At 40.6% G+C, this 60,960-nt stretch overlaps 1 protein-coding gene across 1 annotated transcript; it reads right to left on the bottom strand.

Moving 5' to 3' along the window:
• Positions 1 to 21,415: 21,415 nt before the first annotated feature.
• LOC307169587 (adhesion G-protein coupled receptor G7-like) lies at positions 21,416 to 41,156 on the bottom strand (the record flags this gene model as incomplete). Its single annotated transcript, XM_079890321.1, has 15 exons — positions 21,416 to 21,592; positions 21,688 to 21,847; positions 21,942 to 22,100; positions 23,727 to 23,808; positions 31,283 to 31,614; positions 31,706 to 31,818; positions 32,177 to 32,341; positions 32,569 to 32,726; positions 32,826 to 32,930; positions 38,036 to 38,166; positions 38,283 to 38,374; positions 40,334 to 40,483; positions 40,607 to 40,710; positions 40,790 to 40,903; positions 40,994 to 41,156. Coding segments are annotated over 15 exons (2,205 nt in total), but the record flags the coding sequence as incomplete, so codon positions are not given.
• Positions 41,157 to 60,960: the final 19,804 nt, after the last annotated feature.

Raw genomic sequence — 60,960 nt, 5'->3', positions numbered from 1 at the left:
TAATGTCTTGCTGCACAATCAGATAAAGCATCAAAATGAAATAATAATGCATTAATGTCTAAAATATACCCATTATGAATTAATTATAATGACAATAGTGGAGAAATATTGTTTTATTATTTCTATTAATTGTTATTAATAATAATAATAACATAGTATGGTGAATTCAAGCTATGTATTACAGTGTGTATATGAAGAGTTCAGATGCAAAAGCCTCTAAGTGCCATCTGAAATTTTCTTCTAGAATGATAATTTGTATCAAGCTTGTATATTTAAGTTCAGTAATTTCACTTAAATTACAATTTATAGGTACTTTTCATTGCCATTTAAGTGAAATTACTGAACTTAAATATAGAGCTTGATAAAAAATTATCATTCTAGAAGAAAATTTCATATGGCACTTTTGCATCTGAACTCTTCATATATACACATATATAGAAATGCATAATTTTTATTTATTTATCAATATTATGATAAATAAACTATTAACTATATATAATTAACGTGTATTACAATTCTAACCATTTCAAAAGTGAACCTTACCTGCAGTAAAGATTAAGAGCAGAAAGTGGTCCATTACACACGACAAATATAAAACTAACTACTAATATGAACTCTTGTTACTGTCTGGATTATAAAGGGCTGGATCTTTGCTGGAGTGGGAAGTCCTTCAGTCATGGAAATAATCATCCATTTCCAATTAAACTTACATTACAGACAGAGCTAAACGAGGCAGGAAAACAGCGCTAAACAATGACAGTTTATTACATATTATTCTGTGTTATTCACACAGGAACAGCATATATTTCTTACCAATCTTTATCAGGGTAACACCAGGGCTGGACTGGGACAAAAAAATCGGCCCGGGCATTTTGGCCCAGACCGGCCCACTATATGATCATAAACACCACCCATCTTTGCACGCCCTTGATTATATGCATACCAACTCCTATTCATTAAAACCACTAATGCCATGTAATGATTGAGTATAGGAACGAGTGAGAGTTAACAGATGAAATAAGTAAAAATTTGACATTTATTAATACAGTAGAACTATACTACACAGTGATGAATCCTGAAACAAGCTATAAGCTGCATTGGCATAGCAATACCAGTGTTTCTTAGAGGATTTTTGTTAAAACTATGGTGGTGGGACCTCGGTCCTTCTAGGGGGGTTTGAGGGCATGCCCCCCCGTGAGAAATTTCGTGCATTTTAATGTTAAATTTATCAATCTGGTGCACTTTGAGAGTTCAAAATTAAAAGCTCCAACCCATATTCAGTGTGCAAATTAAACAAAGATGCAAACCTCTTTTAGTTACAGTGTCTATTTACATTACACCTACTACATAATAATAGTTATAATATTAATCCAATGACAGTAATAGCCATATTTTGTAAAACATAATTAGTGTTGTACCAATTTCTATACTTGAAAGAGATAAGCACATGATCTTTTATTTTGACGCAAACTGCATCAAGCTTTTATTTTGGAGGAAAACATGGTTTACAAACGCCTCTCATTAAATCTCTAGTGAATTGCGGTAATCGTCAACTATGCAGATGTGGAAATAATCTGTAACTGGGTTATGGGTTCCTACACTCATGACATAGCCTAAGTGTTTTGAAAGTAGTTCTGCTTACCGCACGCTTTACACTTTCTCATCTCTCTCCTGATCCTCCTCACTATCATCATCATCACAGGAGCTGATGAAGGTCAGAAAACGTCTCGGTTACGGATGTAACCCTCGTTCCCTGAGTGGGAACGGAGACGTTACGTCGGATGACGACGATTGGGGTTTCGCTTAGAAGCCTATCACCTTCAAGTATTAGAAAACGAGCCAATGGCAATGAAATGCCATGGGTCTGCGGAATTTGCATAGCGTAACTCCGCCCGCCGCAGGGGGTATATAAGGAAGTACGCTGCACAAATGCAGATATGTCTTCGCTGAGGAGCCGAGACTGGCCCCAGGCGTTTTTCAGCGGTACAGCGGAAGTGGCAGGAAGACGTAACGTCTCCGTTCCCACTCAGGGAACGAGGGTTACATCCGTAACCGAGACGTTCCCTTTCGTGGTCACTCCGAGTTACGTCGGATGACGACGATTGGGGTTCCAGTCTAATCACGCCACCTCGGCTGTCTTCCAGTGCCCTGCGTAAGTCTGAGCTCCCTGTTGTGAGACTAGCACGAACGAAGGAGTCCTACTTAACACAGGGATACCAAGGAACACTGGGAAGCATATCTCAAGGAGAAATATGCAATCATGCCCAGCCATTGATGGGGGGGACTTAGAATACACATATGGCCAGAGGCTGCATATGGAAGATCACTGGGGTGTCCAGCCGCAGGTGGAATTTTAAACCCCAGGGGTGGCAAGGGTGGCTTGCCAAGGGAAAGACACACGCTCACAAGGAGACTTACAGCGGAATACACATGTGGGGGTCGCCCAGAGGGGGAACCATGCACATGGAGGCACCTAGTCAAGCGCAAAAGCTGTGTTATGGAAATTGGCATAACTCAGGCGATGACGTAACCAGTGCTGGAGGAACTCAGAGCTTATCAGACTCACCTGAGGAGAATATCGCACGTATCCCGTCCGTGGAGAGGAATGGCGAGCAAGCGAAGACACCTGAGCAGAATCTAGCACCGGCTGGTTGAAGCGAGTACATGAGAAGAAACTGGCTCTACTCGGAGATTATAAAATCTCGCGAATGTGTTGGGTGTCGCCCAGCCTGCAGCTCTACAAATGTCTGTTAGCGAGGCGCCATGCGCTAGAGCCCAAGAGGAAGCCACACTACGTGTGGAGTGGGCTTTCACACCAAGGGGGCACGGACGACCTTGCTGCTGGTATGCCAAAGCAATGGTATCCACTATCCAGTGAGACAACCTTTGCTTTGAGAGAGCCTTTCCCTTCAGCTTCCCACCATGACAGACAAAGAGCTGGTCTGAGGTCCTGAAACACCGCGTTCTGTCTACGTAAGCACGGAGGGCGCGTACTGGACAGAGCAGTGCCAAGGCTGGGTCTGCCTCCTCCAAGGGCAGCGCTTGCAGGTTCACTACCTGGTCTCGAAAGGGTGTGGTAGGAACCTTGGGCACGTATCCAAGCCGGGGTCTCAGGATCACGTGAGAGTTAGCCGGCCCGAATTCCAGGCACGCTTCGTCAACCGAGAATGCCTGCAGGTCCCCTACCCTCTTGATGGAGGCCAATGCAACCAGGAGCGCTGTCTTCATTGACAGGAACTTAAGCTCCACTGACTGTAAAGGCTCAAATGGAGCACTCTGCAGGGCAGTTAGAACCACTGAGAGGTCCCAAGAGGGTACGAGGGGAGGACGAGGAGGATTTAGTCTCCTCGCTCCCCTCAGGAACCTGACGATCAGGTCGTGCTTTCCCAGAGACTTACCATCAACTGCTTCGTGATGTGCGGCAATGGCGGCAACATACACTTTCAGGGTGGAGGGAGACAGCCTTCGCTCCAACCCTTCTTGCAGGAAGGAAAGCACGACACTGATCGGGCATTTCGTGGGTTCTTGATGTTTAGAAGAACACCAGTTGACGAAGAGGTTCCACTTCAACGCATAGGCATGTCTCGTGGACGATGCTCTAGCGGAAGTGATGGTAGCCACCACCGCAGGTGGTAGGGTACTCAAACCTGCCTCGTCCCGTCCAGGAGCCACACGTGGAGGTTCCAAAGATCGGGACGAGGGTGCCATAAGGTGCCCCGTCCCTGAGAAAGGAGGTCCTTCCTCAGAGGGATTGGCCAGGGAGGTGCTGTCGCGAGGAGTACTAGTTCGGAGAACCAGGTCCGGTTGGGCCAATACGGGGCAACCAAAATGACCTGCTCCTCGTCCTCCCTGATCTTGCGCAAGGTCTGCGCAAGAAGGCTCACTGGGGGAAACGCATACTTGCGTAGGCCCCGCGGCCAGCTGTGCGCCAGTGCATCCGTGCCGAGCGTGCCCTCGGTCAGGGAATAAAACAGGTCGCAGTGGGACGAGTCGTGGGAGGCAAACAGGTCTACCTGTGCGTCGCCGAACTGATCCCAAATCAGCTGGACCGTCTGGGGATGGAGTCGCCATTCTCCAGCGAGAGGCCGAACTCGAGACAGCTCGTCGGCCGCCTGGTTCAGGTGTCCCGGGATATAAATGGCTCGAAGCGACCTCAGATGCTTCTGACTCCATATGAGGAGGTGGCGAGCGAGTTGCGACATACGGCGGGAGCGTAGACCACCTTGATGGTTGATGTACGCTACTGTTGCGGTATTGTCTGATCGGACTAGTACGTGCTGACCCCTGAGCAACGCCCGGAAGCGGTGCAGGGCGAGACGTACAGCCAGCAACTCGAGGCAATTGACATGCCAAAGGCGCTGGGGTCCTGTCCAGGAGCCCGCGGCAGCATGACCATTGCACATGGCGCCCCAGCCCGTGTTGGAGGCATCTGTTGATACAACAACATGCCGGGAAACTCGTTCTAAGGGCACTCCGGCCCGTAGAAAATTGAGGTTCGCCCACGGGGTGAAGGTCTGACGGCAGGCTGGAGTCACTGGGACTTGGAGCGTGCCGTGTTGCCATGCCCACCTCGGGACTCGATCGCGAAGCCAAAGCTGAAGCGGTCTCATATGAAGCAATCCCAGCGGCGTTACTGCGGCTGCGGATGCCATATGCCCCAGGAGCCTCTGAAAAAGTTTCAGTGGAACCGCACTCTTGCCCTCGAACTGACGAAGACAAGTCAGCAGTGACTGCGCGCGCTCGCTCGTAAGCTGCGCGCACATGGCGACCGAGTCGATCTCCATACCGAGAAAAGAGATCCTCTGCACGGGGCAGAGTTTGCTCTTCTCCCAGTTGACCCGAAGGCCCAGACGAACTAGGTGCCGGAGCACGAGGTCCCTGTGTTCGCAAACCTGGTCTCGAGAGTGAGCTAGGATCAGCCAGTCGTCGAGATAGTTCAGGATGCGAACCCCGTGTTCCCGGAGGGGAACAAGGGCTGCCTCGACGACCTTCGTAAAGACGCGAGGAGACAGGGCTAGTCCGAAAGGGAGAACCGCGTACTGGTATGCCTGCCCCTCGAAAGCAAACCGTAGAAACGGTCTGTGTCGAGGTAAGATGGAGACATGGAAGTAGGCGTCCTTCAGGTCGATCGCTGCAAACCAATCCTGCGGCCGCACACACTGGAGGATGTGTTTGGCCGTTAGCATCTTGAACGGCAGCCTGTGAAGGGAGCGGTTCAAGACGCGTAGGTCGAGGATTGGCCGTAACCCACCGGACTTCTTGGGTACAATGAAGTAAGGGCTGTAGAAGCCGGACTTCATTTCGGCTGGAGGGACAATCTCGATCGCACCCTTCGCCAGCAGGGTAGCGACCTCCGCTCTCATGACAGGGGCATTGCCACCGACCATAGTGAAGCGGACTCCCCTGAAGCGGGGAGGAGATCTCGCGAACTGAATCGCGTAGCCGAGCCTGATGGTTCTCGCGACCCAGCGGGACAGTCTGGGAAGCTCTAGCCAGGCCTCCAGAAAGTGCACCAGCGGGGTCATACGAACCACAGACGTACCGTCGGTGGGGCAGCGAGGCGGAATGACCGGCACCGGCGAGGGTGGCATAGCGGCCCTGTGCGGGGGCACGGTCATTAACCGCGTCCTGCCAGAGGAGGCCAGGGGAGGGCGCGCGTCCCACGGGGGCGTGCTCTGGCAGGGGTCTGGCGACAGAGGGGGATGAGAGGAGCGTGGCCCGTGGGCGGCGCGTGCTGTCATCCCGCACCTCTGGGACAGAGGAGGGCGGCAGTGGCGGGACCCGAGGGTGGCGCACACTGCGGCCCTCGGGCTCTGTGGGCTCAGGATTGGGGATTTCGATTCTGTCTTTAACCACATTAGGGTGCTGCCCGTCGTGGGACGAGCAGCGGGGAGTGGAGAACAAAAGATTCTCCCCCGGCCCTCCACCGGGGGAAGGAGTGGCCCTGCTACCACCTCCTGAACAGAAAGGAAAGCCAATCCTGAGCTGCCCGTCTCAGGAGCGCCGCTTAGCCTGGCGTTTAGCGGGCGGCGGGGCTGGAGAGGGCTGTGGTGCCTTCCTGCGGCTACCTCCACGACGCGACCCAGATGAAGACTGCTGCTGGGGCCGTGCGGAAGGGGCGGGAGCCGCAGGAGGGCGCCCTCGGCGGCGAGCAGGCTGAGGATTCTGTACCGGTGGCTTAGCAGCAACAGCACGCCGGGGCAGAATGTGTTTGATGGCCTCAGTCTGCTTCTGAGCAGTCGAGAACTGTTGGGCAAAGTCCTCGACCGCACCGCCGAAAAGGCCGGCCTGGGATATGGGAGCGTCAAGCAGACGAGTCCGCTCGGGCTCACGCATATCGGCCAGGTTCAGCCATAGATGTCTCTCCTGGACCACAGCAGTGGACATCACCAAACCCAGGGAGCGCGCGGTCACTTTCGTCGCCCGGAGAGCGAGGTCGGTGGCGGCGCGCAGCTCATCAAAGAGCCCTGGGTCTGTCCTACCCTCGTGCATGTCACGGAGCATCTTGGCCTGGTAAACCTGCAAGATGGCCATGGCATGCAGAGAAGCAGCTGCCTGTCCCGCCGCTCTGTAAGACTTCGCCACCATAGTAGACGAGAATCTACAGGCTTTGGATGGGTGCTTTGGATCACCACGTGATGAAGCGCTTGCCGGACACAGCTGCATCGCGACAGAACGTTCAACCGTGGGAATCCCAGTGTACCCACAAGCATCAGCTTTATCGAGGGGAGGAAAGGCGGAGAAAGCCGACGAACGATCGCGGGAAGACATGGGTGCCTTCCAGGACCGCGTGACTTCCTCATGCACTTCCGGGAAGAAAGGAATTGGGGTTGGGCGGCGACGGGTGTCAGCGGCCGCTCCCAAAAACCAATCATCCAGCCGCGAGCGCACTGGATCAGGTGGCGGGGACCACTCAACACCAATGGCCGCGGCTGCCCGGGAAAGCATGGCGGTCAGCTCGGGATCAGACTCGGGCAACGCTGGCACGCCCGAGGGCGGCAACGCAGCCGAATCCTCACTTCCCGAGGACTCGCGCCCACCTTGTGATGCCGCGATCGACATGGTATCTTCCTCTGGAGCTCCAAACGAGACGCGCTGGGGCTCCGAAGAGGGACCAGCGGTCTCAGTTTGTACACTCGCGGGTACCGATGCTGAAGAGGGGTGTGTGGACCGTGGACGTGTCGGCGGTATGTCCCACACAGTCACCCTCAGGTCACCCCGGCCACCAGCCGAAGTACTAGCCCTCTCGGAGCCAGTAGATCGGGGTGTGGGTAGGGGGACTCTCGCTCTGGTGAGCTCATTGAGTCTCGACCGCAGCATGGAGATGGTCATGTTCCCGCAGTGAGAACATGAGTCATCCATGAACGCTGCTTTAGCGTGATCAACGCCCAAACACGCTAAGCAGAGTTCATGCCCATCAGAGAAAAATATCTCGCGACCGCAACCAGAAGTGCACGGGCGAGGCATCTTTAAAAAGACGTGCCGCGTGCAAGCTCTTTTTGTGAGAGGATAAACTCCGCGGATGCTGAAGCGAACAGGGAGAAAACACACTAACTGTCAGATCACTGAACAGATCAAGCAGGGTAGTGAGCACTCGCTGAAATCGCCGTCACACCAACACCGGAGAGTTCGCTCGTCTCGAAGGTAAGAGAAGACTAACTCAGAATATTTGGCTTACAGGAGTGGAGAAGTTCTCGGCTCCGAAGCGAAAGCATATCTGCATTTGTGCAGCGTACTTCCTTATATACCCCCTGCGGCGGGCGGAGTTACGCTATGCAAATTCCGCAGACCCATGGCATTTCATTGCCATTGGCTCGTTTTCTAATACTTGAAGGTGATAGGCTTCTAAGCGAAACCCCAATCGTCGTCATCCGACGTAACTCGGAGTGACCACGAAAGGGAACATATATTTTGACACATAAAGCGTCTGTTTTAAGGGCCTGGTTCTATTTTTTCACGCTATTTCTCTGCACATTCCTTGCGTTTCTTCTCCATCTCGCTGACTATTTTGACAGATACACACTGACACTGCTGCACGCGCGCTCACTCGTTTAAAGTTGTGATTGGGCCAGCCCAGTGTCAATCAAGAAAAGAGCCAATGGGCCGCTGATCTACGTGTTTCATGGGCTGGTCTGTCAGAAAAAAAAAACTAACACTGACTTTTTTTGACCAATGCAAAATAAAACAAAATGAATGGGCCGCCGATGTACAAGTTTTATGGGCCGTTAAAAAAAAAAAGTATGTATGAGTATGAGATGTATCGGCCCAAAAAGCACGTCGGCCCACCGGGAAAATGCCCGGTATGCCCAATGGCCAGTCCAGCCATGGGTAACACGCATGCAAAATTATGGAGGGATATTTTGTCTTGAGACTGAAAGCTCAATAATACATTAATTCATCCTATATACCCTTTGTCAACATGTTTAATGCTGAAACTCATGAATGATGTAGAGGAATTTAAAAATTAAATTAAAAATGTCCACTTTCTACAAGTATGAATGAATTTTTAAGGTAATGATTAGCTTACCTAACCTTACCTGTATCCCACCTCAATAACAGCAAGAAAAAACATGAACACAATAAGGAAATTGTACCAAAAAATGTTTAAGCTAATGATTATAGCTAACCTTACCTGTATCCTACCTCAATAACAAGATAAAACATGAACACAATGAGGAAATTGTACCAAACATTTTATGTAAGTAGTTAAAGACATGTAATAAAAGTGGGCCCATATTTGTAAAAAAAAAAAGATGAGAGCAGTAAAAAATAAAAATACAAATTTTCAAATAAACTTTTTTTAATAAACAGTAAGAACATTGAAACCATAATTTGTCCTAAAGCAAGTCTGATATAAAAAGACTAAAGTAAAGTTTTTGAAAAGACTGTTTGCATATTATATATATTATAATATCTAAAGTTTACTATACACTGTAAAAAAAATTATGTGATCAATAAGTAATGACAACCTATGCTTTTACATTGCTTAACTCATCAAAATAAGTTACGCAATTTTCAACTTTTTTTTATAAGTCATACAAGCTTCAACTAATTAATTTAATGTCATTTAGGTTGAAATGATTCAATGAAATGATTAATTACAATCAACTTGTACAGTACCTAAGGAGAGTATATGAGATAACTGAATAATGTATTAAATAATATTAAACTGAACTAAAATAAATGTCAGCAGACAAAGGGAATTGTCTACGATCTTGTCTTGTCCTTGGCTTTTTGTGTCCATTTTCCATGTTTTAAGGCTCTCCCCTTGATTCAGTCTTAGAATCCAGATTATATCGAGCTCTCGTCTTTAGAAAAGACTTCAGTGTAAATAAAAAGAAAATCTGAACACCCTTTGAAAGACAGAAAATTAGGTCGTCAGTCACCAAACAATGCAAGACAGCTTGAATAAATCCAATAAAAGTGTACTGTCCTTAGTATAAATAATGTGTCAAAAATATTATTAACAGTGTAACTGTGTATAGCACACCTGTGTTGTATTGCAGAGACAGAAGACCACACTGAGAATGATGTAGAGCAGCCATTCCCAAACTGTGGTCCGCGGACCACTAGTGGTCCGTGGAAAGGCAAAATAAAATATAAAATAAAAAAAATTTTACCTTAATTTTACCAGAAAATTCCCATAAAAAAAAAAAAAAGTAAAAAGAATATGTAGGCCTATATTGATATAACATTTTAATTAAATTGTCAAGTTATTGTGTGATTACTAAAATAGCCTAGTGGTGTTCGGCCGTGACATTCAAGTTCAGTGCCGTTAGAACCACAACATTGGTTCGGTGGATAGCAACAGGTTCTCTGAAGAGAAAAGGGCAGAGGCAAATATGTTCTCATTATCACATCACACGCATAGCCTTTAATGGTGCGTTCACACCGGACGAAATTTCGCTTCAAACTTTTGTTTTTACGCGCGTCAATTTCGCTCTCGACGCGCGAATTGATACAAAGTGGTCAAGCGTATCACTAGACGCGGTAGGCGCGAATTTGACATATGATCCCTTTTTGAATTTGACGCGCTATTCGCGTCCGGTGTGAACGCAGTTAGGCATAGGCAGTAACGAAATGTTTATAAATGGAATGAATAAGGCCTGTTATTATTTTAATTTCCAGTTAGTTTCTTGATCTCGCGTTTCTGAAATGTTTTCCAGATGTGCTGTTAAGTGGACAAACTCAAGCCTATAGGTACTTTTTGAGGACTTGTAAAACTAAAACTCTGAAGATTAATAATCCCCTAAAATCGCCAAAGGTTTTGAAATGTTGACTATATTCCAGTGTACTGTATAGATTCATACTCCATTGCTATGGAAATAAGCCTGTTGTTCAAATGAACCTGATTATGCCCTCGGGCGCTTGAGTAAATAAATAAATTAAATATGTGGCAGCCATTGTGTGCAGTAGCCTAAACTTTCTTTTAACAAGCCTGTTGTACTGATGTGATGACCAATGATAGTTTTAGAGCTAGTAAGCCTATTTAGAGGTGCAGATTAATTCAGGTAGGACTCTGTGTAGACATATTTTATTATGTGTATTATGAGGTGGTCCGCGAAAATTCTTGATTACAAATAGTGGTCCACACACACAAAAAGTTTGAAAACCCCTGATGTAGAGTGTTTTGTCATGGGTGATGAGCACAAAGTAACCAATGACCCAGGACAAACCGAGCACCACAGCCAGAGAGAAACTGCTCAAAATCTTCTACTTTAAAGGAGTGGTTTGTCAACTAAAGAACCAAAAAATAATATAGACAATATTAACTTTTATTGAACTGCAAATATTATGCTGCCATTAAACATCAAAGCTCTGAGAATTAGACAGCTCCTAGTTAGGCCTACATTATCTTCAATAAACTATTATCAATCCGAATCAAATCTTAAAGGACGGTCTTCATAAACTGTGACTTGATTTAAACCCGGAACATTCGTTTACGGGTCAGTTACGTACCTCTTCAGGTTGGGATTTGCACAGCAGATGGTTTGAGAGAAGTAGACAAGCAGAGCTGTGTTAAAACACAACATGACCGCTAGAGGGAGCAAGAAACCCCACAACATCGGCCGCTTTGGACCAAACGTTCCCGTCTTGTCCGGAGACGCTAACCAACAGCTAAAACAGCCTCAAACAGGACAAAGAGAGAACGAGAAATACTGGGATGTGTAAGTAATGGGTAAGTAAGAGGAAGAGGACCAGAAAGCTGTAAAGCTCCTTGATCACTTGTAATTTTCCACAGCTCATGTTGTGTGGAATTTTTTTTTTTTTTTATGTCTACTGAAATTTTTTGGAAAGATATTTTTTTGCAGCATTTCATCAGCAGAACAGAACAAAACACATTAAATATCAATAAAACCCACTGAAGATATGTATATCTATATCTCACAGCCTCCCTTTCATTCCTGTTAAAAATCAAATATGGCGCTTTTGTAACAACGTGCGAGGCTTCCGGTGTCTCCGCTTACACATGTTATGCTGCTTGATGTCGCAAACTGTTCTTTATCATATCAATTAAAATGTATTATTGTAATCATAAACACAATTTGTAGCAAAACTAGTTTTACCATTTCAGTTTTTCTGCACTTTGTTATTCTTTTAGTTAGGCTAAACTATAGCGATCAATGAATCAGAAGTTTCGCACAGTCACAGGAAATAGCTTGGATAAAGCGAAATGATTTTCCACTTACAACTCTTCTTGTCGATAACCTGAAGGGTCCTTAAAGCTGTAGGTGGTGGCCAGCGAAATGCCGACAATAACAGCTGGCAGACCTAAGACATTATAATGGATCAAAACGATTAAATGTTAGCCTATTATCCGCATGCTCATTTCTACATTTAGAATGGGTTACTCGCTTAAAGTGAATCTTAAATAAAAGTAAAAATTTAATAACAGTTCTTTAGTAAACCTCAAAATGAATATCCACTTTTCATCCTGTAAATTAAAATGATGTGATGCCTAAACTGTTATAGTAGTACACTACCAAAATAGAATAGTTTTAATATGCCCATTTATTGGTTATCGGCAATAACATGAAATCATCAGCCAGAATTTTCAAATAGCCTAAATATATACAGTAACATATTTAATACCATATCTTTGTTTACAGTTATGCAGACAGAATGAAAGTGTCATGTCTTTTAATATCAGTGTGTTTTATTAAATGTACCCCAGCCGGCTGTCATGGTGATGGTGCGGAAACCTCGTGGTGGACCATTGAGGGCGTTTCTGATGAGGAAAAACACGTGAGCCGCATACATGATGTTCCAGGCAAACGTGGCCAGCAGGAAGTACTGCAGCAGAGCTGTGATTGCCGTACAAGGACCCTGATCGACCTTCTGTTGCATATCTGAAGAAGGAATAATGTTCTGCTCGGAAACAGAGGCCTTTGATCTCTGGACGGGATTGTTGATTCCAAAAATGAACAGCAGGTAATAGGTGGTCATGCACAAACAGATGTTCACTAAGAGCATAGTGGAGTTGGCTCCTCTCAGTTTCCTGTAGAGTTGTAAAGAATTAAGTTTATTTGATATGGGGGGAAAAATTAAGAGGACACTCTTTATATTTTGCCTGTTTCACAAACCAGAACCATGGAAATACATATATATATACACTCACCTAAAGGATTATTAGGAACACCATACTAATACTGTGTTTGACCCCCTTTCGCCTTCAGAACTGCCTTAATTCTACGTGGCATTGATTCAACAAGGTGCTGAAAGCATTCTTTAGAAATGTTGGCCCATATTGATAGGATAGCATCTTGCAGTTAATGGAGATTTGTGGGATGCACATCCAGGGCACGAAGCTCCCGTTCCACCACATCCCAAAGATGCTCTATTGGGTTGAGATCTGGTGTCTGTGGGGGCCATTTTAGTACAGTGAACTCATTGTCATGTTCAAGAAACCAATTTGAAATGATTCGAGCTTTGTGACATGGTGTATTATCCTGCTGGAAGTAGCCATCAGAGGATGGGTACATGGTGGTCATAAAGGGATGGACATGGTCAGAAACAATGCTCAGGTAGGCCGTGGCATTTAAACGATGCCCAATTGGCACTAAGGGGTCTAAAGTGTGCCAAGAAAACATCCCCCACACCATTACACCACCACCACCAGCCTGCACAGTGGTAACAAGGCATGATGGATCCATGTTCTCATTCTGTTTACGCCAAATTCTGACTCTACCATCTGAATGGTATCTCCAATTTTGGTGAGCTCGTGCAAATTGTAGCCTCATTTTCCTATTTGTAGTGGAGATGACTGGTACCCGGTGGGGTCTTCTGCTGTTGTAGCCCATCCGCCTCAAGGTTGTGCGTGTTGTGGCTTCACAAATGCTTTGCTGCATACCTCGGTTGTAACGAGTGGTTATTTCAGTCAAAGTTGCTCTTCTATCAGCTTGAATCAGTCGGCCCATTCTCCTCTGACCTCTAGCATCAACAAGGCATTTTCGCCCACAGGACTGCCGCATACTGGATGTTTTTCCCTTTTCACACCATTCTTTGTAAACCCTAGATATGGTTGTGCGTGAAAATCCCAGTAACTGAGCAGATTGTGAAATACTCAGACCGGCCCGTCTGGCACCAACAACCATGCCACGCTCAAAATTGTTTAAATCACCTTTTTTTCCCATTCTGGAAAAAACCAGGACCACACCCCTAAATGCATTGAAGCAACTGCCATGTGATTGGTTGATTAGATAATTGCATTAATGAGAAATTGAACAGGTGTTCCTAATAATCCTTTAGGTGAGTGTATATATATATATATATATATATATGTATATATATATTTAGAGATATCAGCCATATGGCTTAGTGCAGGCGCTAATGGATCCTAGGCTGTATCTCGTAAATTACCCCACTAATAATGCCCGGAATGGTACCAAACTTCTACAGTAGTACAAATAGGTTCGGTACTCATAAAACGAGGCATTGGAAAGTTTGTAAGTACATCCGGAGTTTATTTAAATATCTCTTGCTTGATGGCTAATGCTACCGCTAACCTGTTGAGGTCACTTTTCCCTAATTTGAGTGATTAGGGAAAAGCATTGCCAGAGGAAAGGTGTTCAAAAGCATTGCATCCACTATAAATATTTCTATTTTTTGAATATAAAAAAAATAACTTCTCAGTAATGATTTCATGTAATTTAAGTGTTTAACTCCATTAATAAGAATGACATATTTAATCTGAATGTTTATATCAGGAGTAAAACACAGTTTAAATCATTAGTTTATTTATTTAAACTTTTATGATGAACATGCATTGTATTTATGATTAGGACTCATAATGAAGATTTACGGGCCAGTTTCAGTTTCACTGGCGCGGACATTTAAGAAGGGATGGATATTTGCTTCAAAGTGATTGAAATTATATTTGTATTTTCTTTCTGTACATGTATCATTTTCTTTACATTTTCTGTCTAAAAGTGACCAAAAAGACAAAACTCCAGCTCACCATCGGTGTCGCTAAACTGCTCCGTCTCCAAAACGTTCGTACGCATGGGTCAGAGTTTGCGTGCAGGTGTGCAAATTTTCCCATCAAGTTTGTTTTTATAAATCACAACTTATTTGTCGGAAGTGGCGTACGCCTCTTTCAGGGCCTGTTTTGTGCGGTTATAAATGAGGCCCCAGGTCATTCCCATCCGATACCCGTCCAACAATGTGTCATCTGAGAACTTCTGGATAGGACAACTGCTAGTGTTATAAATGAAGTCTGATGTGTACAGGGTAAACAGGAAAGGAGAGAGCACTGTCCCCTGTGGAGCCCCTATGCTGCAGAACACCTTTTCAGACACACAATCATGAAGCCTCATGTACTGTGGTCTGTTTGTGAGGTAGTCAATGGTCCACGCAGTCAGCTGACTGTTAATAATGTACAGAACCACCTGACAAAGCTGGTCTGCACAGTCCCTGAGCAGTTTTGAGCCAATACCGTCTGGCCCTGTATCTTTTTTTCACCTTGATTCTCTGTAGTTCTCTTCTTACCTGATCCTTAGTTATACAGAGGCTCGTAGAAGAGGTGAGGATGGATAATGAGGAGGCAGGCTGATGGAGTGTAGATGAGGCATATATAGTTTTCCCGACTTCACAGTGGGATGGAGAGGTGTAGACATATGAGGGTGGCACAGAAGATCTCCTCTGTCCATCTCCTCACAGGCCTTGTCATAGGAGGTTGTTGTTGAACTAAAGGTTTGTAGACATGAGGTGGACCAGATTATGATCTGAGCGACCAAGCAGGGGGGAGGAACTATAGGCATCCTTTACATTTGATAATGTAAATCCAGGGTCTTATTATCCCTTGTGTGGCATGTAACATACTGCGTTGAGGACAATGAGACATGATTAAAAATCACCTGAGATGAGAAGAGATGTGAGATGTGATGTTTGCAGATGTGACACTGTAGTGTGAAGGAGCTCACATGCCACTGCTGCATCGTCTGTCTGTCTGTCTGTCTGTCTGTCTGTCTCTGTGTGTGTGTGTGTGTGTGTGTGTGTGTGTGTGTGTGTGTGTGTGTGTGTGTGTGTGGGCGTGTGTGTGTGTGTGTGTGTGTGTGTGTGTGTGTGTGTGTGTGTGTGTGTGTGTGTGTGTGTGTGTGTGTGTGTCATAATCAGTTAAAAAATGTAAATATATAGCATTTAAAATGTTGAAGATGTTATTTTCTGATTAATTGCATGACAGCAACTTTCCATTTGTTTAGCTTGTCTTGTCTCAAATCAAAATTGATCTGCGTCAGATATGATTGAATGAAAGAGGAACAAAAACTGGAAATAAATAGCCACTGTATGTGCTTAAACAATGCAAACTAGGTCAACCACAGTTTAAGTATCTTCTAGGCATCACAAAAGTATGTTCTTGTAAATGGCTCCCCCTGGTGGAAACGTTCTCCTGACTTGGCTTTAGGGTTCTGGGGTCGTATTACAGAAACTTCTTAACCGCTAATATGATCTCAACTAAAATGACCATGGTAACTAAAGTAAAGAAATTCATAAACTCATACATATAATCTCATTAACTCAGACCCAACAGTCTATGTGTCATTCCATCAATGTTTAATATATGTCAACAGTGATTAGTAAAAAAGATGAAATGAGCCAAACTTGATGTGAAGATTGGTGTGTTCACAGTACATTTATATTATTTTACATTAGAGCAAATCAAACATTGCAAAAAAACAGAACTGGCAGCTGACAATAAACTTGCAATTCCAAACCTTAGTCGTCAAGCTTTGTTCAGATCTAAAAAAAAATTTGTTTCTTTAGTCTGAACAGCAAATAAAGCCAATGAAATCAGGTGTTAACAAAGCTATATCTATTGATGATATAAAGCTATATTCGATTGTTTTCTCCGATTGTTCGATTCGATTGTTTTTATCATCATTTGGAATGTGGCACATTTTCCTGTGAATTATATGACATTCATTAGTGGTGAATAGAAGCCTATACTACTTTTGTAATTAGCAGGGCAGATTTCATAACCTGAAAAATGTTTCAACAGTAAGTCCTAAAGATTGAAATTTAAAACCAAATCAGTTTTGTGTACAGTGTGAACAAAGCCCAAAAAGCTCCTAATGGCACACACAATAAAACATTGTAAATATATACATTAAATACATCACACATACACATTAAATTCAGAAAAATTTTTTTGTGTATAAACACACAAATACACACAAAATTCACACATACACATAAAATTGATAGTACGGGCAGTACTAGCTTTTTTCAAAGTGCGAAATCATTTTCCCCCATTTTGTGCCCCCCCCACTTCTCAAACCAAAGTTACACACTTGCTACTGTGTAATAGTAGCCATATGCTATTCACCAACTAAACATACCCAGACAGCATGGTAACATTGATTCAATATTGAGTTTTGATCCAAACCATCATTTTGGTTGACATCAAAATTTCAATGTTTAAAGTGTGTTGGATCAGCACTGAAATGTTGATGAAAGGGAACAGCACACATGGTTGAAGACTGTGACATTGAACTAACAGTGAGTCTTAGTTTATGAGCACAAGATCTTGCAGGCATGTATCTGTGCAAAACACTACTGGGTGTTTCCCAATCAGTGGGGCGTTTCAGTTCATTATGAGCACTTTCAATGGTGTTACCTCATTTGTTCTAATACACTGGGGGTTTGGTTTAGGGGTGGGCCCTCATGATTTTAGCAAGTCTTTTGAAAAACCAATTGTAGTTTGCACTAAAAGTTGGCACTAATTGGTATACGCCCATTTTGGTTTTGCATGTGGGCTTCTCAGTAGTTAATTGATGCTTCCTTATTAGAGAGAAAACACAAGGTGCATCCTATACCGAAGTCTTGTGTGTTTGACATGCATGAACTCTCCGAGTTTCAAACAATGGTGCATATAATGTATTTCTGTTTTTAGCATGCTTTTTACTTGCATTTTATTTATTGTTACTAAATCTACTAACATACATTAATTTTCCAAGTAAGTAAAGTGTTGAAATAAATCGCACAGATAGCATGGGAACATTAATACAATGTTGAGTTTTGATCCAAACCATAATTTTGGTTGAGATTGACATTTCAGTGTTTAAAGTGTGTTGGATCAGCATTGAAATTTTGATGAAAGCCAACAGCACACATGGGTGGAGACAGTGACATTGAACTAACAGTGATTTGTAGTTGATGAGCACAAGATCATACAGGCAGGTATCTCTGCAGAACACTAGTGGGTGTTTGTCTATCAGTGGGGCGTTTTCAAACCACAATGGGCATTTTCAACCGCTTTACCTGATTTGCTCTAATCCAGTGGGGGCTTGGTTTAGGGGTGGGGTGGTTTAGCAAGTCTGTTGAAAAATGGTTGAAAAACATTTATTGCAGTTTGAAATTGGCCACTGATTGGTAAACGCCCATTTTGGTTTTGCATGTGCACTTCTCATGTGCACTTCTCAGTAGTGTAATGCTTCCTCATTAGAGAGAAAACATAGGTGCATCCTATACAGAAGTCTGGTTTGTTGAAGCACCTGACATACTTACATGACTTCTCTAGCACAGTTTCAAACAATGGTGCATCTATATACTTAAAAAATGCACATTACTTTAGTAAAGTTTATTATGAATTTCCTGAATAAAGTTCTAATGTCATTTAACACATTTCTTGAAGTGCAGAAGACATGAACATGAGCAAGAAAGTTACACTGCAAACATAGCCCATGTCTTGCATCCATCAGTGCTTGCATGCAGAGCACATTGCTCCTTTAGTAGGAATGAAGGCCGACGAAGATGGACAATAAATAAATAGAAAGCACCCCCCTCCTGATAATGCTGACATTGATTATACACCGAGTTGTTGTCGACAGCATAATCACCTGACCTGGGACTTGATGATATCCTGTGCCTTATCACTGCTTAATCAGGTAATCATTCATATTCCTGAATCTGTATTAAATTTGAGAAATTTCCACTGAAACACAATAACAAAAAACATCTTGTGTTTATTAAGAAAGTGACTGACATGGCTATTTTATTTTGTGATATTTGAAGAGATTAAGTTCTACATAAGGTGAATCTGCAGCTTCAAAGGGATAGTTCATCCCGAAATGAAAATTCTGTCATTATTTACTCATCCTCAAGTTGTTCCAAACCTGTATGAATTTCTTTCTTCTGCTGCACACAAAAGAAGAGAGTGAAGAATGTTGGTAACCAGACAGTTGAGGGTAGCCATTGACTTCCATGGTATTTATTTTCTACTATGGAAATCAATGGCCATCGTCAACTTTCTGGTTACCAACATTCTTTAAAATATCTTCTTTTGTGTTCAACAGAAGAAAGAAACTCATACAGGTTTGGAACAACTTGAGGGTGAGTAAATGATGACAGAATTTTCATTTTGGGCTGAACCATCCCTTTAAAGAAATTTTCATTGTTAAAACCAAAGTTCTTTTATTCTACAAGATAAACGTGTTACTTGAATGCTATGTAGTTTCACAGAAATTGAACTGAGATATTGTTAATGGCTATAGCCCATAGGTGTTTGTTCCTCTTCATGAAGTCATGAGTTTAGCTCCAACACCTGCCTGGAAGTTTCCATTGATCCCAATGACCTTGATTAGCTTGATTAGCTGCTTCAGGTGTGTTTAATTAGGGCTGGAGATAAAATCGGACACCCCTGCCGTAGTGATTTTTTTTATATTGAAGCATTAATAGATTTAAAAAAAATAAATGAAATAATCAGAATTTAACGATACTTTAATCATAGTTAGAATATTTTGTGTTCAGCAACTTTTTTTAAAAAGCGAATTGTATTGTGTTTAGTATATTAACATTCTTGAATGTGGCAACTGAATTGACTTGTTCTCGAGTAACATCATGCTTTCTTTTTCAGATTTCAGAGAACCCAGAGGAAAAGAGGCAGTAGTCTGATGTAAGACAGATTTTTAAAAACCTGAACCGTTGGAGCACCTGTAGTTATGACATCAGACTTCTGAAGCCAATTTTATTTTTAAAGGTTGAAATGCTTTTGTCCTATTTCTCCCCCTTTCTTTTTTAAAGAATGATCTTTTAATATATTTTTGTCATTGATTGATTGAATAAAATAAATTAACTCAACTGCTGGAAATGTGTCATTTATATTTTAAAAGGTTTTTGCCAAATTTTTGGTCAGGAATTTGTTGACGCATCATTGAAGTGTAGTTGAAATATTAATGTTGTTTCAACATTAACTTAGTACATCAGATGGCAACATTGGTTGACATTCCTTTTCAGTTGTATTTTCAGTGTTTCAACAAAATGTATTTAGAATCAACATCACATTGTAACATTGATCAAACCATATTACCAAAGATTATTTCTGTTAATTTCAGTGTTGATTCAACAGCAGTGATGTAGATTCAACATCATAGTGTAACGTTGATTCAACAATATTACCATCGATTTATTTTAGTTAATTTCAGAGTTGATTCAACAGCAGTGATGTAGATTCAACATCATAGTGTAACGTTGATTCAACAATATTACCATCGATTTATTTTAGTTAATTTCAGAGTTGATTCAACAGCAGTGATGTAGATTCAACATCATAGTGTAACATTGATTCAACAATATTACCATTGATTTATTTAAGTTAATTTCAGTGTTGATTCAACAGCAGTGATGTAGATTCAACATCATAGTGTAACGTTGATTCAACAATATTACCATCGATTTATTTTAGTTAATTTCAGAGTTGATTCAACAGCAGTGATGTAGATTCAACATCATAGTGTAACATTGATTCAACAATATTACCATTGATTTATTTAAGTTAATTTCAGTGTTGATTCAACAGCAGTGATGTAGATTCAACATCATACTGTAACGTTGATTCAACAATATTACCATCGATTTATTTTAGTTAATTTCAGTGTTGATTCAATAGCAGTGATGTAGATTCAACATCTTAGTGTAACGTTGATTCAATATTCCCATTGATTATTTGTGTTAATTTCAGTATTGATTCAGCATTGGTGATGTAGAATCAATCATAGTGTAATGTTGATTCAACATTAACTGAGGGTGCAAAAGTAATGTTGATAAAAAATCACTTTGTAATGTTGAATCAATACTATTACCGTTGATTTTTGGTTGAAATCTCAACATTGCTTCAGCATTAACTGAGGGTGCAAAAGTGACATTGAAACAACATCACTTTGTAATGTTGAAGCAATATTAACACCATTGAATTGTGATTGAAATCTGAACATTATTTCAATATTAACCGAGGGTGCAAAAGTGACATTGAAACAACATCTCTTTGTAATGTTGAAGCAATATTAACACCATTGATTTGTGATTGAAATCTGAACATTATTTCAATATTAACCGAGGGTGCAAAAGTTATGTTGAAACAACATCACTTTTTAATGTTGAAGCAATATTAACACTATTGATTTGTGGTTGAAATCTGAACATTATTTCAATATTAACTGAGGGTGCAAGAGTGATGGTAAAACAACATCACTTTCTAACGTTATTTCAATGTAATCAGCGTTGACGCATCAACACTGACTCAACATTGTTTCAATGGTTACATGCTATCTGGGATATCCTATTCAATGCGTTCCCAGTCTCTTTCACGGCCATCATTTGTAGTAGCCTATTCACAAACTGTTTGCTCAAGCATAGCGTTGAGTTCACTGTGTAGCCTGCTCACTGAATCGTGTAGTTCAATTTTCCATATTTATTTAATGTCATTATGTCAGTCAGTATCAATATTTGCTTTCTACCATGCACAAATAAAAATGTCACTGAACTTTTGCAGTGTAATTGTAACAATGAGCACTCAAACACACCGAATCAACAATTACTAAAAACACACACAAAACCTGTGTTTTTGTACAAGTTCATTGAAATTAATTAAAGGAAGTCTCAAAATAATCATATTTTGGTTATTACCTTTGATGGCCCATCAGGACAATTCATAATCAGTGGATTTGTAGCTTCCGTTGCTTTCTGGTTTCTTATTTTTCCCTAAAAAGAAACTCTTCCTGTGAAAGCCTATGTTTGATACACGCACACTGTCCAGAAATGCTGGGTTTGAGTTTAATAACGGCTTCAGAGTGAATAAAATGAATATCTGAACACCCTTTGGAAATGGAAACAAAAACAGAAACATTGCTGATTTCATTTATAATCAATTATAAGATGTTGTGCATTTTTGTGCAATGTGCATTAACACACCTGTGTTGTGTTTAAGAGACAGAAAACCACACTCAGAATAAGTTTGAGATTTGTTTCATGGGTGATGATCAAAATGTAGCCGGTGACCCAGGACAGGCCGAGTATCACTGCCAGAGAGAAACTACTCAAAATCTTCTTCTTTAGAGGAGTTTTCCATGATCTAAACAGCAACAGTGTTATTGGTTAAATATATTCTCATAAACACCTTTTGGTTGATAACTGATAGTGCTTTTCTGGTCCCAAAGTAAACATACCTGTTTAAGTTAGGGTTGGTCCTGCAGATGTTGTAAGAGAAGTGCACCAGTATTGCCATGTTTGAGAGCAGCATGAGCATTAATGGGAGCAAGAATCCCCAAAACATGGGTTTCCCCATACTGAACTTCTGTTTGTGGTCCAGTGAAGCCAGCCAGCAACTGCATCAAAGAAGAGTGACAACTGAACGACTAAAATCCAGAGAGAACAATGTAAAAACACACAAATAAAGTAAAACAAATATTTTACATTTAACGGGTTGGTTCACCCAAAAATGAACATTCTGTCATTTACTCAACCTCATATCATTCCAAACCCATTAGACTTTAGTTCATCTCCGAAACACAAATGATGATATTTTACTGAAATCTGTGAGCTTTCTGTCCCTCCGTTGACAGTTACGCACTACCACTGAAACTAATCATGAAACTAATCCACATGAATTGAGCAGTTCAGTCCAAATTTCCTGCAATGACTCGATCACTTTATAAGATTAACATTGAATTTAAAGGATAAGTTCACTTTTAAAATGAAAATTCTGTCATCATATACTCACCCTCATGTTGTTTCAAAGCTTTATGAATTTCTTTCTTATGCTGAACAGAAAGGAAGATATTTAGAAGAATATCAGTAACCAGACAGTTTTTGGGTCCCAATGACTTCCATAGTAGGAAAAAAATATACTATGGAAGTCATTGGGATCCTTTCTGTTCAGCATAAGAAAGAAATTCATACAGCTTTGAAACAACATGAGGGTGAGTATATGATGACAGAATTTTCATTTTAAAAGTGAACTTCTCCTTTAAGCTTTTATCCACATTCCTCAAAGCCCGCATCAGTTATGGTATATGGAAGCCCAAGCATGCTTGCACACAGCATCGTTTGAGCTTCTGCAAGAACCAATGAGGTTCATTCTCGTGTTACACAGCACGTTTGAGCTTCAGCAAGCACCAATGAGGTTCATACATGCACGTAGGGTGAGGTCCGTCGCTATGCGCAATTCCTGCATCAACCCTGGGTCAGAACTACCCTCGTGCAACTCTTTGAGTGCCTTGGCCTGATACACTAGCAGGAGGGCCATGGCTTCAGGGCAGAGGCAGAGACGCCTGTCCAGCATTGCTGTAAGCCTTGGCCATAATCATGGACGAAAACTTACAGGCCTTGAATGGTAGATGCGTATTACACCGCCAGATGGCAGCATTTTAAAGCCATAGCTGCATCGCAACGGCCCGCTCCACTGGGGAAAAACCCACGTACCCCTTGGCCATCCAACCATTGAGGGTGTGGAGGAGGCTTCGGGGAAGAAAGGCACTGGAGTGGAAAGCTGCTGTTCAGCATGGCCCACCCCAAGATACCAATCATCCAGTCTTGAGCGTTTGGGACACAGTGGAGGATTTCACTCGAGCCTGACGCTCTCAGCGACGCAAGCAAGGATGCTTGAGCTTCTGTTTATGTTCGCTGAACAATGTTCATATGTGAATAAAAGCCTAAATTCAATCTGTACATCATATATAGTGATTCAATTTGGACTAAACTGCTCAAAGTGTCAAAGTGGTTGTTGCGTAGACTGTCAGTGGAGGGACATAAATATCTTAGATTTCATTAAAATTATCTTTGGGTTTTGAAGATGAACGAAAGTCTTATGTGTTTGGTATGATGTGAGGGTGAGACATAAAACAGGTCAAACATGCATTTTAGTCTGGGACTAGGCGTAACCCTTGTTTGTGAGTCTGGGCATAAAAGTAATAAAGTTGAGTTTTAAAAAAATGGAAATATTTGATACTTACAACTCTTCTTGTCGATAACCTAAAGGATCTTTCACACTGTAGGTGGAACCCAATGAGATACCAACAATAACAGCAGGTAGAGCTAAACAGAAAAAGATTTATTGACATTTAATGGCATTATATATTGGATATATTATTTCATATTTAGGGTTTAGTCTTATGTTTGATTTTGCAGTTAATACCCAGGATGCAGGGGTGGGTGAAATAAGAAAAAAACGATTTACCAATATTCATAAAAATGTTGGTTGATAGCAATATACACAAGTATACACCATTCTTTATTTCGTTTTTGGAAAAGTGATTAAAAATGCTGAAAAACGTTTTAATTAAAATACAGTCATGTACACTGCAGTAAAGCTACTTGATCAATATAACTAAACAATCATTTGAAATACAGTTTTATAATATCTTCTCACTGAGTCAGTAGTGTTTTTTTTTCCAATACAAGCAAGACTTCTTATTCGTATTTAGTTTAAGCAAGATGAGTGATTTCTGAAGCCTCTTGAACTTTGCAATCTTCAAAAACATACTGAAAACCTTTTGGCGATTATATATAGGCCTATGTTAATACTTGACATGCTTGAAACGCATGGTTACTCTAGATAATGCTTAAAGAGTAGTTCACTTTAAAAGGAAAATTACCCCATGATTTACTCACCCTCAAGCCATCCTAGGTGTGTATGACTTTCTTCTTTCAGACGAATACATTTGGAGTTAAAAAAAACCCTGACGCTTCCGAGCTTTATAATGGCAGTGGATTGCAACCATGTGTTTGAAGCTCAAAAAAAGTGCATCCATCCATCATAAAAGTGCTTCACATGGCTCTGGGGGGTTCATAATGTACTGATACTGACTATTGTAACAGTTAACCAACAGAGGGCGCCGTTTAGCGGTGTTGCTTTATGTTGCTTGTAAACGGATGTGGAGCAATAAAGCACTCTTGAGAATGGCAGTTTATGTGAAGAGTTCAGTCAATACATGGTACCAAGAGTAAACTCGTAAAACATGAGTGTAATGAATAATATACGCCCACCGGACGAGTTGAAGTTGACGGGTAACGTCCACGCTAACTGGAAAGCCTTTAGGCAAAGTTTTGAGCTTTATTTGTTAGCTATTGGACTCGACGAAAGAAACGATCGACGGAAGATAGCTCTGTTGCTAACTGTAGCTGGACGGGCTGCGCTGGATGTATACAACACGTTCGTCTTTTCGGAAGAGGAAAGAGATACGCTGCCCTGATACTGAGCAAGTTTGAGGATTACTGCATGCCGAGAAAGAACGAAACATATGAATGGTATGTCTTCAGGAACAAAATGCAAAAAGAGACTGAATCAATAGAACAGTATGTGACAGACTTGCGCCTTAAGAGTTAATCCTGCAATTTTGGCACACTGTGCGACTCCATGATAAGGGATCAGATTGTAATAGGAGTGCAGGACAAGAGAGTAAGGATGCTGTTATTAAAAGAAACAGAACTTACCATTGAGAAAGCAGTTGGTATTTGTCAGGCTGCAGAAAGTACGAAGATACAATTGAAGTCGTTTGAAAACGAAAGTGAAACTGCTGTTGTAGATGCGGTGCAAAAACACAAAAAGAGATATGATAAGCGACAGCCACAGAAATCCAAATGGAAACCACAGGGAAGAGACTGTGAGAGATGTGGAAATAAACATGCTCCAAAAGAATGTCCAGCTTATGGCAAAGAATGTCGAAAGTGTGGAGGAAAAAATAATTTTGCCAGGTCCTGTCTCACAAAGAAAAGGGTACATGTCGTCGGACAGAAACAAGAGGAAAGTGACAGTGAGGACGGAGAACCACTGTATATCGAAGCAGCAATTCTGACTAATATGGATGGTAATGATGATGAATGGATAGCACCTTTGATGGTGGATGGTGTGACAGTGCCAATGAAAATCGACACAGGTGCACAAGTAAATGTCCTGCCGAGAAAATACTATAATAAGATGAACATTAAGCCAAAAGTGAGACCCAAGAAACTGGACTTAAGGGCATTTAGCGATCAGCCGATTCCACATATGGGTGTTTTCAGAGCGAGTCTTTCAGGAGAAGGACGCACCATAAGTGCACTGTTTGTTCTAGTAGAGGAGGATAGACAGCCGATTTTAGGTCTGAAAGCAAGTGAAGGACTTGGGCTTATAAAGAGAGTTCATGTCATTGATAGCGCTCTAGTGACCACTAGGGGTGCAGCACATAGCAAACGAATGGACATGTGCAGATTCTACCACTGAGATAGTGAAAGAGTACAAGGATGTATTGCAGGTTATCGGTTGCTTACCTAATTAGTACAAAATACGGCTAAAAGAAAATGCAGAACCAGTTATCCATGCAGCAAGAAAAGTGCCATTAGCCCTGAAAGAAAGACTGAGAAAAGAACTGACATCCTTGATAGACAAAGGGATAGTGAGAAAAGTAGAAGAACCTACTGACTGGGTGAATTCTCTCGTCATTGTGGAAAAGAAGAACAGTGATCTGAGACTTAGTATTGATCCAAGAGATCTGAATAAATGGATCAAAAGAGAGCACTGTAGGTTGCCAACTAAATCAGACATCACAAGCGCAATGGCTGGAGCACAATTCTTTTCCAAGCTTGATGCATCATCAGGGTTCTACAAAGTTAAACTGGATGAGGAAAGTGCAGCATTGTGCACATTTAACACTCCCTTTGGTAGACATTGCTTCCTACGCATGCCTTTTGGAATTGCCTCAGCTCCAGAGGTTTTCCACAGGACTGTACAACAAATGTTTGATGGCATGGAAGGTGTGGGAGTTTTCCTGGATGAAGTAGTCGTATGGGGTGCTACAAGGGCAGAACATGATGAGCCACTGAGAAAAGTGATGGCACGAGCACCAAAAACAGGACTGAAACTGAACAAACAAAAGTGTCAGTATGGGGTGAGATGCATTACTTACCTGGGAGACAGACTATCTGCTTCAGGGATACAGCCATACCCTGAAAGTATCTACTGATGCTTCAAAGGATGGACTGAGAGCAGTTCTGCTTCAAAAACATGACTTGGCATGGTTTCCAGTGGCATATGCATCACGAACGATGACGGAGGCAGAAAGAAACTATGCACAAATAGAGAAAGAGACATTAGGAGCAGTTTTCGAAGTTCCATGAATACATTTATGGAAGAGAAGTGGTATTAGAAACAGATCATAAACCATTGATTGCGATCTCAAAGAAGGCACTAGGAGATGCTCCTCCTCGCATCCAACGGTTAATGCTCCGTCTCCAGAAATACAGTCTGACGTTTGAGTTCACTCCAGGGAAGCACTTGGTAATGGCAGATGCACTCAGCAGAGCATCTTTGAGCCATACAGGATCAAGTAACACAGAACATGATGTACAGGTTTATGTAGACTGCATACAAAAACACCTACCAGTGTCTGAGGATAAATGGAGACAGTTTGCTGAAGCAACGGCAGACGACCGTGAGCTACAAGCTGTAATAGACAAAATCCACCTGCCAGGAGATCAGAGGTTGACAAATCCATATCAGAGCTTTAAAGATGAGCTGTCAGTTGTGCATGGTGTGCTCCTGAGAGGTGAACGGATTGTCATACCTACCTCCATGTGCTCACACATGGCAAAACTCACGCATGAGGGACACTTAGGCATTGAGAAGTGCAAGAGACGTCCAAGAGTTTTGATGTATTGGCCACACATGAATAGGGACATTGAAGCACTGGTGCAGCACTGAGAGACATGTCAGCGGCACAGGTACCAGCAACCTAAGGAACCCCTTATGGCCCACAGTAAACCTGAGGAACCATGGAGAAAGGTCGGTATAGACTTATTTCACCTAGCAGGGAGGGACTACCTTGTCATCATGGATTACAAGTCAAACTATCCAGAGCTAGCGATGCTGACTAATACAACAGCACAGCAGGTGATAAAACACACTAAAGCCATCTTCGCAAGACATGGAATTCCGGTGACTGTGGTGAGTGACAACGGACCACAGTTCAGCAGTCAGGACTACAGAGACTTTGCAGAGACTTACGGGTTTGAACATGTAACATCAAGTCCACTGTACCCGCAGTCAAACGGCTTGGCTGAAAAAGGAGTGCAGATTGTTAAGCGTCTGCTAAAGAAAGCTGCTGAGCCTGGAGAGGATCCTTATTTAGCACTGCTAAACTACAGAGCATCCCCTCTTGAATGTGGACAGTCTCCAGGTGAAATTCTCATGAACAGGAAGCTGAGAACACGGCTACCCTCAGCAGAACACCTGCTTCAAAGGAGACATGGAGATTATACAAAGATAAACAGCCAGAGCAGAGCCTATGACAGGAATGCCAAACCGTTATGTTCACTGGAACAAAAGGACACGGTACGTGTCAGATGTGATGGAAAGCGAAGGTCATCAAAGAGACAACACCAAGATCCTACTAGGTACTTACTGAGGATGGTAACACACTGCAAAGAAATCGCCGTCACCTGCTGAAAGTGCCAAGCACCTGTATTGAAAGTACAGCTGCACGATTCTTGCTAAAATGTGAATCACGATTTTTCTCCATGGGAATTGAGATCACGATTCTCTTACACGATTCTCATTTTTTCAACCAAAATTTATTGCACTCAAGTACAAAACAAAAAAACAAAGGACATTCAGTATAATAAAGTGCAGGAGTAACAAAAATTGTCTCTTTTCTTTATTTTAGCCCCCTTAAAGTGAATAATTTTAAAGCTTTATGTTGTTGAACATAAGAGAACATTAACATTACAATAATAGCCTAAATAAAAATAACTAAATAGAACCTGTGCTTTTTGCTCCAATTGGCACAGAATGTACATAGTACTTACATCTACTGTGTTTACGGGAATACTCGACTTGGCGTTTTGAAATATTTCTGTGTTTATGTGGCCGTTTAGACGCGCAACCGGAGACAAAGACTACTATGCTTGTCCGTGTTGCGCTCGGAGCGCGCGCACAGCATCCTGTCAGTATTCAGTTCTCTTTCGCGACTTATCGCGCTTTTAATATTTATTTTCGATATAAAGCACATTCTGCTCTTTTCTTTCTCTTTCATCCATGATTTGTTATTAATAACTTTAAACAGAATCATCAACTGAAATCTACGCGGATTATCAAAAATACGACACATTTATAGGACATAAAATTGTCTCTGCGCAAAAGTGTAAGTAAAAGGACAGCAAAGCACCCGTTTCAATAAAAGGATATATTAAAGTTTATATAGCCTACTTTTACATTTTCGCTGCTGTTCTAAAATGGTTTTCGCCATTACCTTAAACAAGCTGCAGCTGCTTGGATCCAGTGCAGGAGCTGTAACTATTAGATTAGCACAGAAACGTAAGTGGTTAGTTGATTGCTGTGGTGACTCGTGACACTCGCGAGTCGCGAACAGCACTGAACACGCACTTTTGCCGGTACAACTTGAATATTATTATTATCATACACTTTTCATTAACTTCGGTAGGCTGTACAACAAGGGAATTGTAATTGGCTGCTTTTTCTGCAGAGATCTGAATGCAGGGAAATACACGGAAGTGAATCGCCATCATTAAGAAATGAGATCGCATTTATGTTTGAATCGAGATCGTGATTTTTTTCGATTAATCGTGCAGCCCTAGTACAGATATAGTTATCTCTGATGAACTAACTGAGCAAACACGAGTAGAGAAAAACTCACCTAGCTCTACAGCTGTCACTGAAAACATCACAGAAAACTCACCTTCCACTGAGATAGGTCGGGGAAGACCACGTTGTCACGCAATGAAACCTAAAAGACTGATTGTTAAGTTAGGTTTGTTTTAAAAAAAAAGTTAAATGCAAAATATGCAACAAAGTTTTGTGCAGCTAATGTTAGAAATACGCAGCAAGATTGTGTTGAACTAACTTGTTTATTTATTTTTTGCTGTTATTATGAGTAAGTGCTGTTAAAGTTGACAGAACTTGTTTAAGTTATAGTTAAAAAAAAAAGGGAGATGTACTGATACTGACTATTGTAGCAGTTAACCAACAGAGGGCGCCGTTTGTTGCTTTATGTTGCTTGTAAACGGATGTGGAGCAATAAAGCACTCTTGGGAATGGCAGTCTGTGTGAAGAGTTCAGTCAATACACATAAAGGCCTTCTGAAGAAAAACAATGACTTTGTGTAAGAAAAATATTCATATTTAACACGTTACAAATTAAAATTTTAGCCTCCAATTGCGTCTAAAGCGCAACTTACGACGACAGAAGTAGCATGGCGTAGCGTAAATATCAGCAATGTCGCACTACTACCATAAGTTGCGCTTCAGACTTAAGTCGAATCCGTATGTTCGTTTGGCTGGAAGCTTTTTTTGAGCTTCAAACTGATGCTTGCAATCCACTGCCATTATAAAGCTCGGAAGCGTCAGGGTGTTTATTAATATAACTCCGATTGTATTCTGAAAGAAGAAAATCATATACACCTAGGATGGCTTGAGGGTGAGTAAATCATGGGGTAACTTTCATTTTAAAGTGAACAACTCCTTTAATAATAACTGAGGTACTTCCCACACCATTATCGCTTCTTTATGCTGGTAAGAAAACATCACAGTGAGAGGGTCAATTCCACACAATACAGTACTTTAGATGATTAACGTTCAACAAACCTTAAAGGGATAGTTCACCCTAAAATGACAAAAAAAAAAGTCTTAATTTAGTCACCCTGGTGTTGTGCTAATGCCACATGCCCTTCTTTCTTCTTCGGACCATAAGGGGAGAATTAAAAAAAAAATCCTTGCACTCATCCATATAATGGCAGTGAATAGCGAACAGCATCTAGCTTTTACAAAATATCCATTCTATTAGTGCCCCAGTTCACTCCGTCTTTCCCAGAAAAAGCTCACAAGTTGTGAGAAATCAAGATTAACAAAAACGCAACATGAAATGCCTAGAAATTCCCCTAAAAAAAGTATTTGTGTGCTATTTTAACCAAGTTAAATATCTCTGGAAAGTCTCAAACTCACACGCCGCCCAGTAGTGCACAGAAGACCAACGGCTAAGGTCAGGATTTTTCTGCAAGTTTCTGGTTGTTGTTGTTTTTTCCAAACCCTATAGTATACTCCCAGAACACTTGGAATATATGGCATGAGTCGCATGAGATCATTCTGTGATGCATTGGCATATTTTGTAAAAAGCTTGATGCTGGTTGCTATTCACTGCCATTGTACAGATGAGCACGAGCAGGACATTTTGTTTTTAATTCTCCTTTTGTGGTCACAAAAAGAATGAAGGGCATACGGCATTGGAACAACATCAGTGTGAGTAAATGATGAGAAAGTATTCATTAAAGTTTGTGAGGAAAACTCAACAGAAAGCAAAGCTTTCTTGACATTTAAAAAAAAAAAAGGATTTATTTTGCAGTGGTGCTAATGATTCAGCAGCAGAAAAGTGGCACAGGTAACACTGGCATACACGCAATAAAAATGTGAATATTTATACCAGTTGATGCATTTACGCATATATCGTTTTAACCTATACTGAAAACCAAGATGTTAGTCACAAACTACACAATACATTAGTGTTTTGTTCAATGTCCCCTACCCCATCCGATAGCCAAGGAGACCTTTGGAAACCATGGGGGTGTTCCAGACACTCCATTTTTGAAGAGGAGGAACACATTAATGCCGTACAGAGTGTTCCAAGTGAACGTGGCCAACAAGAAGTACTGAAGCAGAGCTGTAAATGCTGTACAGGGACCCTCATCTGGGTACTTGTGATGGTCTGACTCAGGAACTATGTTCTGATCAGACAACTTTGCCACACTCAGATGTTGGACAGGGTTGTTTATGCCGAAGATGAAGAATAGGTAGAAAACCGTCATGCTCATGCAGATGTTCACCATTAGCAGAGTAGGATTGCCTCCTCTTGACTTCCTGTGGCAAAGTGCATGAATATAAGTTATACAAAGTTTCACCACTCAAATAGCTGTGGCTATGCTTAACAGTGTAATCTATAAGCCTTTACCTGGTTTTGATTTGGTACCCAGCTGTGACAGACAGACCCAGTACAGACAGAGCGCAGCCAGTGATGCTTATCCAATTCAAGGCTTCAGAATATTTATAGTTGATATCAAATGTCTGTAGAAAATTACACTAAAATTATAGTTCCAATGGACTTTAATTCACAGCATCATAGACTTTACACTCTTAAAAATAAAAGTTCTTTATTGGCATCTTTGGTTCATTTGCATTCCATGGAACATTTCCATTGCACAAAAGGTTTATAGTGGAGAACGGTTCTTCTGATTATTAAAAATGTTCTTTACACTAAGAAAAAAATTGTTCTTTAAAGAATTGTTCAGTCAAAGGTTATTTGGTGAAGCAAAAATGTATCTTCTATGGTATTGCTCTGGAAACCACCTTTATTTTTTAGAGTGTACTGACCCATTTAAGTCAAATATCAATGATATTTACATTTTTTACAAATATATCTTACCATCAGAATGGCAAAGTTTGCATTTTTAAATTTTTTCGGTTGACAGCTGCATACTACATGACCTGAGGGGTTCATTGTTTTGGTGCAGCCTTCTGGACTCCAGTCATTTTTAGTGTAACTCCAAAACACACATGCAAAGTCGTTGAGGGATAGTGTGGAATCGACCTGAAAGTTCAACAATGTATTAATTCATGAACACTATACCTGTGCCGCCCTCTGTCAATATCACACTAAGAAAAAAAAAAAGGTTTAGAACTATATACTGAAAGGTTCTTTAAGGGAACCAAACCCCCCTTTTGGAAACTTTATTTTTAAGAGTTTCATTATTAATAAGCTACAGAAAAGCACAAACCACAAAAGCGGCCCAGAGCGAAGTGTGATGTTGGACTCACCGATGGTGTGACTGCAAACTCAATGTTGACAAATTCAAGATTTTCTTGAAGGTTAGCAGATATTACTCTTCTCTTGGTATCCAGAGACGGTTGAAAGCTTTTTGACTGAAAGAACTGATCAGTATCATAGAGGACAAACCCAACATCTTTATCAAAATCTACAGAAAAAGTGACAAAGTTACTATAGTTAAAATATCACTTTCAACCGATAATTTCATGTGGAATAATCACAAAATAAAACAAGGGGGAAAGTAGACCTTCACTGAAATTGACTTTCATTTGAAGGTCAATGTTATCTTTGGAAATCTCAGCCTGTGTCGTATCCAGTTTTATTCTGTCAGGTAAAAAAGTATCACTTTGCCCTGAAGAAATGAAGAGAAACATGACTGTTAGGAGCACTCTAACATTCTAAACCCTTACCAAAAAAAAAGTAAATTTTATTCTGTATACATAAGTAAAGTTCAAGTATATTTTTACTTTATGTATAAGTATAATATCAATATACTTGTAGTATACCTGAGTTTACTATTTCAATACTACAGTACTTGGGACTAAATTGGCCCACTTTTTTAGTGCATAAGTGAACTTGTAGGTATACTGATAGTTCCCTTTCTGACGTTATGTTGAAATACAGATATTAGGGGTCACTATTGGGAGCCCCAAACACTTCTGATGTATTCAGGAAAGGTCAATGAAATTGGCATGTTCAACCAGAGTAAACATCAGCGGTCTCTCTCAGCGTTTGCAGAGATAAGTGTAGGGAGTTCCCATCAGTGGCATTCTGAAAGAGGCAATTTCCTTAATTAAAGAGTGAATTCCTCTCAAAGAGCTGCACGGCAGATCACCTTTTTTCAAAAGATGGCGTTCTGTCCATGTCCTCCTGCGTGCAGACGATTTATCTCTTCGACGGCCACGAGTGATGTTTCCACTGTATGGACCACGCTCATGATGCAGGGTTCGTATGGGTGCTTGAAATCCTTGAAAATGCTTGAATTTTGATGTTGTGTTTTCAAGGTTTGAAAAGTGCTTACATTTTGGATAAAATGCTTGAAATTGCAACTGTATTTCTTTCACAACAAATACCTATCTGACTGAAGTGTGTTTATTAAATGGAGAAATTAAATGTAGCTCTTCAGATATAGAGCGATTTGCGCTACGCTAGCCAGAGCAAAAGTAGGCGGAGTTTTCATTTTGATTTGCACGCTTGTTTGGATGCCCCGTTTTTATTGGCCGCGCGGGTAATCATCACAGAGTGCAGCGGCAAAAGTTGAACTAATTTTAACTTTGATCTCGGCGTGCGTGTGAACTCGCCAATTCTGCGCTCTGCTTTGGTCGACGCAGCAACAAAACGTCCTCGCACAGCGCAAGCCATTGAAATAAATGGGTTTCATAATGCAGCGCATTTCGTGTCCTGTCTGAAAGGGCCATTGGTGACGGAGTACTTGGTGTGATAATGTAATATTTGTAATACATGTCCATTATGTCACGTTCGTTTGTGGAATATGCAGTGAACATAGCCAAAGTTACAGCACAGTAACTGTAATGTTAATTACCCGCAACTTAAAACCTACAAACGTTAACCCAGTGCATAACAACAATCGTTGATTGCTGAACAGAAATCATGTCAGATGGAGTGTCATACAAGTAGCCTACTGTAAGGTTCAGGATGGCTTTATGCAATATTTACACTGCTCCATTCAGATAAATGTATATGTCTTGGCAATGAAAAACTTTTTTTTTATTATTAATATAAGCTATTTATCAGGCAGGTGCCTGTGCCCTGTCAGAGTCTTCTGGGTTAAAATGGAATTACAGGTTGTTGCCGCACTGACTCAGATTTTGTTCAAGCCTAGTCTATATCCAGAATGTATCCCAAAACCAAGGCCTGTAAAATATTTCTGTTCAAATCCTATGTCTTCATATTTTCAGCCCTTGAAATTACTTCAGTTTTACAGCCTGAAAATCACATTATCTGGGAAGCAATATTTGGACATCAATATAATGAAAAGTATTATTCATAATATCTACTTAGTGATACATTTTGAAAAATACAATTTGTGATTTGCTTAAATATCTGATCTTTCTGCTATTTCGAAACACAATTTTGGCTGTTTATAGCATTATCTCATTTAACCTGTTAAGCTGCAACCCCACTTTTGAAAAATCCCCAGAAATGACATACCCAAACTGAAACAGATACAGTTCATGAACCCTTTGCACTAAAAGCACAAGTATGATCTCATTTGAAAGCTGACACCTGGTAGTTTATTGTAAATGTAGAATTAATTATTGTCATAATGATTTTTTTTTTTAAATAGCTTCAAAGTTTTGTAAAGTTATTAGAATTTTTTTTTTATGAAACATATTAATGAAAATAAAATTGAAGTTGGCACTGGAGCAATCTAGAAATGCACTACAGCTAAAGCCACATGTCTAAACATTTTATATTTAAAATATGAAGATAATAAGTCTAAAACTCTGTATTTAGTTAAATGTTTTTCAAGATCATGTCATGACTTTATTTTGATTAGGCTACTCTAAAAATGCTACTGATGTTTAGTCGTCTTCTAAGCATCCATTCAGACTTTTGTCTCTATTGTTTTGTGGTGCAAACGAGCCCCATTCAGTCTCAGTCTCCCCCTGCACACATTCACACCTCTCCAGACTGGTTATGGCTCGAAATATGCATTTCTTTTGTCTGCATTATAGTTACTAACGACTGGCTATTCACAGCCTATTCATAGGGTTTCAATCCCTAATTTCTTTTATCAAAGTTCTCACTTCACATTTGAAGTGCACTAAATAGTGGTCAAATGCACTAAAACATATCAGTAAGCATTCTTATTTAGAACAAAATTCATAAAAGAATAACCCCTGGTGGCAGGTGCACCTGGGCTAGCTAGCATGTTAGCTTAGCACACCATCAATACATGACCATTTATGAGATTAAAACCATGTTTGTGCTCCAAACTTACTTCATAATGCAATCGAGTGTTTTAAATAATCTTCTGTGATATAATTTGGCTTCAGATAAAAAAAAAATCAGACAGAAAACATTATTTATAGTTTTATGCACGATGATAAAGTCTATATCGATTAGCATTACATTATAAATATAATCTATTATTATAAAAATACCTGGCATGGCTTGAAGAACACAGGCAAATCAAATATCATAGCAAACATGTTTATTGTCTTCAAAACATGCATATTACAGCGGGATCTCTGTAGCTTTGTGTGTAGCAGTGACATCCTGGAATGTCACATGATTATGGCTCTTCTTCATGTCCCATATATGGATTATTTTTTGTGCATATAGCGCCCTCAGGCTATTGGTATGAATTGAAAACACTGCACATCTCAGTAAGAAGCGATCATAATGATTACATCGACGCATTTGGGTATAAATTCAATAAATATTATTCCTGTCTTTAGAAATATGACGTGAATCTATGAGAATATATCAATATTTCTCCAAGTTTCCACATTTTTGAGCTAAAAGCCCTGAAGGACGTTGTTTTGTGTATCGCTGTCATGACGACAGCACGGGAGTTTTTTATGAATGAAAGCGGCTGACGTGCATAATTCATATTAAAGGTATCGACTCATTTTTTCATTTCATAACTCCTGACACAAATTAAGACATAACTGTCACTATAAGTTTCTCAGAATACAATAGTGGTCAAATACTGAAACTTGAGTATTATATCTTTTTAATGATGTATAGTTTGTCAAGGTATAACATTAAATCTGATAGTAACTTTGAACTATATAAATAAAAAAACGCTTCAGTGCGCCCACGCACTGGTGAAGCTTAACAGGTTAATGTGATAAAAACACTAAATAATAATTTTGACTATGTATTGGTATGTAATTTACGGTGGTGTAAGGTTCTGGGAAAAAAAACTTTAAAATGGACCATGAAAGTGCTTGAATTTGACCTTGGAAAAGGGGTACGAACCCTGATGATGAAATGGTGTTCATGGATAGGTCATACACTCACTACGAGAGCATGCCCATGGGAACGTTGCGGTCGCAACTCTCGTACTTCTTCAAGAGGCATAGAGTCTCCTCAGCTGCTTTCTCTCCTGGTTCTTTTACCTCTGGGTACGAGGCATTGGCGGCAGGTGCTCAGGACGATCTGGAGGTTACAATGGGAGAGCTTCTGCCGGGATAATGCGGGCCCCCTGTTCCTCAGCACACTCTTGTCCCCCAGTCGAGTTTCTGGATGAGTTAGGCTGCTCGTCCACGGGTGAGCTTAATTTCTTAATCTGGGCTCATGAGGAAGATGAGTTATCAATCACAGCATCAGAGGGCAGGCTTATGCCTTCTGAGTTGAATGACTCGTCTGAACTTCCATCTTCGGGTGTCATAGTTCAGTCTGTGGCTGACATCGAGTTGGCAGCCATGACTTCCTGGACCTCCACAAGCATCAGACTTGGGGCGAGCCTCACTCCCATGGAAGGGGGAGGGACATTTACATGGTCAGAAAAATAGCAATTTTCTCTTTCCCTGGGTCACACACACACGGTGTTCATGGCCCTTGTTTTTTTTACGATGGCCAGACATCGAATACTCGCACCAGAACCTTGGTGGATACGTACCACGTAGAAACACATGCTCTCATGTTTCAGACTCCAAGATTGGTTCGCGATGATAGACCTGAAGAACGTGTACTTGTCTCAATGTCTCTATCCTTGCTTGGCACAGACCATTTCTACAGTTCACCCTAGAGGGAGGGGCATACCAGTACAAAGTCTTCCCTTTCGGGTTGTCCCTGTCTCCTCGCATATTCACGAAAGTCGCAGAGGCTGCCCCTGCATCATTAAGGTAAGTTAACCCTTACCATGGTATCTAATCCTAGCCAACTCATGAGGGTTGTTGTTTGCGCACAGGGACTTGATCCTCGAGCACCTACCCGACTGGGACTTCGGGTCAACTGGGAAAAGAGCAAGCTCTCCCCGGTGCAGAGTATCTCTTTTCTCCGTGTGAAGTTGGACTCAATCCCCACAAAACCTGTTTAAGCACAAAACAGCGGTACCACTGAAATATTTTCAGAGGCTCCTGGGTCAAATGGCATCCTTGGCAGCAGTCATAAGAGACTTCTTATGAAAACATAAACATTTCTAAAATATTCAACATTTTTGACCAGCAGTGTACATAAATAAAAACACTGCATCATGACTCTTCCTCTTTTGCTGCATTCACACCAGGTCAAGTCGACAACATGTGACCTTCTACTCAGAGCTGTTCATGTCCTTAGATTTGTAATTATGCATCTCTATGGTAACACTATTAATGGCAAAAAATGGCATCTGCAGTGGCCTGGTGGTACAAGTTGGAGCCTTGTAGAACTGCAATTGCAAGTTCTACAAGGTCATGAACACTTTTACAAGTCGGAATCTTGTCATTTTGACATGTCGTGAATGCACCTTTTTTCTGTTGTATATTTAAGTTTCAAACTTGCCTTTAAAAGAGGTTAATTGCACTTGTCGGATTGGAGTTTGCCCCATCAGTGACAGCACTGCCATGTTCGGTTGCACCAGCAATGGATTTGACTTCTCACGCAGAGAGAGTTTCTGTAGAGTCTGTGTTAGTCTAAACAAACACAATTAAAAAGTCAGACAGCAGGTCAAAAAGAAAGTGCTTACGAATTTGGTTGAGATGGTTCTGTATGTCAGTGTCAGTGCAGTGAGTGTGTATTGTTTTGTTACTCATTTATTGCAGTTTGGTTGACGGAAAAGTACATCCCATGACTTGCGCTCAGGAGCTGACTGACTGTGGCGACTGCTGACACTGCAATATCCTGAACAATGAAGAAAAAGAGTTTCTCAAAGCAACTCTGGTTTGTATAAGCACTGATGAGCCAAAACATTATGACCAGTCACAGGTGGAGCAAATATCGTTGATCATCTCCTATCAAGAGGACATATTAAGGTCTAGGTAGATTAGATGGTAAGCAAACAATAACAATTCTTATAATCAACATGTTGGATGCATGAGAAATGGGCAGGAATAAAGATCTGATTGAATTTGATAAGGTCCAAATTGTTATGGCAAGGCAACTGGGTCCAAGTATCTCTGAAATGGCAAAGTTTGTGGGTTGCTCACGGTCAGTAGTAGTGAGAATTTACCAACAGTGGTCCGAGAAGTGATAAACCACAAACCGACAACAGGGTGTTGGGCACTCAAGGCTGGCTACAACACACAGTGCATCACACTCGCTGCATAGCTCAGACCAGAGTGTCTATGTCAGAGTCTCAGAGTGCCCTGTCCACCATCAAAAGAGTCTACGATGGGCACTTGAGCGTCGAAACTGGATCTTGGAGCAGTGGAAGAAGGACGCCTGGTCCAATGAGTCCCTTTTTTTTACATAATAAAAATGATAATGTAAAAAATTACAGGTAATGACACCAGGATGCACTGTGAGACAATGACAAGCTGGTGGAGGGAGTGTGATTCTCTGGAAAATGTTCTGCTGGGAAACCCTGGGTTTGGCCATTCATGTTTAATACGTGCCACCTACCAAAACACTGTTGCAGACCAGGTCCACCCCTTCATGACAGTGGAGTTCCCTGGTGGTAGTGGCCTCTTTCAGCAGCATAATACACTCTGCCACACTGCACACATTGTTCAGGAATGGTTTGAGGAACATGATGAAGAGTTCAAGGTGTTACCCTGGCCTCCAAAATCCTCAGATCTCAATCCAATTGAGCATGTGTGGGATGTGCTGGACCAACAAGTTCGATCCACGGCAGCTCCACCTCGCAACCTACAGGATTCGAATGATCTGCTGCTAATGTCTTGGTGCCAGATACCAAAGGACACCTTCAGGGGTCTTGTTGAGTCCATGCCTCGGTGGGTCTTCGCTGTTTTGGCAGCACGCAGAGGGACCAACGGCAGATTAGGCAGGTGGTATTAATGTTTTTTTTTTTCAGTATTATAAACATGTTGCAGACATACTTTTGGTTCTATGAGTGAGATGGGTGTGATTTATCTCAATATGAGTGCTGAGTAGAAAAACCTTAGCAAAGGAGTGCAAAAAAAAAAGTGCTTGCATGGTTGCATACGCATAATCTAAAACTGGACCTGCGCAGTCGATTATGTATAGTGTTTTGTGGTGTACCTGGAGTAGTCAAATTAGTATATCTGTCTATTTCATGTGAAGTTTGGAAAATTTGGCACTGATATGCAATGTTTACACTGCATATGGAAATAACAACATGTAAATTATGAAAAACAAGTTGTGCAGAGTAAAGAGAGAAAGAAAAAAGACATGAACAAGAGCAAGTTCAAATTGTCTTGCTATATTGTTACCCTAAAAATTAACATTTAAAAATTGACTCTTATAATAATAATACAATGGATTTATAATATATAATTATTTTGATAATAATTGTTATTAATAATGATAATAATAAAACATTATAAACATTTATATATGAATAAGAAGTAACAAGAAATGTTTCTTGAGCATCAAATCAGCATATCAGAATGGATTCTGAAGGATCATGTGACACTGAAGACTAGAGTAATGATGCTGAAAATTCAGCTTTGATCACAGGAATAAATAATCAGCTCTTTTAATTTCTAATAATATTTTGTAATATTTTACATTAAATAAATGCAGCCTTGGTGAGCATAAGAGGCTTCTTACAAAAACATAAAAAGGGTAATGTTTCCAAACAGGTACTGAACACACACACAGTTTAAATGGAGAAAATCTAAAAATGTTCCTCGTGTCAGGAGACCGTTTAATAAGTACCGTGCTTTGTGGAGTTTCATCACGGGAGAGCAGGATGTTGGTTATTTTTACAGCATTTGTGATGTTGTGGGCTGTTAGCCGTTCCGGTATGGATGTGAGGATCTGGGTACTGGAGGCTAATTTGAGGACATCAGCTTGACCTCCAGAAAGCTTCATTTAACAAAAAAAAATATATATCAATTATGTAAACATGCAACCTTTTCTGTTTTCATCTGAGGAAAATTCATGTTTTATATGACTATATATTACAATCATTAGACATTGATTACTTACATCATTATTAATGGTGTCCAGGGTCAAACCACAATCTAGAGTGTTTGGAGGATCAAATAAGTGAGTAGATCTATTACAGAGGGCCGAAGCTTTGGGGATTCCAGCTGAAAAATATTTATGTTAAATGAAGAGATTTTTAAAGTAGAGAGTATATTGTAAATACAGAAAGGTAGACTGAAATACCATTTGGTGTATTTGATGGACATCGCTCAACTGAGGAAGCAAACTGGCCTAAGACCGTTTTTGGAAAGGTGAATTTACTAGTTTGTGTGGGGTTTTGTTCAGGGCAGAAATTTGCTGTAAAAAAAGTAAAGATTCTTAGTAACATTGAGAACTTAAGCAAGTTATTCAGTCTACATATCATGCAATATTTTAAATGGGTTTTACAGATGTTGCAGGTAGTTCCAGTCCAATCGTCTGGGCAGAGGCAGATCCCGTTTAGTAAGGTACCCTTGTTTTCACACACCAGATTGGGTTTGGTCGTTGTTGTGTTCAGGGGTGCTGTAGTGGTGGATCTCTGGGTTGCACTCTGGAGTGTAGTGGTGGATCTCTGGGTTGTTGTCTGGAGTGTAAAGTTGTCGAATGTTGAGGTGCTGGTGTCCAGGGGTGCTGTAGTGGTGGATCTCTGGGTTGTCTGGAGTGTAGAGGTGTCGAATGTTGAGGCGCTGGTGTTCAGGGGTGCTGTAGTGGTGGATCTCTGGGTTGTTGTCTGGAGTGTAGAGGTGTCGAATGTTGAGGCGCTGGTGTTCAGGGGTGCTGTAGTGGTGGATCTCTGGGTTGTTGTCTGGAGTGTAGAGGTGTCGAATGTTGAGGCACTGGTGTCCAGGGGTGCTGTAGTGGTGGATCTCTGGGTTGTTGTCTGGAGTGTAAAGGTGCCGAATGTTGAGGCGCTGGTGTCCAGGGGTGCTGTAGTGGTGGATCTCTGGGTTGTTGTCTGGAGTGTAAAGTTGTCGAATGTTGAGGCGCTGGTGTTCAGGGGAGCTGTAGTGGTGGATCTCTGGGTTGTTGTCTGGAGTGTAAAGTTGTCGAATGTTGAGGGGCTGGTGTCCAGGGGTGCTGTAGTGGTGGATCTCTGGGTTGTTGTCTGGAGTGTAAAGGTGCCGAATGTTGAGGTGCCGAATGTTGAGGTGCTGATGTTTATAGAGTCGGTCGAATTGTTTTGACACCAAGTCTGTTCAAAAACAGCTGTTTACAGAGACAAACATTAGACAAAAGGTATCCGTCAGGTTGCAGGTTTTATCTGTCTCTTCTCCTTCAATTGTTTTTAGTGTTTCACATGTCGGCCGCACGCAGTTGATCGGGCTTTGTAATAAATGCCGACATGCACGCGCAAACAGCTGTTTCTCATTATTTTCTTATGTGTTCCTATTTCTACCCTTCAGTTTTCTCTTTCATTGCCAGTGTGTTTTGTCTATTTAACTACACATTTCTCTTTTTGTTTTTTGTTCTTTTGTTTATTCATCCCGGCTTTTTTCTATGCCAGTGATTCTCGCTACCTCTGGCTAGTGACTTGCTCCGATGGATTATTCCTGTCTGCGCTTTAACATGTCAAGTGATCGTCTGCCTGGGCCTGAATCTCTGCCTGTTCTTATGGACTGTATAAACTGGCTGCCAATTCGGATTTGGATTTTCCTGAGTCTTACCTGAGGGACGTGCTCATCTTTTTGCCTCCTGATCTCTTCATCTGTTATCTAGCCACCCGTATGGACTTTGATCTTTTGCTGGGACATTTATTGACTGTTATAACTCAATAAATTTTGAGTCCCATTTGAGTCCTTTTCCTTGAGATCCCTGACAGTATCAGCCTGTGATCACTTGCCTTTCAGAGCCAAAGTCCCTGTATAAATCTGGTCCAGCTTGCCAACTTATTCCAAGAGCCAGCCATTAAGACAGGAAAAACTAGTCTAACTAACCTGAAAAGCAACCAATATCAGTTTGTTTTGATTTCTAAGTGCCATTTAAATAGCATCAAATATTAGCAGAAGTGTGTAGTCTCAAACAAAACTTTAGTTAAAACATCCAAATTAAGTCAAAAACTACTTGATATGACTTGAATACATTGGACTATAGCAATAAAAGTAATTGATATGGGTCAGACCAGAAATAGCTCAAGATAACAACTGTGAATGTTCACGTTTTGCACCGTATACACAAACACATCACTCAAAACCCCTTAATGTGATTTGTAGCGATATGTATAGTGCCTTAGTCAAATTAGTAGGCTACTTCTATCTCACAAGTATTTGGAAAATTAGGATGTGATATGCAGTGGTTATACAGAACTGTGATGTGCAAAACATATGTGGAAATTAACCCAGAAAACAAACACACAATCAGGAATGCAAGTTGTGCAAAACAGGTAAAGAAAGAAAGAAAATATGAGAAGTAATGTCTTGCTGCTTGTCTTGCTGATCAGATAAAGCATCAAAATGAAATAATAATGCATTAATGTCTAAAATATACCCATTATTAATTAATTATAATGACAATAGTGGAGAAATATTGTTTTATTATTGCTATTAATTGTTAATAATAATAACAGCATGGTCAATACAATCTATGTATTACAATGTGTATACACACACACACACACACACACATATATATATATATATATATATATATATATATATATATATATATATATATATACACATATACATAGATTTTTTTATTTATCATTATGATAAATAAACCATTAACTATATATAATTAACTTGTATAACAATTCTAACTATTTCAAAAGTGAACCTTACCTGTGGTTAAGATTAAGAGCAGAAAGTGGTCCATTACACACGACAAATATAAAACTAACTACTAATATGAACTCTTGTTACTGTCTGGTTTATAAAGGGCTGGATCTTTGCTGGAGTGGGAAGTCCTTCAGTCAAGGAAATAACCATCATTTCCAATTAAACTTACATTACAGACAGTGTGGCAAACAAGAGAATCTGTCCCACAACACTGGGTACTTTCACTTTCATTTTAGCGTGTTTCTGGGTGGAGTATCAATTAACGACGGAAGGGAGTTGTATTTAAAGGGAGCGTATCGTACCTGAATCAGAAGCGTCATCCGTTTGTTTGCACATGATGTTGCCAGTATGAGTGAGGATTTATGGTGGAAAGACAGCTGTGTGTCAATCAGCTGTTTCATGTGTATGTCTGGTGCGTGACTGAAACGTTGCACTTCCAGACCAACTGTCGTGAGCTGTCCTGAAGACAAGGCAAAAAAAACGCTTATCCACCTATCTTGGTGTCTGTTGACCCGCGATACTCATTGGTGCCTTCAATACCTGCAAACGTGGTCAGTACCTCTGTGCCGCCATTACACGCACACACGCACGCACCCACTCGCATAGCTTTCATATTCGCACATTCTGTGTGCTTAGTGTTTCGTTTATAATTGTTGTTGCCCGTTAAAATTATTGTTGCTGTTGATTTAATGTTGGTGATTTACCACGAACTTAATGAGATGTTTATCCAATGTTTTCTTTGTTCTCTCTTTTCTTTTTTTATGGACATTTTTGTGAATGAATGTGGACACAAATCTGCGAACGTGGATTAGTGTGACGCGGTCGGTTTCCGGCACGGGGCTCGGATCTCGAAGACCAGAGACCGCTAGTGTGAACGTGTGAACTTCATTTCTTATTTTGTTTTATTTTTTTGTCCTTTTCGTTATCTGTGTGATTATGAATTTTGAACATATGGAAGAATAAATATCCCTTGTGAAATGACCTTTCTTCTGGGGTTATTACTATAATTTGTTGTATAACAGGTGGTTATCTTTTCTGCTATCCTGGGTTAAGTTCATTTTTGACAGGGTTAATCCTGTCTGGCGCCCGAAGGTTTTCTTGGTTGCTGATTGTGACTTATGAATTCTTGTTGCAGCAACAGAGTTGTTGGACGGATGACCACCTGACTTGGGGTGATAAGGTTGTTTGCCGCTGGTGGAATACTGTGGACCAGATGTCTGAGGTGGCTGGGGAGAGGTATAGTGTGGACATTTTCCTGGTGGATGCTGTCCTCTACATCTCCAACACTGAACTGGGATTTTCTCAGTAGGTTGGTTTGAGGAGGGTCTTTGCGATGTGGCTTGATGCTTAGAGCCCATCCGACCACAATCATAACGAAGCTGTTGCTCATAATCTTTTTCCAGTTGATGTCCTAATTTTACCAGCTCTTCCACAGTATTCACTCGGCTACGCAATTGGCTGGCAAGGTACGGCTTGATATTCTTGAGGATCATCTTCACAATCTCCCCCTCTGTAAGATCTGCCTTCCATCTTTTACAGAGAGCTTTCTAGATTCTGTTTCTCTTTGAATCCTAGTACGGACACGTTCAGCCAGTTCGTCCTCATAATCCTCAGAAAGGAAAGCAGATAGAAATGCAGTCTCAAACTCATTCCAAGTGGTTATGGTGGACCGTCTGACTTCCCACCAGTCACTTGCTGTTCCGTACAAGACAGTACGGAAGGTAGCCAGGATGTCTGCATCTGTCAGGGGATGTATAGCCAAAAAATCCTGACATTTGGTTAAATACAATAGGGGGTCTGCATCGTCTGAAGGCCTTCCAAATGTGGGGAAAGTTAATTTAATATGGTCACTTTTAACCACAGAGGTTAAAGGAGGGGCTGAAGAAGTTGAAGGAGTCACTGGAGCAGAAGGAGATGGCTGGGATGAAATACTGGTAGTGCTGGGATCTGGTGGTGTCAATACACTTAACTTTTGTTGATCTGCACTTTTATTGACACTTTGAAATCCTTTCTCCACTTCACTTTTCAACTCTTTGAAACCGGTGAGACATTGATCAGTTTGAGTAACACATTGTTGGAGTTGTGAAGTTATCTTATTATGGCTTGTTTGGAAAGTGTTTTGAACAGCTTTGATGTCCTGCTGAACCTCTGCTTGGAGTTGATCAACCATGAATCGTAGTTCGGACACCAAGGTAGATTCCACCTTCTGGAGTTCTTCCGTAATCATTAACTTCATTGCTTTAGTCAGGTTATCTGCTTCAGATTCCTCTTGTTGCTTAGTGGTAGTAATCAGGGTTAATACTTGATTTTTGTTATCCTCCAATTTTGCAGCAAGATCAGCAATCTGGCTCTGGTGATGAGAAGAGGTATCTTTCACTTTCTGGGTAAGTTCATCCACTCTTCTTTCTTGTCTTGCCATTAAGTCAAACAAGGTATCCCAGTTCCCTTGTACCCGGGCAGTGACTTCTTGTATTTCCCTTCCAGGAGTTGGTAGAATGTTGGGCAGGTCATGTTGTGCCACTGACGAAGGAGTTCCACCTTCAGATGAGGTGCAAAGTTGCATGCTATCCACTTGTGGTGCCCAGGTGAGAGTTTGCACTGGAGTGCTCCCAGCCAGAGCAGGAGAGGACATGTGCACACGGGTTCCAGGATGAACAGGGCTGAGTGGAGTGGGGGTATGATAGAACACAGGAGCACATGGAGGTGGTACCAGAGGCATCCATGGTAGCAGTGCAGGCGGCCATACTGGAGTTGAGATGTCTGGTGGAGGCTCAATTTCCACAAAAGTAGATTGGGAAGGAGGGGTATGCGCCATGATTTCTGTGATTGAATGTAAGAATGTTGAGTGTAAAAAACAATAAATATCAGTAACTGAAATGTGTGTCAGTTTGTTTGTCCCTGAAAGAGTTCTACTAAACAACAAAATACAACTTTTCACAACTGTTAAATCAGTATTATCTCAAAAACACTAAGTAAATCAAAAACAATAAGTATTCAAAGTAAGTCACCCTCACTTATTTCAATTATTCAAACAATTATCAATTACTGTGACACCTTAGCAGGCCCGTCGCGACAAGGCAGGCAAACCAAGCAATTGCTTGGGGCCCCGAGCTGGCCTGGGGCCCCAAGACAACGACTGGTTAAGAATAAAATGCAACGACAAACTGTGTGAGCGCCCCTTTGATAGTCAATGCAGTAAAGTGCAATGACACTGTTATCGGGATCCCCCTCAAGGGGGCCCCTCTCAGTAGTCGCTGACAGCAGCCAGCCAATCACGTGATCTCTGCTGCCGGCAAAATACAAAACCTCCTCGGCAGTCATCATGAAGCGGAATTATGCTTCAGGAAGCCAGAAAATAATGAAGAGAAAGGAAGAGGAGGATAAGAAAAAACAAGATAGTGGTAAGTAGGGGTGTAACGATACACGTATTCGTATTGAACCGTTCGGTACGAGGCTTTCGGTTCGGTGTTCGGTACGCATTTTCAAACCGAACGGTTCGTTGGATCATTTTTCCTGCCGACCAAAATTTAGTTATTTCAAATGTAGGCGCGTTGCGCGTGGCAAGCGCGCTCATAATGTAGAGACGCCGGCGCGACCACAACATTGCCCAACATCAAATGGCAAACGTAATGTAAGCGGAACGAAACTGAGCTACTCGTTATTATTGTGTGGTTGACGGACCGTTGTTTATCAGTTTGGACCAATGCAGCGCGAGCCGATCGTGATCATGCGACACACTACACAGCACTAATAAGAGATCCAGTAAAGAAAGCATTTGAATTCGCCACAGAAGTAATAACATCGCTGCGAGATCTAGTGAGAAACATTCATATAGTTTGGCAGGAATAGTAGGCTATAATGCCTTCAAGTAACATTACGTCGGTTTTATTTTGACATTATGAATACAATGCAAATGTTAATCTTAACTAAAATAAACATTTGTTTATAACTACTACAATACATAAATACAATTACATTTAATTTTTTCCAAGGAGCTGTTTTGTTTTATATGCTCCTAAGAAGAGTCAATTATAGCTCCAGAATTGCTCAAAGTAAAAAGAAATCATATTTTATTATGCTAGTTTTAATTAAAAAAAAGAAGAAAAATAAATAAATCAAGGAAATTGGCATTTCTTTCTTTTTGCTGTATCGAAAACATACCAAACCATAACAAATGAGTATCGTATTGAACCGAACCGTGAATTTTGTTACACCCCTAAAGATAGTGGTAAGTGATAAATTACACTGGATAAAATAGCTCCACTTGTCTTGTACAAATGGTGTAATTTTGCAGCAGGTAGGCTAGAAAAAAATATGTTTATGTTAGCTACCTGCCTGACGGCAAATGCTGCTTGTAACAAACAGTTAGTGCAATTTTTTTTGAACGGACGGAATATGGTTACATATTATAATGTGTTTTTTTTTTTTTGGGGGGGGGGGGGGCCTCCATGTCCATTTTGCTTGGGGCCCCCAAATTCCTTCAAACGGCCCTGCACCTTAGAGATAACAACTCTAATTGTTCAATTAGCGTTCACAGTTTATCCAAAAAAAATTATAATTCACAAGCATAAACAATTTACAAGATTAATTCAGATAATTTCACTGTTTCACTAACTTTCCATCAAAAAATAAAGTTTACAAATCACAATGTTTCAGAGTTTTTTTTTTGTTTGTTTTTTTTCTCTCAAGTGTTCAATCAGGTTTCAAGCCCGTCCCTGTTCGGGCGCCACTCTGTAACGGTGGTGGCCGCCCTAACCTAAATAAATTATTTTAAAGAAAACCTTCGGGCGCCAGACAGGATTAACCCTGTCAAAAATTAACTTAACCCAGGATAGCAGAAAAGATAACCACCTGTTATACAACAAATTATAGTAATAACCCCAGAAGAAAGGTCATTTCACTAGGGATATTTATTCTTCCATATGTTCAAAATTCATAATCACACAGATAACGAAATGGACAAAAAAATAAAACAAAATAAGAAATGAAGTTCACACGTTCACACTAGCGGTCTCTGGTCTTCGAGATCCGAGCCCCGTGCCGGAAACCGACCGCGTCACGCTAATCCACATTCGCAGATTCGTGTCCACATTCATTCACAAAAATGTCTGTGGGTGCGTGCGTGTAATGGCGGCGCAGAGGTACTGACCACGTTTGCAGGTATTGAAGGCACCAATGAGTATCGCGGGTCAACAGACACCAAGATAGGTGGATAAGCATTTTTTTTGCATTGTCTTCAGGACAGCTCACGACAGTTGGTCTGGAAGTGCAACGTTTCAGTCACGCACCAGACATACACATGAAACAGCTGATTGACACGCAGCCGTCTTTCCACCATAAATCCTCACTCATACTGGCAACATCATGTGCAAACAAACGGATGACGCTTCTGATTCAGGTACGACACGCTCCCTTTAAATACAACTCCCTTCCGTCGTTAATTGATACTCCACCCAGAAACACGCTAAAATGAAAGTGAAAGTACCCAATGTTGTGGGACAGATTCTCTTGTTTGCCACACTCTCCCCCCCTAGAAGAAAACAACCTATGGTTGTTTAGAAGAGAGAAAATGCAGATTAAAATCCAAGAAAACCTCCTCCTCATCTACAAGCTCTAATGAACGTGTAGCGATACCTCAACAACTAGTTGTTCCCCTTTGTATCGATGCCTGGTCAGGTAAGGCCATTGTGGACACTGGTGCAAGCTACACACTCATCAATGAAAATCTCATGAGGCAGCTTACATCCCCGGACCAGCTGCAACCGTGGTGCCGTGGTCCTCTTTATCTGGTGAATGGAAAAGCAGAGATTCCATTAGGATGGCTGAATACCGCCATTAATTTACATGACCAAGCATTTACCTTACCTACTGCTGTACTTTCATCCCAAGCTCTAGCCTATGCTGTAGTCTTGGGGTTGGACTTTATTTTCTTCAGTGGGCTGCAACTCAGTGTCATTGATCAAAAATACTCCTTCAAGCTGGATCCTTCAAAAGAGTACCCCTTTCAACCAGGAAATCCAAGTGTGCCAAATGTAAGTCCCCAAAAAGAGAGGTGTCAATTTAAGGAAGCCACACAAAACCTTTCCTTATTAACTTCTGTGCCCCCTCCATCATCACCATTGCAAATTCAACACCCGGACGGTATTGATGAAAAGACATTGATAAAAAATGCTGTGGACACTGCTCATTTACCCTTTGATGATAAGCTACAGTTATTCCAAATCTTGAACGAAAGCCCTCAGGTGTGTACTCTCCGTACTGGACGTACTGAGGTTCTCCAACACAGCATCTATGCCACCAGCCAAGTCCCCATTAAACAACGGCCATACCGTTTGTCTCCCCTCAAGCAACTTGCCCTGGAGGAGCAACTTGATGAGATGTTGAGGCAAGGAATAGTTGAACCATCCCACTCTGGTTGGGCATCACCAGTGGTCTTAGTACCCAAAAAAGACGGCAAATTTAGATTCTGTGTGGATTATAGAAAAGTTAATTCTGTAACAGAAAGTGATGCTTACCCCCTTCCCAATATAACAGAAATTCTGGAATCACTCTCTGGGGCAGCCATCTTCTCTACGATTGATTTAAACAGCGGATATTGGCAGGTGACCATGGACCCCAACAGCAAAACCAAGACAGCCTTCATTACTCCTGCAGGTCTCTATCAATTTAATGTTATGCCGTTTGGGCTCAAAAATGCTCCCGCAACTTTTCAGAGGCTCATGGAGACAGTTCTGGGAGAAGTAAGGAGAAAAATATGCTTTGTGTACATCGATGACATCATTGTGTACTCACCTTCAATAACCCAGCATTTCCACGACCTCCAGACTGTCCTCCATAGACTCGAAACTGCTGGTCTCACCATAAACTTGAAGAAAAGTCAATTCTGTCTTCAAGAACTCATCTTCCTAGGACATGTTGTAAGTGTCAAGGGCATTTCAGCAGACCCATGTAAGACTGAAGCCATTCATGCCTACCCTGTGCCTACGAACTTGAAGGAAGTTCAGCGGTTCCTCGTGTTAGCAGGGTGGTATCACCGTTTCGTCCCGAATTTTTCCAAGATTACTGAACCCCTCAACGCACTGAAAAAGAAGGGACATAGCTTTCAATGGTCAATTCAGTGTCAGCAAGCTTTCGACCAGCTAAAGTCTCACCTCACCTCACCTCCCATTTTGGGCCATCCCGATCTTCAGCGGCCATTCATTGTTTACACCGATGCCAGTAACATCGGCCTGGGTGCCATATTAGCACAACGGAGGGATTTAGGCAGAGAGGAGTGTAGCAACAATGGGTTGTACATTAATATTAATATTAGCTCAAATGATCTATAGGGAATTTTAATAATTAATCATGAATATGATTAATATTTTGTATGTTACAGTTACATTAATTTATCGCAGCTGAACTAGATTGATATATGAACGATTACCATAACGGGTTATGGTTCGTCATTAATACATCAATTGTTCTTATTTCAGCTCGAAGTTATGGGATAACTTTAATGGAATTAATTTAGTTATCAAACAATCTGTTTGTCCAGCAAACATTGAACGTAAGATTAACTTAACTCTCAAGGAAAATTATCCTTCTTACAAACACGAGAAAGAGTATCTTTTCCAGGCCTTGAAAAGACACTCTCGGTGTTTGTAGACTAAAATTAGGTTACTTAAATCGTAGCCTACCAAGATAAAGCATATAGCTAAGATCGAACATTTCAGGGACTAAGTAACATGGGCAATTAAATCAGAGTCAGTCAAGGGCATATGGAATTTAATAATTGGACTAATACTACATCGAACTAAGGAATACAAGTTCTACAATTTACACGAGTAAATATGTATGTACAGGACACGTAAACAAAATACAAGACTAAACGGATAACAGATGAGAGAGGGAGAGGAAGGGAGAAAGTGAAACTAAAGTTTCAGGACGAGAGAGATCACCGAGATGATCTCAGCATGGCAAAATCACAGACAGTAACCCGTAAGAGACAACAAAGAAATCACATTGTAAGTTCAATTCAATAATCGATACTTGCATGGCACATGGTTCTCTTTGTATTTGCTGAAGAAGAGCTCCTTTAAGAGCGGGGCGTGTTTCCTCGTGTCTTCGGGGCGAGCAGACTCGCGCGCAGTTTAAAGGTTCACTGAAACGTGAAGTGGCCAGAAACATGATTCAGAGTTCAGTTCCCTTTGTGGAGGGAGTAACGAATATGAAAATAAAACTTAGTAAAGAAAATAAAACGGAGATGAGGACTCCCTAGGTCCCATGGAGCCAGGAATTTCCTCAGACGCAGTGCTCGTGCACGTCCTCAATGAAGAGGAGCGCGCGCCGCGGGATTTTCAACAGAGTCTTTTCCTTTGAGTTGAAGTTGTCGGCTGAAGTTCGAAGACGAAACAAAACTAAAAGACTTAAAGAAAATAAAATATAAAGCCCCCTAAACGGGAGCCATTGATGGTCTCCCTGATGAGGAGGGTTCGAACAAGCAGGAACAAACAAGACGAAAGAAAATACCGAACTCAACTGAACGGAACGCGGAGTGTTCCGCTTTTCTAGGGTAGCGAAAAATTCCTCCTCCCTGGCGCTTGGGCCAATTGGAACGCGAAATTCCAGGCGGGAGAAATTTCCTTTGTCTCACTTAGGAGTTCGATTTGCATGTTTTATGACAGTCTTTAGGATCATGCCATTTCTACTTTAAACAATTATAACTGCAGTAAAATGCATTTTATCATAATTTGGTACCCATATCTTTCCTACGGGTATATGGAGGTTCAATTCAAGACCACATTTGGTATGTTTAAAAGCTACGGCATAGAAATGACTTCTTATTCTGTAAAATAAGCATTAAGAGTTCTACTAACAATCTAGGAATAAGATTAACCCAAAATGTGATGTACATTTACAAATGGAAATGAAAATTGGACTTTTAAAAAGATCCACATGGCATATCTATGATTGCAACAGGGTGCACATCTGAAACATTATTCCTTTAAGGTTTACAAGAATACAACAACCCATCACAGAGAAGAACAATCGTGGAAAAGAGAAATTACATTCAGGTTTACATATTTCTTCAATGGTTTTACATATAGAAAATGTAGGATTTAAGTAGGGTTAAAGATTAACACAACTCTGCTCCACTCCTAAAATCTCTGTTGCTGGACATTCCATTAGGCAATAAAACACAGTTCAACACAGGGGGGAAGGGATTGCCAGAGAATGTTAGTGAACCTTCTCTAACTAAAACACTATTGATTAAAGAATACATTTCAAAACCACACCTCTAGAAAATCATAATTATATGATCAAACAAATTAATAAAACATGCATACAGGAAGGTCAAACCCAAATCTGAGTTACATACATTAAAACTATATTTCTATAGGAGGATGTTTGTGTGTGTGTGTGTGTGTGTGTGTGTGTGTGTGTGTGTGTGTGTGTGTAGAAAGTTTCAAGTTTCGTTATCTCTCTGTGGTCCAGAGAGGGGAAAGGGGGGTTTGGAATGCAGAACTTATCCTCTAAGGTGCAATAAAGTGTCGCGAAGGACCATTTATTGACGACCAGCTGGAGCCAACACAACTGATTTACCTTCGGGGGTTCAGAGTGGGACAGCAAGAAGGAATGTGCGTTTATGTTCTGATTCAATGAGCCATGATTCATAGCCAATGTGGCTACAGGAGGTTATAGCCTATGCAAGCCGAACCTTAACTGGGGCCGAACTCAATTATACTGCAACGGAGAAAGAATGTCTTGCAGTGATCTGGGCCCTGGAAAAGAGGCAACATTACTTGGAGCACAAGCTTTTTACAGTTGTTACCGACCATGCTGCGCTGCAATGGGTCATGAACTCCACGAAAACCACCAGCCGCCTCATTCGTTGGGTTCTGCGATTGCAGAACAGATTACAGATTCCTGTGGGAAGAACAGCACCAAGACCCCGAAGTTACAAAATTATTGCAAGCAGTTGCAGATAATTGTGCCAGTCTGATTGACCAGTACGAAATAATTGAGGACAAATTGTATCACAAAACATACCTGACAAACAATCAACTGCATTACAGAATCTACATTCCCAGCAGTCTCAGATCCACCCTTCTCCAGTACTATCACTCCACTCCCATCTGTGGCCATGGAGGAATCTACAAGACCTATAAGCGACTTCAGGAAGTAGCATTTTGGCCAGGCATGTGGTCAGCGGTGAAACAGCATGTGAGGACCTGTGTTAAATGTCAAACTCTGAAAAGTGATAACCGGAAGCCTGCTGGAAAACTACAGCAAATCACAACAAGCCGCCCAAACCAAATGCTGGGAGTCGACCTCATGGGTCCGTTGCCACGTAGCACAAATCAAAATGAATACCTGCTGGTCTTTGTTGATTATTATTCTCGATGGGTTGAGTTGTTCCCCATTCGGAGTGCCACAGCAAAGAATGTTGCCTCCATCTTCAGAAAAGACATCCTGACACGGTGGGGCGTACCAGACTTCATTCTCTCAGATAGAGGCGCTCAGTTTGTTTCATCTGTTTTCAGAGAGTTATGTGAGAACTGGAGTGTTATTCCCAAATTAACTACAGCCTATCATCCCCAAACCAACATGACTGAAAGAGTTAATCGAAATCTCAAGAGCATGATGGCAGCCTATGTGGACGACAACCATCAGAGGTGGGACCAGTTCTTACCAGAATTCAGATTCGCCCTTAATTCAGCCGTTCAAGAGACAACTGGATTAATCCCAGCAGAACTCCAGCTGGGTAGGAAACTCCAAAGTCCAATGGACAAAATACTCTCTGGGCCTAATCTAACCCCAGACGCTGCCTCGTATGATGTAGTGCATCATCTTCATCATCTGCAAACTCAAGACAAAGAAAACAGCAAGAAAACCAAAATGAGACAACTGAGGAACTATAACAAGAATAGGAGAGATGTAACATTCAAAAGCAAGGATCGAGTATGGTTGCGTAACTTTTCACAGTCTAATGCACAGCATAAATTTAGCGCAAAACTAGCCCAAAAATGGAAAGGTCCTTACCGCATTATCAAGCAGCTGGGTCCGTTGAACTATCAAATAGCCCTTGAAGACACTGGAGAAGATGTACGTACAGCTCACGTTTGCAACATAAAAATGTGTTATCCAACGGCTGCGGAATTGGAGATACAAGAAAAGAAAAAAGTCCTGGATATATTTCAAGAATCCTCTGATGACGAAGATTTTCTAGGATTTTAATCTGCATTTTCTCTCTTCTAAACAACCATAGGTTGTTTTCTTCTAGGGGGGGGGGGGGGGGGAGTGTGGCAAACAAGAGAATCTGTCCCACAACACTGGGTACTTTCACTTTCATTTTAGCGTGTTTCTGGGTGGAGTATCAATTAACGACGGAAGGGAGTTGTATTTAAAGGGAGCGTGTCGTACCTGAATCAGAAGCGTCATCCGTTTGTTTGCACATGATGTTGCCAGTATGAGTGAGGATTTATGGTGGAAAGACGGCTGCGTGTCAATCAGCTGTTTCATGTGTATGTCTGGTGCGTGACTGAAACGTTGCACTTCCAGACCAACTGTCGTGAGCTGTCCTGAAAACAAGGCAAAAAAAACGCTTATCCACCTATCTTGGTGTCTGTTGACCCGCGATACTCATTGGTGCCTTCAATACCTGCAAACGTGGTCAGTACCTCTGTGCCGCCATTACACGCACACACGCACGCACCCACTCGCATAGATTTCATATTCGCACATTCTGTGTGCTTAGTGTTTCGTTTATAATTGTTGTTGCCCGTTAAAATTATTGTTGCTGTTGATTTAATGTTGGTGATTTACCACGAACTTAATGAGATGTTTATCCAATGTTTTCTTTGTTCTCTCTTTTCTTTTTTTATGGACATTTTTGTGAATGAATGTGGACACGAATCTGCGAATGTGGATTAGCGTGACGCGGTCGGTTTCCGGCACGGGGCTCGGATCTCGGATCTCGAAGACCAGAGACCGCTAGTGTGAACGTGTGAACTTCATTTCTTATTTTGTTTTATTTTTTTGTCCATTTCGTTATCTGTGTGATTATGAATTTTGAACATATGGAAGAATAAATATCCCTTGTGAAATGACCTTTCTTCTGGGGTTATTACTATAATTTGTTGTATAACAGGTGGTTATCTTTTCTGCTATCCTGGGTTAAGTTAATTTTTGACAGGGTTAATCCTGTCATGGCCCCCGAAGGTTTTCTTTAAAATAATTTATTTAGGTTAGGGTGGCCACCACCGTTACAACAGAGCTAAATGAGGCAGGAAAACAGCGCTAAACAATAACAGTATATTACATATTATTCTGTGTTATTCACACAGGCACAGCACATATATTTCTTACCAATCTTTATCAGGGTATCCCCAAAACATGCATGCAAAATTATGGAGGGATATTGTGTCTTGAGACTGAAAGCTCAATAATACATTAATTCATCCTATTTACCCTTTGTCAACATGTTTAATGCTGAAACTCATGAATGATATAGAGGAATTTAAAAATGAAACAGTTTCTACTTTCTACAAGTATGAATGAATTTTTAAGGTAATGATTAGCTTCCCTAACCTTACCTGTATCCTACCTCAATAACAAGATAAAACATGAACACGAGGACACTGTACCAAACATTTTCTTATGTAAGTAAAGACATATAGACGTAATAAAAGTCCTTATCTCTAGATGTATATTTACTTTACTGAATCATTAAGCATCAACATTTGACAAATCATAAATTGTAGTTATATTTTGTTTCACCATCGCTGAGCCTTTAGAGCAGTAAAGAATAAATAAAACAAACCACATATTTTCAAATAAACTTTTTTTAATTAACAGTAAGAAAATTGAAATCCATAATTTGTCCTAAAGCAAGTCTGATATAAATCAAAGACTAAAGTAAAGTTTTTGAAAAGACTGTTTGCATATTATATTATATATATTATAATATCTAAAGTTTACTATACACAGTAAAAAATTATGTGATCAATAAGTAATGACAACCTATGCTTTTACATTGCTTAACTCAGAAAAATAAGTTATAAAATTTCAAGTAATACAAGGTTCAACTAATTAATTTAATGTAATTTAGGTTGAAATGATTTTATATTTTTAAGTACAATCAACTTGTACAGTACCTAATGAAAGTATATGAGATAATTGAATAATGTATTAAATAATATTAAACTGAACTAAAATAAATGTCAGCAGACAAAGGGAATATTCTACAATCTTGTCAGGTCTTGGACCTCCGTGAAGTTGGCACCCCATAAAACGAAATCATTTCCAAAACTATGCCATTCGTTTGTGCTGCGTTTGTGCTGATTTGTGCCGCAAAAACGAACGTTGGTGCTGGTTTGGTGTTTGAGATATTGAGCATTATTTTTTTGGGTTGTGTGACGTCACTCTCCACCCCATGTCCTTCAAATAGCTCCAAACCGGTGTCATTCGTTTGTGTTCGGTTTGTGCTGGTTTGTGCCGTTAAAACAAACACTGTATCTATTTTCCTTTCGCAGATATAACAAATTTAATTCGGGAGCTGTGACGTCACTCTCCACCCCATGTCCTTCAAATCGCTCCAAACCGGTGTCATTCGTTTGTGCTCGGTTTGTGCTGGTTTGTGCCGTTGAAACAAACACTGTATCTGTTTTCCTTTCACAGATATAACAAATTTAATTCGGTGCAGTGACGTCACTCTCCACCCCACCTCATCTAAATCGCACCAAACCCGTGTCGTTCGTTTGTGCTCGATTTGTGCTGGTTTGTGCCGTAGAAAGAACCATCATAAATTATTCCATTCTTTAGACATCACAAAATCTTTGGAGGAGTAGTGACGTCACGCAAGCAAGCCGCGCTCTCCATCCATCTCGTCTACAAACCTGTCCCGTTCGTTTGTGCTCGCACAGGGCCGCAGCTGTCAGTGTTCTTTTCTTTAGATATGGGAATGTTTTATTTTTGATTTGTGCTAGATATTGACATTTGGTTTTTATATAATCAACAATGCACTATGATATGTAATGTACTATGATATGTAATGTACTGCCACTACTGTGACTGTAAGCTACGTGTGACTGATGCTTAATTTTGTATTAAAATGAAATAAAATAACCAATAAAAAAAATTTATTTAAAAAATTGTGTAGTGTCTTAAGTTTTCTGAATACTTTTAACAGCTTAAAGTCATTTAAAGTCTTTCTGCCCCCTTAAAAACATTTGTTTACCCTAAGCACTGCATAGTGGGAAAACAAAACAGGAAAGGGCATCTGGCTGTGAAAAAGGTAAGCATGTGCTCTGAGATAAAATACTAAAAAAAAAGTACTAAAATCATGTGTGCAGGTCAATACAATTTACAGGATCATTTTAACAAATAATAAATTGATAGACACGTCAAAGATGTGAAACTTTTTATTCATTTTGGGCATTTAGGTAAATGTATCATGTCCAAATGATCATCCTTTGGTCATTAATAAGAGTAGACCTATGACATTCTTATTGCATGCCATAAAATACATTAAGTTATTAGTTTTGTACAGCAATGTACATTTCATGGCAAAAAGCTTGATTTTATGCAGAGGAAATGACAGAAAGCAATATAAAAGTGGAATATGTGTTCCATTTAATCCTCTGAAGTCATATAATTAACTTTACAATGTGAACAGACTAAAATTTAACTAATTCACAGAAAAGATCGTCACCCATCCTGTACTGGGCAAGTTCAGTTATTACTACTTTTCTTATAACTGGAAAATGTGTTGTCTTTTCAAGCTCTTTTGTAATGAATTTGTTGATTTAGTTCTCAAAAGGATTCTTAGTAAATCTTAATCTGACTGATATATATATATTTTTTTTCTGAACTCATTGACTTGCTGATCCATATCACTGGAATGAAAGATTAACAGAAAACAATGACTTTGAGATGAGATTTTGAAAATTCAGTCTGTTCTTTTAAGCCACCAAATGACGGATTCTCTAGTCATAAAAAAGTAGCAATATCTAAACACGGCCAATATAGGATGGATGACCAGATTTTCTGAGGTAAATCTAATTGAATGACCACAGAACAATTGGACTATAGTCTGCACATGCTTTTATTTCAGCCATCATTTACTTGAACTGATTTGGAAAAAAATATGCAGTTTAAGTGAATGGCAACTAAGTATATCACTCCCTATCATTTTGCCCAACATCTCGATTCCATGGAAGAAAGTATACATATACATATACATATACATATACATATACATGTATGTGTGTATATATGTATATATATGTGTGTGTGTGTGTGTGTGTGTGTATTTATAGATATAGATATATAGATAGATAAATACTATATATATATATATATATATATATATATATGTAGCGACTGGGCTATTTGAATCATTCATTCGTTTGGCCTGAATTAACAAATTCAGACTCTCTGTGTTTTCTAAGCACATTCCTTCCCAAAACGTTCTTTGCTAAGCTTACTAAAGCTTGTAAGCTCCTGACCCCCCAAATACAAATCATACGCCGGCTCCAGAGAGACTGGAGCAAATTGACTTTTACGACACTAATTGCACCTCAGAGACACTCCAGAACCTGAAACTAACATTCCTCTCTGCACCAAAGAGATAACGAAACTTTCTCCTGCTACGTGACATCACACCCCCACACACACACAAACATCCCTTTGTGTTTTGAATTAGGATAGAATATCCTTTAATATATGTACAATTACATTATGCATGTGTGATTAGTTTTTGCTTTATAATAGAGGTGTGGTTTTGCTAGGGTATAGTTTTGAATTCTAAATGGTCCCTGAAAGAAGGTTCCTCAATAGTGTCTTGTAACCCGACCTCGACCTGGTCATAAACTTTATGACTCCAAAGCTGCAGCTCATCCAGTTTCCTCTGCAAGCCAACGTTCCAACACATTAACACAAACACACACACACACACACACACACACACACACACACACACACACACACACACACAAACACCATTCATGGAACTTTTCAGAGAAAAGTACCTCTAAAATGTTTGATATGTATTCCTTTGTTTCTCAGGTGTCTTCACATGCCATAATGGAAATATTGACAATGTTATTATGTTAATCAAACTTTAATTGTGTGTAATTCTGCATATCTTATGTAACTTGGTGTTCCTATAATCTTCATATGACAAGTTTCATATCTCTGTAATCCTCGCAATCTAACAGAGTCGAATTTCGATAGCAGAATGCAGTAATGTACATTGTTTTACACATTTCATATGTCTTGAGCAAATCGGCTCAAATTTGATATCCCTCATGACTCATTCGAGTGGGCGTTGCCTGCAGGACAAAGAAACTTCTTCCCGCTCTGAAATCTCTGAAGGTGATTGGTTGTTCGCGCGAACAGAGGCGTCAACCCATCTTTTCCATAAAAGACCGACTCAGGAAATCTTCGGAGAGCACTTTTACGAACCCTCTTCGTCAGCGAGAAGATCCATATGGCTCCCTTTTTGGGAGCGTTCTCCATTTTTCTTTTTCTTTAAGTCTTTTCTTTATTTTCGTCTTCGGACTTTCCCTACGTTCAGCGAAGCGAACGTAGCCGGCAACCTCAACTTTAAAGAGACTTGAGCATCCCGCAGCCGTGCTCACCGAAGCAAGCCCTGCTTTCTTAAAGAAACACACGCACGCTGGATGCATGCACGACTCTGCGTTCTTCAGCAACAAAGAGAACCATTTTGCAAGATAAGTTTATTGAACTTTTAATGTAATCTGATTTCTTGTTGTCTCTCAAAGGTTACCTGGTCTGTGATTTTGCCTAACTGTGATCTTTCTTTGATCGCACATGTTAGTTTCACTTTCTTTCATCTCTCTCTCATTGTCCGATCTCTCTCTCTCTCTCTCTCTCTCTCTCATTTTCGTTATTCGTTTAGTCTTGTATTTGTTTACGTGTCCTGTACATACATATTTACTCGTGTAAATTGTAGTATTTTGTATTCCTTAGTTCAATGTATTAGTCCAATTATTAAAATTCCATATATCCTTGATTGCATCTGTCTTAAATGCTCATAATTACAAAGTCAATGATTTGTTGATCTTAAGCTACAAAGCTGATTTGTTACTTTTAAGTAACCTAATTTTATAAGAACAGGAGAGTTGTTTTCATGGCCAGAAAATAGCTTTCTTTGAATTATAAGAAAGAGATAATTTTTGTTGAGAAATTGTTAAAGTTAATCTTACGGCCGTTTTGCTGGACAAACAACCGTTTGATGATTACATTAATTTCCATTAAGGGTTATCTCATAATCAATCTGAAATAGGATTATTGATATATGAATGATGAATTATAATTCGTTGTGATTGATTACTCATATATACAAATCGATCTATTTTCAACTTCGAATAAATTAATGTAACTGTAATATGCAAAATATTAATCATATTCATGATTAATTATAAAATTTCCCTATAGATCATTTGAGCTAATGTTAAATGTACTACTAATGCCAGTGCGGCTACATATATATATATATATATATACACACACACACACACACACACACACACACACAAACCATGGTATGAATAAGCATGTAACCTGTTGGTAACAAGTTAGTTCATTTGGCCC

The sequence above is a fragment of the Squalius cephalus genome (assembly GCF_949319135.1).
Source record: "Squalius cephalus genome assembly, chromosome: 13".
Taxonomy (NCBI): domain Eukaryota; kingdom Metazoa; phylum Chordata; class Actinopteri; order Cypriniformes; family Leuciscidae; genus Squalius; species Squalius cephalus.
This window is presented reverse-complemented; position numbering and strand designations above follow the sequence as displayed.